General features: G+C 42.5%; 1 protein-coding gene across 1 annotated transcript; it reads left to right on the top strand.

Annotated features, from left to right (window-relative positions):
• Nucleotides 1-25,955: 25,955 nt before the first annotated feature.
• Nucleotides 25,956-69,354, top strand: APOB (apolipoprotein B). Its single transcript, XM_038006617.2, has 29 exons — nt 25,956-26,153; nt 26,466-26,504; nt 27,550-27,665; nt 28,941-29,086; nt 31,863-32,016; nt 32,726-32,881; nt 34,274-34,398; nt 35,077-35,162; nt 36,462-36,681; nt 37,408-37,635; nt 40,654-40,771; nt 40,884-41,030; nt 42,078-42,289; nt 42,552-42,789; nt 43,648-43,824; nt 45,505-45,696; nt 46,887-47,054; nt 47,535-47,746; nt 50,693-50,875; nt 51,486-51,607; nt 53,478-53,688; nt 54,588-54,763; nt 54,873-55,060; nt 55,546-55,691; nt 56,953-57,326; nt 57,843-65,414; nt 65,813-65,927; nt 66,029-66,200; nt 67,442-69,354. The coding sequence occupies exons 1-29, from the start codon at nt 26,084-26,086 to the stop codon at nt 69,044-69,046; spliced, it is 13,668 nt and encodes a 4,555-aa protein (XP_037862545.2). The 5' UTR covers nt 25,956-26,083; the 3' UTR covers nt 69,047-69,354.
• Nucleotides 69,355-72,089: the final 2,735 nt, after the last annotated feature.

The raw sequence follows: 72,089 nt of genomic DNA, 5'->3' as shown, positions 1-72,089 counted from the left end.
CTGGTAGAAACCAGGCTTACAAATTACAGCCTTAGGGAAGCCAGCTGTTTGGGAAAACTAGCAAAAACAAAAACTCCCCTGTTGGGGGCTTTTATTGGCCTTTCTGAAATTCCCTCTTTGAGCTCTCGGAAAAACTCAATCACAGTCAGGAACCAAAGAGTGTTTAGCTCTCAGTATAGCTCCTCTATGTTCATTGATGAATTCCCTATAAGCTTGGGAAATGTTTCCAGTGCCAACCCCTTAATGAGTAGCACATAGAGTATGAAGAAAGTATTATTATTAAGAATTACATAAGGTTTTCATCATTCTAAGCAAACTATCACAAGGACAGAAAACCAAGCACTGCATGTTCTCATTCATAGGTGAGAGTTGAACAATGAGAACACACGGATACAGGGCAGGGAACATAACACACTAGGGCCTGTTGGTGGGTTGGGGGCTGGGAGAGGGATAGCACTGGGAGAAATACCTAATGTAAATGACGAGTTCATGGGTGCAGAAAACCAACATGGCACATGTATACCTATGTAATAAACCGGCACATTTTGCACATGTACCCTAGAACTTAAAGTATAATTAAAAAGAAAAGAAAAAAACAGAATTATATAAGGTTTTGGAACAAAGATGTCCCAAAACATGCCAAACCAAGACTTGACTTTTGACCAAGAGTGTTATTCCATTCCATTTATCAGATATTCATTAAGTGCCTCCTGGGTACCTAGCATGGCTAAGATACATTCCTAGCTTTTGTGGTACTTCCAACCAAGGTGGGGAGCCTAGACAGAGAAAAATCAGATGATAGATTGCAGCATGATAAGATGGAAATAGCCCTCGATTTGGAACGCTAAGACTGGTTATGGCGCTGAGTTTTGCCACTTGTTATCTGTGAAACCTAATATAAAACCCAGTTCAGAACTGTCATAAGGATTCTCTTTGAATATTATGTAAATTAATAAATAGAAAAAAACATTTTTATGGATTTTAGAGAAGAATGCAAGGCAGGGTAGAATTCCTTGTAAATCCAATCCCATGGGATAAGTCAGTGTCTTGCCAACAAGTCGCCACCTATTCATGGTTCATGAAATCCATGTAATGGACAGTGAACAGCGTTTCTTATTGTTTTTTTTTAATATAAAATGGAACAGAATAGAAAATAGAGTGCAGCACATGTAATATGGGTAAGTTTTGTTTCAGGTAAGTTTTGTCTTTATTAAACATATTTTGTATACTCTATTGTAATGGGGAAAAGATTTATTACAATGCATCACTTTCAAAAAGTTAGAAAAATGCAGAGGAGACTGCATGCCCTTCTATTCCAATGTTCCTAAAACTATTTTGATTCAGCCGTGCTACTTGCCTAATGCTTTAATAGTTTAATCCAGTATCGAAACGTATCTCAATTGATCCATTTTCTCAGCCCCAAGGGGTAGTACCCATTGACATCTTGCTCTCAAAGACCTAGCTACAGAAGAAGGATGGTCAGAAACAATGAGAGAATACTAAGAATATTTAAATGTCAGAACAGGTAGCAATTAATTACCCATCAGTAACAAAGACATCACAAAGAGCTAGGATCCTAGAGATTTCCAGGAGGTTCATTCAGAGCAATTCCTAAAGAATTTGGCTCATGGAGAAACAAAAGAGAAGGAGTCAGAGTACGGGACAGAGTCTGAGCCAAGTGGGGAGTGTGGTCTGTCTGTCTGGCCTGTCACTATGCACAATAACTATAGTGAGAGGCAGAAAGTAGAACAATGTAGAAAATCTGTCACCCCAGACTTGCTGTATTTGTATTCTTGATGTACTGTGTTTCGTGTGAACTTTTGCCACCAGGACATTCTTACAGAAACTTGATATCTGCACTGAGGAGCTATCAGTGACACATCCTGCCTGAGTAACTTGGTGTGGCTCCACTATTAACACACTGTAAGGCAAGGTGGGTCTCTGGGGCAATATTGAAGGCTCTGGGTCACGGGTAAAAGTCATGTCACAGACAGAGATGAGTAAGGTATGAACCTGATCCTCCAGTTGTCACAGTAAACATCTTAATTAAGGAGTTTGGGGCGGGGGGGTGGTCCATGGATAGATTTCAGGAGCTGAGTAACCTCTTGAAGTTCTGTGCAAAATTTTCCGGGCATTTGTAGATTTCTATAAGAGGTTGTTAGCTCTTACCAGATGATCAAAGAGCTCTGTGGTCAAAAAAAAAAAAAAAAAAAAAAATTAACGATTAGTTTCTTCCACTATAATTTTGCCATTCTTGTAGTAAGAAGAATAGTCATATAACTCTGGATGAAAAGGAGGAGAAAATCTTTAGAGTGACAGAATCTAACTTCCATATGGTTTACTGCCCCAGTATCTACCAAACAAGTGGTCAGAGCAGATTCTCAGGATCACAGTATCACCACTTTGATGGGATCTATACCCTCTGGAAAATCAACTAGAAGTACTTTGACCAAATCTGAGGTCCAACTCTGATTTTCTGAAAAATGCAGTGTCATATGTTACTCCTTATAAGGTATGTACAATAATTCCAATTTCCCTCCGACTGCAGCAGCATGTCCAAAAACAAGTAAGTTGAAAACAATTTGTTGTGCAATGCAGTGAATCTCACTTCTGTCATCAGGGTGGAGAGCATAGATCACCCTGTGGCAGATTATGTCACTATAATTGCTGCTATTAAAAATATGGAGAGAAAATACTGGGCTGATTCTTTTGTCTCCGTCTGGGTCATCATGTTTTTTTTTTTTTTGAGTTGGCTTATTGTAATTCAGAGGCTTATCTCTGCTAATTGTATATTTGATCATATTGTATCTATATAATCTGATTTTTTAAAATTTGCATCTAAGCAAATCTAACTTTATTCTTTAAAATTATAGGGCCTTTGTGCTTCTCTTTTGTTGTGGGTAAGACAATTTTGGGGGGGTTGGTGGGTTTTATTTGTTTCAACCTCAGAATCACCCTATTGCTGGGAACTTAGGGGAAATAATTTACCTGCAGGAATTGTCCTCTAAGTTACCAAATAACTTCTAAACAATTGTGTACTCTAAATCCAGATGTATTTATCAGAAGATTAACTGTAGCCTAGTTTCCCAGCTTGTGGCTTACCCAAGTCCAACCCAGGTTAATTCCATACATAATTTAGAATTGCTTCTTTTTCTTTGTGTAATAATACCTCATCTTAAAAATAAAAAAAAAAAAAGCCACATCATGGGCTTATTTTAATCCTGATTATTTAAGGTAATACATTTCTTACAGATAATTAATATTAGCAAAATTAATTCATTTACTAAATTCAGCGGTCTGACAACAAGTGAAAAAGTTGGGCTTTAGAAAAAGTATGTTGTCCTCTATTTATTCTTAATATTTGAAATTGATAACTATCTCTATCATAATTGATTTGTTACTCATTGAGTAATAAAGGATAGGAAAAGTTAACGGTTAACCATACCAGGTACATTTAGTTACATAACATTGATTTTGGTGCGTTGTATATGACTTGTATTTAAAAAGCCCTGATTGGTTGCTAAGATAATAGAAAACAATATAAGCCAGCTTTATGACCAGTGAAAATCTAATGTGACAGCTTAAAAACATCCATTTAATTTATGATGCTGTATTTCAAATATACATTTAGATGATAATGGGAAAGATGATGAAAGTTGGCGTGGTGGCATTTTTCAGATAGCTGAGAAACGATAACTATATTCTACCCTTCATAGCTCCATGTTTCATTGTTATTAACTGATTGGTTCTTTGGCTTAAGAAGTGAGCCGGTGGTCCATGTACCAGAGAGTTCAGATTTCCAATTTGAAACTACTTCATTTTTCTAAATCCCAAAGAATTTCATTAAAATAAAAATTGTATCTCATTACTGAGTCATAAAAAAGAATTAAAAAGTGGACTCTGCCTTTTCTCAGAGTATAACAAAGTTATATAAAGTGTAGAGCTAGAATGAATTTCACAAGACACAAGAGCATTCTTTATGTTAAGTGTGACCCAACAGATCGTAGAAATTGCTAAGAACCGTCTACTGCACTAAGATGTGAAATTTTTTCCTTTGATATTTAGTAAGTATTTTATTTTACTTTATTGTAGCAAGAACACTTAACATGAAATCTATTTTCTTACAAATTGTAAATGTGTAAAGCGTTATTGCTGATGATAGGTATAAGGTTGTACAGCATATATCTAGAGACTATTCATCTTGCCTTACTGAGACTTTGTGCCTGTTGATTAGTAACTCCCCATTTTTCCTTTCCCCAAGCCCCTGGAAACCACCGTCCCACTCTGAATCTATGAATTTGACTATTTTATATCCCTCATTAAAAGTGGAATCATGTTGTATTTATCTTTCCGTGTCTGGTTTAAGGTCCTCAAAGTTCATCCATGTTGTCACCTATTGCAAAATGTTCTTCTTTTTTAAAACTGGATAGTATTCCATTGTTTGCGTACATCACATTTTCTTTACCCGCATTCATCTGTCAAGACAATGAATATTTAGGCTGTTTCTATATCTTGGGGAAAATGCTGCAATGAACATAGAAGTGCAGATATCTCTTTGAGATTCTGATTTTAGTTCTTCTGGATGTATACCCAGAAGTAGGATTGATGGATCGTATGGTAGCTCAGTAAATGTTTTTAGATTTGCAAATGAAATATTTGTGTGTGTATTTGTGTTTGTACACAGAACTTTAAAAAAGTGACCTGCAAATAATTCTCCAATTTGTTTTGATTAATCATTCAAAATACATGCCAAGTAAAAAGAAAACTATACTCTGAAATACCAACGTCCTGTTCAAATCCAACTGTGCACCCAGGAAGCACTCCTATCAATGCTGTGCTTTAATTCAAAGGACGCTCTTTCTATGGAACAATGGAACTACCTTGGATAAAGTTTCATTTATCACTTCTTATAGGAGCTGGGGCTTGAGAAAAAGACAAGTTATAAATGGCTGATGAGAACTGACATGTTTTAGTGTTAGTTAACATCTCTGTCAACCAAGAGGTGATGAAATATTTGTCACCAAAAGTGAGGAAGACAGTTGTGTCCCACACTCAAGACACAGGAGATAGAAAAGATTTGTTCAACAAATTCATTCATTCAGTCATTCAGCAAGCATGTCATATTGGAGATGTTTGTGGGACATCCAGACAGAAAGTTTTTGGTGTGCCTGGCACTAAGATGACAAAAATGAAAAGGCATTGCCTTCACTTTCAAGATTCTCATAGTAATGGACAGATGGACAGCCAAATGCATAGTTATAGTAAAATTAGATACTACCACACTGGAAATACATTCAAGGCCCATGGGTAGCATTTAGAGCAGCTACTAAACGTGCTGGGGCCATCAGGGAAGGCTAGAGGAGATTTTAATACTGTTTTTCAAACTAATGGGAAGGAGCCATTCCAGACAGACATAGGTGTCGTCCTGGACTCAGAGCCTTGAGTGAGCATGAAATATTCAGGGGACCACACAATGACTTGTGTAGCTGTAGCCGGAGTGCAAGGAGACTATTATAATAACACAGGAGAGCCATGTTCAGATCAGAGGCAGCAGAGAAGGGTTGGAGGAGACATTTTAAAAGCTTACTTCTTAGGCTTAATGATTAATGGGTGCAATAGTGAAAAAACAAAAGGGAAAAGACTATGATGACTCTTAGGTTTCCAGCTTGGACATATGAAGGACAGCAGTACCATTTACTAATACAAGGAAGGAACACAGGGAAGAGACATATTAAGAGTCAAGGGTAGGTGAGATGATGTATTCAGTTTTAAACACTTTGTGTTTAAGATGCCTCCAGGGCATCCAATTGGATGGGTTTGTCTATTATATTTGTTAGGTGAGGGGCTCAGAGAAGGAAACTGAGCTGAAGCTATAAATGTGGTGCTCTCAGCATAGAGGTAGAAGTTGAAGCCATAGAATAGGTGAAATGAAGAGTAGCAAGGACAGAGGCCAGGAGAAGACCGATGTTTAAAGAAGAGGGAGAGCAACAGCTGTAAAGCAGGCCGCAAAGATCCTGTATGCAAGATGGCAGGAGGACTAGCAGAAAGTGATGACATGAAACCCAGGGGAGATAAGGGCTTCAAGAATTATGCAATGCCCATCAGGGTCAAAAGCTGTGGCCAGATCAAGCAGGATAAAGATTCAGATGCTGCCCCTGGATTTATCCAATGAGCTCTGGCAACATTAAAAGGACAGTTTCCATGTTTTTGAGTGATGGAGAGGACCTATCCTATACTGGATTGCATTAAGCTGAGAAGTGAATGGAAGTGAGAAAATGGAGACAATGTGTGTGATCTACATTTTGGAGAAGTACATTGTGGGGAAATTCAGGAGGAATAAACAGAGGAGTGGCTAGGGATTCAGGATAAAAAAATACTTTTAAGGTTGTAGGGATTTGACAAGATTCATGTGGAAACAACGTAGCATGCTTTATATGCAGCGTTCTAATCACTTATTTTTTCCTAGTTAATCCTCGGAATGACCCTGAGAGATAATAATGATATTTAACATTTATTGAGTAATTAATTTATGCCAGATATTGTTATAAGCACTTTACATTTATTTATTCACTTAATCCTCGCAACCCTTATGAAGTTAGTGGTATGATCACCCCCACTTTGCAGGTGAGAAAACTGAGGAGCAGAGAAGTAAAGTTGATATCAAGGGCTTATAGCTGGGAAACAGCAAAGCCAGAATGGAACCAAATGTCTGGTTTCAAAATCTGTGCAGTAATAAGAAGGTTCTTATTGATCTTTTAAAGATGAGAAAATGGATTCTAAGAAATTAAACAATTTGCCTATTGCCATCCCGATCGCTGAGACCTGAAGCAGAAGGCACACCCAAGCCTAATTCCGATGCTTGGAATGACCATGTTGCCAACAAGCAGAACCTGGAGATAGGAGAGAGCGGGCACAACACATGAAATAAGATCCTTCAAAAGCAAGAGGGAGAACAACAAAGGCAGAGCAACTAGTCTGTTGTCTGAAACATGTGAGCAAATTCAGGAATATACAAATCACAGGATGGAAAGAAACCCTTAGGGGCCACCTTGCTCCCTTCTTAACACACCACAAGCAGAGCCAGACAGGAAAAAGGTATCTGTCTCTGCCCAGGAAAGAAGTTCCTAGCCCAAGGGGAGGTGGGAAGAGTAATGGAAATCATAAACTGTAATCCATAACTTTTTTTTTGCTATTACTCATCACTTGTGACTGCAAAAATTCTCAATCCAAATAGAATAGATTCCTGCCTCCTCATGCAAACACATCTCTCTGCAGGCTCTCAAAGTACCAGGGAGATATTTACTCCATCAATCTCACCACAAAAAAAAGGGGAGAAGGGAGATGCAAGGTGTGATACATTCAGTGGAACTGCCACTGACAGATAGCATTCCAACTTGACTTTACTCCCAGGAAAGCTGGTGTGTTATGGCAAGGTGATGTCTCTTCACTCCCTCTAGAATATGAGATTCAACTATTTGGCTGTTTATCCAAAAACTGGGGGAAAATAAGCTCCTGAACCCTGAATCAGGAGCAAAGAAGATGCATCAGAATCCTAACAATTTCTTCTACTTACTGTTTGCCTTTCTGACTTTTTTGGAGGGCAAGGATAGTGTCATGTATGTCTTTCCTGGGTGGCTAGTACAGCAAAGAGGACTTAACAGGACTCAGGACAGGACCAGTGAGGTGAGGTGAGGTGAGGTGAGGTGAGGTGAGATATGAGATGAATGAGAGTCATGAAAAGAGAGCATATGGCACATAAACACAAGATGATCTTGCATTCTGTAACTGACCTCTTAAAGAAGCTTTATCTTCAAACCTGAAACTGTGTCTGGAGAAACAGTAGGAGTCGGGTCTAGAGAAGTGAGTCAATAGGAATATCAGTCCCCTCCTCCCTCACATCTCACTGGAGGGATGTATCACTCTCCAACTCCTAGGAAGTTGATCATGTGTAACTCAGTGTAATTATGGCTAGATTTATTTGTTTGTTTGTTTTTGAGGCAGGGTCTTGTTCTATCACCCAGGCTGGAGTACAGTGGCATGATTATGGCTCATTGCATCCTCAACATCCCCAGCTCAGGCCCCTCAGACTCCCCAGTAGCTGGGACTCACAGGTGCATGCCACCACGCCCAGTTAGTTTTTTATTTTTTAAAAAAACTTTTTGTTGCCCAGATTGGTCTTGAAATCCTGGGCTCCAGCAATCCTCCTGCCTCGGCCTCCCAAAGCGTTGGAATTATAAGCATGAGCCACTGCACCTGGTCGTTTTTTCTTATTATAAGATAGAATAGGCACCTTTTTATAGGTTTAAGAATTATGTCCTTTGCCAGGAAATGTCTGTTTATATGCTTCGCCCACATTTCTGTTGGTGTGGAAGAAACAGCTTTTTGTGACAGTATCTGCTGTGTGACTAGGAAGTAGCCCCATGATATGTAAATATTTTAATGTTAAACTGGAAGTTGACCACTATCACTTACTAATTAACATTAGTCTTTTAAAGTTAGGGATCCTTATGAAGCAGATGGGGTGAAAGGCTACCACTATGTGGCCATCTATGTCTTATGTTATAACTACTCTAATCTGAAGGTACATATGCCAGTCACACTATTCTAAGTTGGAGTGATTTCTGTTCCCCTTACAACTATCATATATACCCTTTAGCTATAGAGGATCCTCTATTATTATCATCATTATTATCATTCCTCAGCCCTAGGGTTAACAGAGGAGGTAGCAAGCCCAAAATGGGCAAGTCTAGGACTCAAAGAGCTGACACTAGAGCTAGTTCTCAAAACTGAGGTCGAGATCATAATTCAGAGTGTGAATGCAGGTTGGTTTGCAGGTTTATGCCAAGAGCATTATTTTAGATTAAACCATAGAAAATCTTCAGTGTTCAATAATTTGTGACCTATAAAAAATGGCAATGTCGTACATGGTTCAAACTAATAGACAGGTGCTGGCATTTCACTTCCAGAGAAAGTCCATCCTGCTGGAAGCAGAGGGCAACAGAAGAGGAGCTAGCAAGGGCTAGGCGGTGCATCAGCCATGCAAGCTCCAGTAAGTGGAGATGTCCTGCAAACCATGATTTGTGCACACATAACAATGTAACAATAACAACAATGTATACAGCTAATGTTTGTATAAGTCCTTACCTACTTTTGCCACATGCTGTTAAGCCATGTTAATTCATTTAATTCTTATCACAAGAGCAACTTTATAAGGTAGGGCTGTGATTATTTCCATCTTTAGAGTGAGGAAACTAATGCATAAGAAAGTCAAGTGACTTGCTCAAAATCACATGACTAATAAATGCCTAAGTAGGGCTCAAGCCCAGGCCAGCTAGTTTTAGATGCCATGGTTCTCAACCATTGTGCTGCACCACTGCTTTCACAGAGACTGTATCTGCTGAAGTCAAATGATATACAGAGACAAATCTCCAAATTTAAAACCTTTTATTTGGGAAGCAAGAATTGCAATTCAAGGTAAACACACAGACTGCCTGGTCTTCCCTATGCCTGAAGAACAAAGAGAAGATTGGGAGTTTTATCAGAAAGAGAAATGTCACATACTGTTTTGAAAGAAAACTCTTTGGCACTAGAGAAACTTTTGGGAGCTGGCAAGCTCTGACTGGTGAGTGACAGTGGTAGGTAAAATTAATCTTAGAGGCAGGTTGTTTTGGCAGCTACTAGGCAAAATTGGTCTTAGGGTTACACCAGGCTGTTTCAGCAGTCGGGCTTGCAGAAAATTTAATTCTTGGAGCAGGTGCTTTGTGCCCCAACTGCTTTTTCCCTTTGGCCCCTGGACTCTTATTTGGTTCACTATGACAAGAATGACCCAATTGGTCTAATCAACCTTCACATGTTTTAGGACATGGGACTCAGGGGCTCTCTGTGCACAGTGGAAGCAGGTTTAGGACAGGAAGACCCACTACTGGCTTGACTGATTAGTGAGGAAGAGGTGTCTCATGGACAGATCCTGTGAGCCTTGGTCTCATGGGCTCAGAGCCCAGGTGGGCAGAGCCTAGACTTGAGCCTTCAATGGCCATCTCCACCTAGGGAGGGTTGGGGCAAGCAAGATCAGCACCACCACTCTCTTCTGTATATTTTCTTATTTCTTGGGCCTCTCTTTTCTGTGTTCCTGTTTTCCCTGTCCTCCATTTAAGTGTATTTGTTTCTGCAGGATTCATCTCTCCATATACAGGATCCCTCACTGAATCTTCCTTTTTAAGGGGAATCTAGAATCCTTAACCTGGCATACAAAAGCCTTGACGGCCCGTAAATATATATTGAGAACATATGTATAAGTTGAAACCAGACCCTGTAATGGACATCTTTTGAATAATATGATAATGTGGTTTTAAAAGAGTTATGATGGTCAGAAAATAATTAATGTAGAATTCAGAGGGTGAGAGGAGGGGGAATAAAAATTAAAGAATCTTGGCTTCCTTAGTTAAACCACTATACTCGGGGAATGAAGTAAAGAAGATTACTGGACACTAAGAAACTTCCCCAAGAGCTGAAAGTCCTTTCTCCCTTGTGAGGGAGATCTGGGAGAGTCACAGCCTTGAGAAGGTTTGGAACAACTGATAGGGTTAGTGGATGGGAGGGGCATTTTGTCGTGTAGTATTCATCTTTAATGAAACTAAAATGTTGAAACTATTTCCCTACCATAACAAATCACAAAACGATGAATTCCAGCTCTAAATTCCTTAACATTAGAATACTCTCTAACAGACTTCACTGTAAGGGTTTACTTTCTATCCCTGATTGGGGGCTGGGGTCCTGGATACTGGTGACCAGGGCAGCCCTGCACATCCCCCACACCACTGGGGATGTTCTAAGGCAACTCAACCTTCAGCCCAACCATGGATTTTTTTAATTGAATTGCAAATGCTATCCCATAGCTATGCTTTGGATGATTTTTTATAAATTATGTGAGATTATTACTTGTTTTTCATAGATGTTAAAGAGAGATGAAAGGATAGCCTACCTGAAAAAATAATTTGAAAGTTTCATAGTTTCTGCAGAAACTACAATGAAGATATAAAGATACCAAATAAGAAGCAAGAGCAAATTTTTTATAAAATAAGAAGTTAGCATTTCCACTAAAAACGTGAAATCCACCTAGTAAGAAAAGATATAACATGGACATATTTAGTAAAACACAAGTAACACAAAAATGTCCATTGACCATTCTGCTAGCCTCCAAAGGAATGATGTGCAAAATCTCTCAGAGGTTTGGGGTCTTTTGTAAAAACAGTTCATCTTACTTGGCCACCACCCATGACTCCAGAAGCCACTTTACCTCTCTTAAGGTGATATTTGGTCTTATAGTTTGACTATCTATATAGGTGTTGCTAAAAGTAAACTAAAGGAAAACACTTTGTACTCATCTTGGTATCCTTGGGGAAGAGTCTGAAGTGGATGTTATGTCTGCACACCGGAAAGTCCCAGACCCATAGAAGAAAGGGAGCTGAACGTGAAAGGATATATTGATAGACCAATGATAATAACTAATATTTATGGACTATTAACTACGTACCAGCACTGTGCCAAATATCTTATCTGTATTAACTTATTTAATAAATATAAAACCCTATCAGGTAGGTACCATTTATTGTGATCTCTTTTTTACAGATAGGGAAACAGAAGCCCAAGGAATTAAATAACATGCCCCAAATGACACAGCTAGTGAGTGGCCGAACTGAACAGGTCCCTGGCTTCAGAGCTTGCATTCCTAGCCACGCTGGTAGTCCACATCCTTAAAAAGAAGAGATGCATGAACAAAGGAAGCATCAGTGCCTAGCCTTGCATAAATGGTGGGTATCTTCTGAGTCTGTGTAGGATCCACTTGTTCTGTAACAAGGGTAAGCTGCTCCATAGATCACCCAGCATGTGGAAGGCCTGCCTTTCTTCTTATTGCTCTACATGGTTACCTAGAACCAAGTCTGTTTAACAGGATGAATTGACTGAACACATATAAAATTATTTAGGGGCCAGGCGCAGTGGCTCACGCCTGTAATCCCAACACTTTGGGAGGCCAAGGCAGGTGGATTGCCAGAGCTAAGGAGTTCGAGACCAGTCTGACTAACATGAAGAAACCCAATCCCTACTAAAAATACAAAAACTAGCCAGATGTGGTGGCACATACCTGTAATCCTAGCTACTCGGAAGGCTGAGGCAGGAGAATAACTTGAACCTGGGAGGCAAAGGTTGCGGTGAGCCGAGATTGCACCATTGCACTCCAGCCTGGGCGACAAGAGCAAAAAACAAAAATCTTTAGAAAGGGAACTTACAAATGTTTCTGCACATCAGCATGAACCTATACATAACTATTTCATACGTGATGTAAATACCAAGTTTTCTTAACTAAGCCCATATCTCCTCTTTCCTTCACCATCCAGGATATGGCCAAGGATGCTGAAATTAACCAATAAATGCTTTGTCACTGATTTATTGATTGATTGAGAGCTGGAGACCACAGTGTGTTTGGTTTTGGCTTTTGAGCCCCAGCTTCATTTATAAGTGCTGACGTCAATACCCCATTCTCAGCAATTAATGGAACCAGCAGACAAAATCAGCAAGGACATAAAGGAAGTCAACAACACCCTCAGCCAACAAGATTTAATTGCCACTTGTAGAAAACTACACCAAACTCAGCAGAATACGTACTTTTTTCCAAGTGCTCATGGAATATTCACCAATATAGACCATCTTCTGTGCCATAAACAAGCCTCAACACATTTACAAGACCGAAATCAGAGAGTCAATTTCTGACTATAATGGAGCCAAACTGCTGTTGTGTTCATCACACTACTTAGACAAGCAATATAATTTTTTCTCTTAGTTTAATATCATTTTTACCAGATATACTATTATTGTGCCTTTCTTCTTATGATGTCACTTTAAAAATATCATAAATGAATAGCCAAAAATATTTCTTCCAGTACTTTCCTGAAGAAGTCTAATATCTCATGTAACTAAATCTTTTTCTAATTTATAGTTATTTTAGTGTGTTTCTTTTGTGCAAGGGACACCCTTATATCTCTTGTTTCCCAACCAAATCACTCACAGCATCAAAGCCCTGACCTGCCCTTCCTGAGAAGGCCAAGGTTAGCGGCCGTGTTATCTCTGGAGCTAACAGGATTGCTGGCTTGAAGGTGCGTGGGAGTCCATAGCTCTCTGGAGCCTGCCTTTAATCCCCTAGGGATGCGTTTACTCTGCTAGGAGAAAAATAGCCTCCAAAGGGCAAAAGTCAACAAGTTTTATCGTTCTTCTTCCTGGGTTATTCTGCTGCTGCTCAAAGGCTTTCTGAGTGTCCTAGGGCAGTAGTTTTCTGGATTTGTCCTACTCCTGGAATGAATGCCACAGGATTTCATGGCTGTGTGGTCACCAGAGTACAGTAGCAATTCTGCCAGTGTTGTGCCCTAGAGGCAACCTCCAACAACATTTCTCCACTGCCGCACACACCACGACCAAAGCCCATCTCAGGAAGCACTCAAACACTGGGCAGGCCACATTCGAGGCACTCTCAAGACCACTGGGGCCATTGTGCCTGGTCAGCTAGTCAGCTGACAGAGTCTTATCAAAGATTTTGGAAACCTTTCTCAGGAAATGCCAGAAGTGTAGACCTGTACCATTCCAACTGTAAGGAGCTCACATATTTTGGTTTGCGGTTCCCATTCAGGCTATTAGGGGCTCAGTTCTGCCCCCCAAAATCCATATGTTGAAGCCCTAACCCCCTGTGTGATGGTATATAGAGATGGGGCCCGTGGGAGGTGATTAGGTTTAGGTGAGGTTATGAGGGTGGGACCCTCATGATTGAATTAGTGCCCTTATAAAAGACGCCAGAGAGCTCTCTCCCCACTCATCCTCCTTCCATGTGAAGATGCAGTGAAAAGGCAGCTGTCTGAAAGCAAGGGAGACAGCCCTCCTTCTGATCTCAACCTTCCAGCCTTCAGAACTGTGAGAAAATACATTTCTGTCATTGAAGCTGTTTTGTTAAGGCAGCCCGAGCAAAGTAAAGCATGTGTTGAAACCCTAACCCCAAATGTGACCATATTTGCAGATAGGATCTTCAGAGAGGTAACGAGATTAGAGGAGGTTGTTACAATGAGCCCTAATCTAATACGACTGTTGTCCTTATAAGGAGAGCTCAGGGCACAGACATGCACAGAGAAGACCACGTGTAGATGCAGGGAGAAGATGGCCATCTATAAGCTAAGCAGAGAGGCCTCAAAAGAAACCAGCTCTAATCTCATGGAAGTTAAAAGTAGAACAGAGGATACTAGAGGCTGGGAATGATGGGGGACAGGAAGGATAGGGAGAGATTTGTTAAGGATACAAAATTACAGCAGGATAGATTCTAGTTCTAGTGTTCTACTGCACCTGAGGATGACTATAGGTAACAATAATACGTTACGTTACATAGTTTCAAATAGCTAGGAGAACATTGACTGTTCCCAACACAAAGAAATGATCAATGTTTGAGATGATGAATATGCTAATTACCCTAATTTGATTACATTATGTGTATCCCATGTACATGTACCCCATGAATATGCATAATTATTATTCGTCAATTTAAAAAGTAAAATTTTTAAAAAGTATTTATCTATATGCTGCTTATCAGAGTTATAAACACATAGATAAAGTAAAATCAAAAGGATAGGAAAAAATATAGTCCCATTTAACTTATGAATATATGTACACCAAAAAACCTTAAATATTAAAAACCAAATCCAGGCCAGGCATGGTGGCTCACGCCTGTAATCCTAGCACTTTGGGAGACCGAGGTGGGTGGATCACCTGAGTTCAGGAGTTCGAGATCAGCCTGGCCAACATGGTGAAACCCCATCTCTACTAAAAATACAAAAATTAGCTGGGTGTGATGGCAGTTGCCTGTAATCCCAGCTACTCAGGAGGCTGACGCAGGAGAACTCCTTGAAGCCAGGAGGCGAAGGTTGCAGTGAGCTGAGATTGCGCCACTGCACTCCAGCCTGGGTGACAGAGTGAGACACCACCTCGAAACAAAACAGAAAGCAAAACAAAACAACAACAACAACAAACAAAATCCCGAATCCAGCAATGAGGGGGAAAAAAGAAACCAACTCTGCTAGTACCTTGATGTTAAACTTCCAGAATCCAGAGCTGTGAGGAAATCAGTGTCTATTGTTTATGCCACCCAGTCTGTGGTACTTTGTTAAGGCAGCCAAGTAGCAAATTCCACATGTGCCAGCATCCCTGTTCACAAAATAACTCAGAAAACCAACCAATTCAAAGACATTGGGACACTAGATGGCAAGGGTGAGAAAGAGGAGGAAGAACAGGACAGACCACCTTCCCAATGAGGGTGGAGATTGCTACTGAGATTTGGTGTTGGGGCGAGAGAGTGAGTGCCGTGGAGAGAGAAAGAGAGGAGAAAGGGAGTGAGAGATGGGGGTGAGAAGGAAGCGGTGTTGGGAGGGGAATCAGGCTCAAGACCAGAGCTCACCTGCCCTGAGGATGGGGCTCGTCCTCAGTGAGGCAGATTCAGAAGCTGCCTGTGCCGCCTGACTCTCCCACCTCTCAGCCTCCCTCCTTTCAGGAAGGCTCTTACTTCTCTGACCAGTAAGGGAGCAAATAGCTCATCTGCCTGCTCACAAGGAGCCACGGCTGTTATTAATGAAGGGAGAAAGAAGTAATTATCTGGATAATTCAGGCATCCATCACCACTTTCAACTAAATTGTCCAGGCAGAAAAGGTGCAAGAGTCAAGAAGAACAGAATGATTTTAATTAATTGCCTCAATTTACCATTTTCTATTGGATTTGTTCAAATTAAGTGACTGAGCTGGCCTCCAGCTTTGCCTGGGGGTCAGCCAGTGGTGGAGAAGGCCATTGGCCAGTGTTCCCCAAGGGACTCCAGTGCCAGGACCTGGTCCAAAATGAGCGACAGATACATCATTTCATACCAACTCATTTTCAGAGGTATTTTCTGGGTGTGATGCAGTATCTCACATTCCAGATCGTTAATCCGGTAGGATCGGCCATGTAAAGCCACAGTTTGGACACGTGCACGATAAGTATTAAAAAACAACTGAGATGGCTGAGCCCGGCTTCTTGTTTACCTACTTGGGGAAAATGCATGAAGACATACAGAAGGGAAAAAAATTGTAATAAACAGCATTTACATTAAGAACACATCCAAACAGCAGCAAGCACAGGTATTTCCACATGTTTATGCTTTTCCCTAAGCACATTTCATCAGAAATCTGGATATTATCAAAGGCAGCCCCTAGGAAATGCCTCTAATCCCCATCTCCTTCTCTGGCAGCGAATTGCTGTGATATTTTCATGTTGCATCTCCTCCCTGGGAGCCCACTGAGGCTCAGAATCCCCCTGCCTTATTTTTCTAACAAATGCCATAAAGAATCTCGGGTTTCCTAATCCTCTCATTGAGATTCAGGATGGTGGAGTATGAGCTGCATGGGATATAAAGTCACAACACCTGAGTTTGAGTTCTAGCACAGCTATTTATATGCCAGGTGATCCTGGAAAGTCTTTTAACCCCAAGGAGCTTCAGGTGCCTCACCTGTGATGTGTAATGTAAAACTCACAGACTTACCATGATTAAAAGAAATAATGGAAATCAAAGCCCTTTACAAATCATAAAGCATTGTGTGACTACAGATCTTGCTAATAAGATAGTAGCTTATTTCTGCAGATAGAGGGCAACTCATGTGCTTACACCAAAGTCACTGAGACTCAATCTTATGTTGGTCATTTGATCTTACATATTCATAACTGCCCCTTCTAGGTACTTGTACTTATATAATGAAGACAATAGAATTTAGTTAGTTATGTACAACTTAACCCTGGCTCCCTCATTTGTAAGATGGCTGGTTAAAATATCTATTTTGCAGATTTTTTGGAATGTCAAATGAGATCATTTATGAAAGTTAACTATCACAACGATGGGTCCGTTTTTTGGTGCTTGAGAAATACTAGGGTTTAAAAATATATATAGTTATAATGATAGGCCAATTTCCTGTTGCCACTGAGGAGCAGAGATTAAGTATTCACCCTCTTCAACATCTGCACACTGCAACTGTTGGTCTGTGAAAGTTACTATCACATTTTGTTGGCTTGTTTCTCGTTCCCCATCCTTACTCCACATCCCCACTCCCAACTCTTCCCATTCACACCAAAAGCAACCATTCCAAGGTGTTTGATGTCACTTTTTAAAAAATGTATTGGTTGCTAATTTTGTATGTTTCCTTGTAAAACATGTTAAGCTGTTTTGGATACAGAGTAAGCCTTATGTCTCTAACCACTGAACACTTTCTTTCCTAATGAAAAGGGAAGAAGCGTTATCAGGACATTACAGACTCTAAAAGAAGCTTGGGATTTCAGCTTCAGAGACCAAGAATATCTCTATTTTTTTAATCTAAAAAGGCAAAAGTTCAGGGCCTGTCCTCTCAGTGACTGGGGCTCTGGTCACTTCTTTGAAAAGCCCCAAGGAGGAACAGTCCCTGATAAAGACTGATTCTGCTCATTGAGCAATAGGGCTGATGTCACCCGCATTGGGAACAGGTCACACCCTATTAGCAGGGAGGCAGAAGAGGTAACTCAGGGCCACTTACAGGCTCACAGAACCTGGAAATTTCTAACAGCAAGGCTCAAAAGGATTCCTTTACACATGAAAAATTAACTCTAAATGGATCATAGCCTTAGACATAAGACCTAAAACTATAAACCTCCTAGAAGAAAACACAGGAGTAAAATTCCTTGACCATGTTTTAGGCAACAGTTTCTTACATATGACACCAAAAGGAAAAGCAACAAAGGAAAAACGTTAATTGAACTTCATCAAAATTAAAAACTTTTGTATTTCAAAGAAAAGCAGAAAGAAAACCCACAGAATAAGAGAAAATATTTGCAAATGCTATGTCTGATAAGAAACCTGAATCCAGAAGGCAAAAATAACTCTTACAACTTAATAATAAAAGGTCCAAATACTCCAATTTAAAAATTCAAAATCCAAAGAATTTGAGTAGACATTTCTCCAAAAAGGATATATAAATTGCCAGGAAGAACACAAAAAGATGCTCAACATCAATAGTCATCATAGAAATGCAAATAAAAACCACAATGAGGTACCACTTCATATCCACTAGGATGGGTATAATAAAAAAAAAAACAAACAGATAATAACAAGTGTTGACAAGGATGTGGAGAGATTGGGACCTTCATATATTGCTGGTGTGAATGTAAAATGGTGTAGCCACTTTGGAAAACAATCTGTCAGTTCCTCATATGATTAAACATAAAATTACCATATTCCTCAGCAATTTCAGTCATAGGTATACATCTAAGAGAAATGAAAGCATATGTCTACATAAAAACTTGAATGCAGATATTCATAGCAGCATTATTCCTGATAGCTGTTAAGTAGAACAGCGCAAATGTATATCAATTGATGAATAAATAAAATGTGGCATATCTAAACAATGGAATATTAGTCAGTAATAAAAAAGAATAAAAAGCTACAACATGTATGAACCTTGACAATATGGGAAGTGAAAAAAAGGAGTCACAAAAACACACATATTTTTTGGCCCCCTGTATATGAAATGTCCAAAACAGGCAAATCTGTAGAGAGAGAAAGTAGCTTAGTGGTTGCCTATGGCTGGACAGGTAGGGAACTTAAGGGGTGATGGCTGATTGGTACCAGAGTTCTTTTGGGGGTGATTAAATATTCTAAAATTGATTGTTGTGAATCCATTAGTATATTCAAAGATAAGTGAATATACTAAAACCCATCAAACTGCATACTTTAAATTGATGTACTTTATGCTATGTGAATTTTATCTCAATAAAGCTGTTTTTTAAAAGTTCCTCTACAGAATGGGCCTTACAACACCCAAAGGTGGCCATTATTTTTTTTTAAATAACTCTATTAGAAGTTAAGTGCAGCACTAAAAAGAGAAACCCAAGAAACTCCTGGTGTTAAATGACCCACTTCCATCCACTGTCTTATTTGGAGACCAAGTAACCTAAGCAGTCTGGGCTCTGGTGATGGCATGAGCCCTCTCCATGCTATCAGAGAGGGAAAAACATACAGATGAAAATAGTATCAGGCCATTCTGGTAGTTATTTGGTTTTAACTTCAGAATCTAGGTAAAGATGGTGTCAGAAAAACTTCCACCTCAGTACTGACCATTCCCAGCTTTCCCTGTGATGGACGGTCTGTGCTCCAGACTGGGGACGGAAATAGCAGAGACCTGACATATGACCACAAGGCACTGACACACATATGCAGGCTCCATATGGCCATCTGTAGATAGACAGGCTGGAGAGGCTTCCCTTCTGGAAGCTCTTCATTGCATGCTGCCTAGAACATGATCTAATTTCATAAAATTCCACCAGTTAGGCAGCCTATTAATGAGTGCCCAGGGATTCCCAGATTGACGGAGAAGAGGTGGATTCAAAAATCTTATGGCCCTTCTAGGCCCTGAACTTCTACGATTCTATGTAATGAGTTACATAATCATATTTATTCTAAATACAAACCCACAAAAAAAAATCAATGAAATTTTTTACTTTCAATAAGAAATAGATTATAAGATTATATGGTTTGGCTGTGTCCCCACCCAGATCTCATCTTGAATTGTAATCCCCATAATCCCTACACGTTTAGGGAAGGGCCTGGTTGGAGGTGATTGGATCATGGGGGAGGTTTCCCCCAGGCTGTTCTTGTGACAGTGAGTGAGTTCTCACGAGATCCGATGGTTTTATAAGGCGCTCTTTCCCCTTCGCTCCTCACTCGTCTCTCTCCTGCTGCCATGTAAAGAAGGTCCTTGCTTCTCCTTAACCTTATGCCATGATTGTAAGTTTCCTGAGGTCTCCACCAGCCATGCGGAACTGTAAATCAATTAAACTTCTTTCCTTTATAGATTACCCAGTCTCAGATATTTCTTCACAGCAGCATGAAAACAGACTAATACACAAGAGAATACAGTGATATCGAAGACTTTTTTTTTTTTTTAGGTGGAGTCTCACTCTGTCATCTAGGCTAGAGTACAATGGCATAATCTCAGCTCACTGCAACCTCCACCTCCTGGGTTCAAGCGATTCTCCTGCCTCAGCCTCCCGAGTAGCTGGGATTACAGGTGCCAGCCACCATGCCCCGCTAATTTTTGTATTTTTAGCAGAGATGGGTTTTCACCATCTTGGCCAGGCTGGTCTTGAACTCCTGACCTCAGGTGATCCACCCGCCCCAGTGGAGTCTCACTCTGTCATTTAGCTGGAGTACAATGGCATAATCTCGGCTCACTGCAACCTCCGCCTCCTGGGTTCAAGTGATTCTTCTGCCTCAGCCTCCCGAGTTGCTAGGATTACAGGTGCCAACCACTATGCCTGGCTAATTTTTATATTTCTAGCAGAGATGGGTTTTCACCATATTGGCCAGGCTGGTCTTGAACTCCTGACCTCAGGTGATCCACCCGCCTCGGCCTCCCAAAGTGCTGGAATTACAGGCATGAGGCACCGTGCCTGACCCAAAGAGCAATCTCCAAGCAATTTTGTGTAGCCAATGTAGACTTAGTTCAATTACAGTAGAATGAATAACCTAGATTATAAACTGAAGATCCAAGTTCTCGCCCTACCTCTGTCCTTGTCAAGAAAACAAAACAAAACAAAATGAAACAAAATATCTTAGGCTGTCGAGGCCCCATTTTCTCTATCTAAAAGATGAGACTATTAGTCATGATTTGGTCTCTATGATCCTGTCTATGTTTGAGACTACAGATACCTGTTGCTACATCTCCCTTCATAGCTCTGGACAAGAAGAATTCAGCCCAATTCCCATGGCCTTCTACACAACCCAGAGTTTCAACGCCATATGTACTACATTTAGTGTCAAATTCAGTCAAAGCCTTCATCAGCCTGAAACTCTGTCCCTGGCCTGGGCATAGCAAACTGTGGTCCCCCTCTGACTATCCCCCTGTCTCCCGTCTCCCCAGAGACTCCAGTGACCTGGCGTCGTCACAGGCAACCAGACACATCCAGTACGTTCCCAGCTTCCTGCCACTGCACTTTCAGTGTGCCTCCCTCTTCATTTACCCAAATCCTGCCGACCATCCCAGAGCCAGTTCAATCTCACCCTTCCAGGACCCCTGAGACGCACATCGTACCACTATAGTCTAACTGTGTAGACCCCACACTGGGCACATTAAGTGCGCTCATTATTAGCTGTAAGGTCTGATCTGCCCTTCTCCTGGTCTGGAAGCTCTTGGAGGAGCGTGCTCAGGGGCTCCATAATACGTGAAGAGAAGCAGTGCTGGTGTGGGAATGGTGAGGTGTGTTTATCCACCCAGCTGTCCGGCACCAGCACTGGTTTCGGCCTTCTGAGGTAATGCATTCCGAGCCTTAGTCTTGAGAGAACATAAAGAAAACTTTTTTTAAAAGTGTAAGAAGTGGCTGACAAAAGCTGACCAAAAGCCTTTCAAAGGAAATGCTAAGTTATATCTAAGAAAGCTTATCCAAGGTCAGGCAAAGATGAAGCCTAAAGCTAGATGTGGGGATGAACTTCCGGAGAGTTGTGGTTCCCTGTGCCCCAGTATCCCCAGGAGGGCATGCCCTCACCTGATTTGGAAATCTGTATGAAATGAATGAAGGGTTCTATTTCTTGGGCACTGTGGGCACAGGTCTTTGGAGAGGTCGGCGGCCTCCCAGAAAAATCCTTCCTGCTTGATGGTTCTAGATCCTCAGTCACAGCTTCTAAGAGCCATGGGGTTTGAGCCCAGAATAATTTATGTGTTTGTTTTTTCAGTCCCAGAGTTTCCAGAGAATCAAAGCAGGCAGAGCTGAATGGGATTAAGAGATAGATCGTCCAGTCCTGTCTTCTTATCACACAGATGAAGGACTGCCACCCGGAGCTGTAGAAACTGTCCCATGGCCCCAGTTCCCAGACCCTTCCTCTCTCCTACAGCTCCAGGTTCACCATGCATTCTAAATTAAGATGTAAACATAAGCAGCAACACCCAAGAGTAAAAATGAAGTGTGCATTTGAAAGAAACCTATTCACATGGACCATATTACATGATAATCACAGCGTTTACTGCTTGGCTACCATCTGCCTGGCCTAGCAAGGGTGTCAGTGAGGAAGAGAGGACAAGGGGTACAAATCTGTGAACTACACAGGGTTCTCACTCTTTCAGCTTCTCTCTGTCGTTGGCAAGGTAACAGGTAAACACACGAAAAATCAAATAATGTTATAAGAGAAAAATGTAAGTTCAAGACAACAACAGCAGGTTTGTATGAAGGCCTTTCATCATCGTTGTCCTGCCTAGAAACTGAATGACAGGGAATCAGAGTCACAAGCCACAAAGTCTAACCGGGCTGGTCCCAGAGAAAGACTCAGTGCAGCAGGTGGGGCTGCAGCCAGCCCTGGGCGGGTGGAAGGATGACATCCACCTAGCAAGAGGGTGATAATTCACTTACGCAGCTCCTCACTGCACATTGAACCCTGCTGACTTCTGGCTTCTCTCCCAGGAGGAACTGCGACTCAACATTCTGACCTTATCTCTTGGGTAGCAGAATGATGGAGAAGGAAAGTTTCTTTTTGCTTCTCACAGGGGTTAATCATCCATCTGGAATGCCTACACTTGGTTGACACCGGCTCACCTTACCATCTTCCACCTGAACCATTCACCTAAATGTGCCATTTTTTTCGATATTTCTCATTTGTGTATGGGGGGCGGGTGTGTGCACGTGCTCACACATGCCTGCTGTCACTGGGTGAACAGGCCACCCTGGGCACGGTTCCATCTACAATGTTTGAAGTTTACTTTCCAGCTTCTGGGCATCATTTGCAATTATAATGCTGTCATAGGCAGAAAAGAGATAGGCTAATTAATCATTGTCAACACTGATCCCTATTTGCCAGATGAGATTTTGGAACAGCATGGCTGGGAATAATTGGTATAGATTGTATTTCCTTGCTTTATGTCACTGGAAATATTTATTTAGCATCATGGTCTCTATGCATAAATAGAAAATGGGATATAGATGAATGCTGCAGATTCATTCGTTCATATTCAGCAAATTATGTTCTAAGCACCTACTTCAGTATGTGAACAGCACTAAACTCAGAATATTGGTCTGCTGGGGCCCTTTATTAGCTTCCATGATTCCCTGAGCTTGGCCAAGACCCTTCTGGTCAGCTGCAGATAGGCACAGTGGATAGTTTTGCTTCTAGAGGACGTAACTGGGACATTCAGCATTATCTAACGCCTTGAAATTCCTCTAGTCAGGTGGCTTTCCAATGGGTACCCAGAGCCCTATGACCACCCAGATTGATGGTGCACCCAACAGGACTTTGCATTGATGAGATGATAAGTCACAGTCACTAGCTGAGATTAATCTGTGTGACACCAGATGTGTCTCTACCTAAAGGAAACAGGATGAAGGGTGATATCTTTGGTCAGAAATAATATATTTCCATGTAGTCTTTGACAAAGGATGTAAGCGGATTTTGTAATTGAAGAAAAATCTACGTGTTAATCTTTACAGTATTTCTGTGAGTGTACTCAAGTCAGCTCAACAATTCAACATTTGCTCTATGGGGTTGTGTGCTAGACCCTGTCAGGGGATAAGTACTGCTGGCTGGGGCCCAGCCCAGGGAAGACTTGCCAAAGACCATCAGGAAAAGAAGGAAGCCGAGTCTTAGGTTTCTTCCTTTAAAGATAGTGACAGTCCTCTCAGCACAACCAAGCATCTCACAACATTTCCCTGACTCCAAGTCATCAAATTCATTTTTGATTCCTACTTCATAAAAACGATATTCTCCCAGCACTTTGAGAGGCCAAGGCGGGTGGATCATGAGGTCAGGAGTTCGAGACCAGCCTGACCAACATGGTGAAACACCGTCTCTACTAAAAGTACAAAAATTAGCTGGGCGTAGTGGCACATGCCTGTTATCTCAGCTACTTGGGAGGCTAAGGCAGGAGAATTGTTTACACCTGGCGGGGCAGAGGTTGCAGTGAGCTGAGATTGTGCCACTACACTCCAGCCTGGGTGACAGAGGGAGACTCTATCTCTAAATATATATATATATGGTCTCTACTGATGCTGACCATTGGACCCTGGTTTCATCTGCACCCAACAGAGTAAGCTTTGACTTGTGCTTGTAAATCAAAGCTCGACACCTCCTTTTGGCTTCTCTATACCTGAATATTCTTACCCTTTCTCCTTAATGTGAATGTGCATGGAAGCAGGACCATTTCCTCACACACGAGCAGCAGCGAACCCTGTGGAAAGTCAGTCCACACAGAATAATTCAAATAAAGTGTTCAGAGAAATGGGGTTTCAGAGCAATTACTTTTTCCAGACCCTTCACAATTCAGTGGTGTAGGTATGACAAGCCTTGAGTTGAGACCTCTGTAATATCCATCTTTAGTAACATTAATACGCCATGGATGCAGAGCACTAATCGCTGGAGGGAGTTCAGCTGCCCATAGGAGTTCATGGCTAATGACAATATCTGAATAAGGACAGGGGTGGAGCCCAGGGGCAGGGAGCAGGCAAAGGAATTTCCATGAGTCTCCTCTGAGGGAACTGCATCTTTATACATAGTTACTGTTTCAGAATTGATCCTTCTGGGATCATCAGTCTTCACCAGTAGCTTGTTACATTTGGAGGTATCTCATAATTCAAACAAAGCTGACAAGTTGTAACAATGAGCACACACTGACTTCTGCAACAGGCGCTGTCCACTTCCCATCCTCACTCATCCAGCTTGCTCCTGGCCGCCTCCCGCTCGCCTTCCTGGGTGGCCCCCCAGCAGGTCTATCTACCTGGTTTGCACCCCTCTGTCCTACCACAGTTGCTCACCAGCGGTTTCCTGCCAACACAGCTTGTCTCCCTAACCAGATTGGCGGTGCCTTGGGGACACGGCCAGGCTCAGACATTCATTCAGCCCATCATAGTGCCATCCCATCAATAACCCCTTCTGAGTGACCCTGGGTTAGTAAACTGAGTGACGCTGAAATTCTACTGCGGCTGATTCCCTACAGCTGGGCAGAGGCAGCGAGCGCCGGCTGAAGTTTTCTTTGGAAACAGGCAGTGCCTAGAAGAGACGGTAACGATGCATGAGAAGATTCCAGATGTCTATGAGGAATATGACATGTCCTGTCCACTACGTTGCGTTTCCTCATCGGCCTCCCCACCACTGGAGGAAACCCAGAAGCTGGTGCAGGTAGAGAAAGCCTGCTCTCAACACCCCAAGAACACTTTGCGCAAAACAGGTGGGCCCTGGGAGGTTGCTCTTCCCCAGAGGCCTCTCCTCACTGGGGTTTCTTAAAGACAGGCACTTGGACTCCTGCTGGGACCAGGCAGGCCGGCCGCCCATCCTCAGGGGCAGTGCCTGGTCACTCACTAGACCCCCTGCATCCCCCTTCTCTCTCCACCCCCAGCACAGGCTGAACCCCACAGCCACAGATACTCATCAGGATTAGGGTGTCAGTGCAAATCCAAGGTCCACCAAAATGGAAAAGAAGGAACCGGTGGGAACATGTCTCCACCAAGACAGTGCTCAGGACTGGTTCTCCACGTGGCTCCCATTTCAGTCCAGGAGAAGCAGGGATTTTGTCCCCATGGTGGGTCATCTGAAGAAGGCACCCCTGGTCAGGGCAGGCTTCTCAGACCCTGAGGCACCAGCCATGGCCCCACTGAGATACAGGAAGGGCCGTGCCAGAGCCTTGAAGACGCTCGGGGGAGGGAACCCACCTGGGACCCAGCCCCCCGGGTGGCTGCAGCTGTATCCCAGGTGGGCCCCCTCCCTTGAAGCTCTTCAAGGCTCAAAGAGAAGCCAGTGTAGAAAAGCAAACAGGCCAGGCCCGGGAAGCGCCCTTTGTACCTTTTGCAATCCAGACGCTCTTGCAGCCTGGGCTTCCTATAAATGGGGTGCGGGCGCCGGCCGCGCATTCCCACCGGGACCTGCGGGGCTGAGTGCCCTTCTCGGTTGCTGTCGCTGAGGAGCCCGCCCAGCCAGCCAGGGCCGCGAGGCCGAGGCCAGGCCGCAGCCCAGGAGCCGCCCCACCGCAGCCGGCCATGGGCCCGCCGAGGCCCGCGCTGCTGGCGCTGCCGGCGCTGCTGCTGCTGCTGGCGGGCGCCAGGGCCGGTGAGTGCGCGGCCGCGCTGCGGGCTCAGAGGGAGCGGGAGGGAGCCGGCGGCACGAGGTTGGCTGGGGCAGCCAGGGCCTAGGCCAGAGGGAGGGCAGCCACAGGGTCCAGGGCGAGGCGGGGGACTGGACCAGCTGGCGGCCCCTGCAGACTCAGGATGGGGGGCATGGGATGGAGGGGCTGAGGGGGGGGTCTCCGGAGCCTGCCTCCCTCCTGAAGGGTGAAACCTGTGCCTGTGGTCCCCCCGTCGGGCCCTAGCACCCGCTGGGAAGACGTGGGAAGCTCACAGATTTCTTTCTCCTGTCTTACAGAAAAGGAAATGCTGGAAAATGTCAGCCCGGTCTGTCCAAGTAAGGCATCTGCGCATGGGGCGTGGAAGGGCGCCCAGCACCGTGCACCCTCCTACACCCGGGTCCCTGAGGTCCCCCCACTCTAAGGGACTGAGATGGCCTCGTGGTGTGCCCTGCTCTGACCCCAGGAAGCAAGTTCGTTGAGCCTCTGCCCACACGCAAGGGATGCCAACTCTCCTCTACCTGCCCTTCTGTTCTGTCCCAAGAGTTCAGCCTGGGGGCGGGGGGAGGGAAGGCACTGACGGAGTACTCCGCTGGCCTGTGCACCCTTTGAAGAAACATCACTGTCCTGTTTATCAGTGACTAGTCATTGATTCGAAGCATGTGAGGGTGAGGAAATACTGACTTTAACCTTTGTGCAGAAATCAGACCTCCACCCCCTTCCTATTTACCTGACCCCTGGGGGTCAAAGGAGCTGGCCTCCAAGGGGACCCTGTGTGCTGGAGCCGCGGGGCGGACGTCTGATGGGGCAGCGCTGCCATCTGGTGGACATCTGCCATCACTGCAGCTGGGCTCAGGACCCAGATGTTCTTTTTCTTCAATTGTTCAGAAAATTCCCCTCAACTACAGTGGAAACCTCCAGAAACTCCTTTCTAGGAGTTTCTTAAGTTAGTTTAAGCTTAATGCTTAATGAACTTTGCCTCAAGTATTTGGTAGTCTCAGAGTCACGGAATTAAGGCGCTTTCAAGCTAAGAAAGCATTAGAGAGAGTACTATTTGCGTCATGTTGTCATCTCTTAATTTACCAGAGGGTCTCTCAGGCAGATTTTCTGAGCCCCATTACTTGACACTTGTCACTCCCTTCCCTGTGCCTCAGACGACATATTCAAGACATGCCAGCTAATTTAAACATTAGCCTCAGCAGAAACATAATGGAGAAGTCTAATCTATAAAGGAAAATTAAGTATAATGTAAAGTCAATTAAAAACTAGTTTGAGTTTAATTACATTTTAATTATCTATGCCACTGCCCCTCTCTGCCCAGAACTGGCTGTCCTTGGGAGAGCTATTTCTCCCATGTGGCTGACGTATTTCTCCCCACGTTAGGAGATACGACCCGATTCAAGCACCTCCGGAAGTACACATACAACTATGAGGCTGAGAGTTCCAGTGGAGTCCCTGGGACTGCTGATTCAAGAAGCGCCACCAGGATCAACTGCAAGGTATGGAGGATGCAGGCGGGAGGGACCCAGAGCCCACAGCTTTCCCCCAGCCCTGTTCCAGCGGGTGCCCAACACGCGACCTTCCCGGAGGTTGTGTACTGAGCAAACGCAGAACATCCCAGAACTGTTGTAATCTGATCAAAGCATTGGGACTTTGCCTCTGTTTGTAAGTCAGCCACATTGCTGAGATGATGTCTGCCCCCGCCAAATTTCGCAAGCCACATGTATTTTCCCGTTAACTTCCCAGATGCAACAGGAGTACGTGATCTAGATTAGCAGCAGTATGGGTCTGTAGATTTCAGCGTGAGAGAAGCCCAGCAGGTGAGCTAAGGGAGGCAGGCATCTCAGAATCGCACTGTGAAATGCAGTTTTTATAGTCTAAGTCCAACAGAATCTGTTGCTGAAAAACGAATAGAAAGAAAAAAATATAAACATACAGTTTGTTCTAAAATAAAACTTTGCTTATTATTGAGACTGGTTGTACTCATGTCACGTACATCTGGAGCAGATCTATAGGCTGCTGTTGGGGTTTGGGTGGGGAAGAGAAGTCAAGCTGAGCAGTCAACTTTTTTAGAGAGTGCTGTAGCTCTTGTCTGTGCTGTCCAATATGGTAGACATGAGCCACATTGGACTATTTAAATGGAATAAAATTAAAAATTCATATTCGTTGTCACATTAGCTGCATTTCAACTGCTCAACAGGCACCCTGGCTACTGGCTCCCCTATTGAACAGCACACATGTACAACATTTCTTTAAAGTTATTTGAATAGTGCTGGATAATAAGTAGGGATCCGCTGAAACGCCAGCTATACGAGAAGCTCTAAATAGGCCCTAATAGATATAAACCAGTTTTTTGGGTGACATTAAGGGGACATTTGCTGTGGAAACTGAGGATGACCCTCTTCCTGCTTTCTGTTTTTCTCCTTCACTCTCACTCCTCGTCTACGGCGCTTCTATTTAACCACAGCTCTTTATAATTGAAGTGAGTAACTTTAGAACCAATGAAAGGACATCCTCTTTCCTGTGCACAGAAGCAAACTTAAGAAACGTGTTACCCCGGGAGGGGGAAAGGGCCAGCAATACGACTAAGTCTAGGTTGGTGCACCGAGCACCCAGGAGGCATGTTGATAAGGCACGTGGTGTTGCGGAGCAGGCAGTGGTGTTCCCAGCAGAATTCCCTTTGGTGCTCTGATTAGAGACTAAACCCTGGGCTTCAGGGGCCGCCTCTCATTCTTGATAGACAACCTCAATGCTATGCTACCCTGTATTCTCAGGTTGAGCTGGAGGTTCCCCAGCTCTGCAGCTTCATCCTGAAGACCAGCCAGTGCACCCTGAAAGAGGTGTATGGCTTCAACCCTGAGGGCAGAGCCTTGCTGAAGAAAACCAAGAACTCCGAGGAGTTTGCTGCAGCCATGTCCAGGTAAGGTGTGTCGTATATGAGCACACACATATGTGTGTGTCCGCTGAGGTATGAACTTGTGTGTTTACACCAGGCGCAGATGTGAATCTAAGTATTTGTATTCCATATTCATTGTGGGTCAGGGAATTGCTGTGTTTTCACAATCATCAAAAAGAGACAAGCATTATTTACCCTTCCCTAGATAGGTTCCTTTAATTATCATTTTAATATGTTTCTAAAAATCTGATGCTTTAAACTTCTTGAGATTATAAAACTGAGATGCTGTGTTTAAACAAGTGAATTCTTATTTAAAGAACTAAATAAGACCAGTGCTTGGTGGTCTTCGGTGCGGGGTCCCAGAGGCACTGGCTGCTGTGGCGGGCATATGGCGGGGCAGGGTCTGTTCAGCGCAGGGCAGAGGAGCACCAAGGCTTCAGTGGCTCCCCCTCCTAGGCTGGCATTTAGCCACTGCACACGGATCAGCCACTACAGCTGTATCTCTGCTGACTAATCAGGGCCCGTGTTGCACCCATTGTAAATATTTTCAACATCACCCCTGCCTCATCCTCAGTCACAGTTTGTAGGGTCTTAGGTGTGTGTGAATACAGGCAGGATAGAGTTGTTAACTTGGTAGCATCAGAAAACTCCGTCTGTATTAGTCTGTTTCCATGCTGCTGATAAAGACAAACCTGAGACTGGGCAATTTACAAAAGAAAGGTTTGTTGGACTCACCGTTCCATGTGGCTGGGGAGGTCTCACAATCACGGTGGAAGGTGAGGGAGAGCAAGTCACATCTTACGTAGATGACGGCTGGCAAAGAGAGTTTGTGCGGAGAAACTCCTGTTTTTAAAACCATCACATCTCCTGAGACCCATTGGCAATCACGAGAGCAGCACGGGAAAGACCTGCCCCGTGATTCAATCACCTCCCGCACACGTGGGAGTTATGAGTGCTACAAGATGAAATTTTGGTGGGGACCCAGAGCCAAACCATATCACCATCCTTGCCCATTTTTCAGTTTTACGAAACGTTACATTCAGATGCCAGTCCTTTCTCGCCAAAATAGGCTGTGAGCTTCTTTCCTTCCTCTGCTTTATTTTCTCCAAGACTTAACTGTCTATGAGGGAGAGAGGTATGGTGGCAGGAGGAAGGAGTGGTTTTTTTTTGGTCCTTGGTCTTCTCCAAATACAGAAGAGACTCCTGTTCTTGACAAGGAGGGCTTTCCAGGTTTGCATTTTCATGACTTTAACTGTCTTTTTAAAAAAATTTGACATATAATAATTGTACATATTTATTGAGAATATATTGATGTTTTGATACATGTAATGTATGGTGATCAGGTCTGAGCAATTAGCATACCCATCATCTCAAACATTTATTGTTTCTTCGTGTTGGGAACTTTCTGACAGGGTGTAGACTGTGGGAGGTGAGTCTGTCACCTTTTCCTCCTGATGTAACCAGAGTGGCTGCAGTCAGGTCCTTGGAAACTCAGAGAGTACCCAATGGGAAATCTCTGAGACGAAAGTGAGCATGGGCTTCAGCCATGGTCTGACACCATACAAAAGAGTGACTGTCCAACAAGTGTATGGAAAGAAGCTGGTAGTCAAGAAATACAAATTAATGTAACAACAAGATATTTATCCACTTATACCCATCAGACTGCAAAACTGGAAAACAGCAATAGCACCTGTTGCTGGCAGGCCAGTGAGGAAAAGTGTGCTGTCCTGAGCTGCTGGTGGAAATTAGAGCCATCGGGCAATATCTACTCTAATTTAGAATACTTAATACCCTTTGACACAGATATTTTAGTCTCTGGGACTCTAGCCCATGAAAATAAAAGCAGTAATGTGTGGAGATAGGCATAAGGATGTTTGTTTTGATATTGTTTGCGTGGTTTAAAAAAAATCCAGAAAGAGAGACGGCAAATGCCATCAAATGGGGCAATGTGTGAATAAATTCTATATAGCCATGGAATGGAATGTTCTGCATGCAGCTTTTAAAAAATCTGTTAGAGCTATACCAAGTGACTCAGAAGGGTTTTTGTGAAGTATAATTAAGTGAGAAAAACAAGATAAAAGTATGCACAATACAATGTCACTTGTATAAAACAAACAATGACAAAATCTTTGTATGACTCTGTTTGCACTCACCCATGTTTACAGAGGATTGTGTGAGAGCACAGAAACAAATGGAACAACCACTCAGGTGTCCGTATGGGGAGGATGGGCAAAGAGACTGATACGGGTGGAGAACAGAGCAAGGCTGGATGAGCCGAGCAAAAAACGTTAAAACATGGCTGGACCTGGTGGCTCATGCCTGTAGTCCCAGGACTTTGGGAGGCCGAGGCAGGCAGATCACCTGAGGTCAGGAGTTCAAGACCAGCCTGGCCAACAGGGTGAAACCTGTGTCTACTAAAAATACAAAAATTAGCTGGGTGTGATGGCAAATGCCTGTAGTCCTAGCTACTCCAGAGGCTGAGTCAGGAGAATCACTTGATCCCAGGACGTGGAGGTTGCAGTGAGCTGAGGTTATGCCATTGCACTCTAGCCCAAGTAACAGAGTGAGACTCCATTTCCAAAAAACAAAAAGAAAGAATCACCAAAATATATGTATACGTGCATGCTTTTTTGAAAATGTATGTCTATGTGTAGCTGTATTCTATATTTACAAAGAAATGATGTCAGAAGAACAATTGGTTAAAAAACTATGAGAAAAGCAACTTCAGTGCCACCCAGCTTACTTCCAGCAAGTTGTAATGGAGAAGGACATTCCCATGACCATCCTTTCTCTGGGACAGGTATGAGCTCAAGTTGGTCATTCCAGAAGGGAAGCAAGTTTTCCTTTACCCGGAGAAAGATGAACCTACACACATCCTGAACATCAAGAGGGGCATCATTTCTGCCCTCCTGGTTCCCCCAGAGACAGAAGAAACCAAGCAAGTGTTGTTTCTGGTGAGGATTTAGAAAGCTGATAGCAGTGGCCCTTGAAACTCATCTTCATGTGTTAAAGGCCAGTCCTACCATATACAAAGCAGATTGTTAAGTCAGCTCCGTGGCTAGTTACACAGGAAGCCATGGACTGGCGTGACATACTGGTGCCTGAGATTCCTCCTGTCCCTTGGGCTCGCTCACAGATCATTCCAAGCAGGCTGATCAGTTTGGGTCTAATTTTAAAACAGTTATTGAGGCGTCCTGGCCACTCCACCTCCACTTTTGTTTAATGCTGTTCACCTGTGTTTGATGGGTTATGGTATAACACGGTCAATCCTGTGTTTTAAACACCAAAACTAAAGGGATCTGTTGCCAGTCTCTTTTACGAATTTCAGGTTTCAATGTGAGACAGAATTCATTTCACTTCAGTCCCATAAGCACTTTTGTGCCCTTATCTTGCTCTAATTTCTCTATGACACCATACTGGGAGAAGACAGCAATGCATCCTGCAGAGCCTTTCTGCAGACCCACCCTTAACTGGTTTTCTGTCTCCCAACTTGGGCTGGCCAGGCACTAGCAAGACTACACTCTGCATAGGAGGAAAAAGAAAGTCCCTCCCAAAGCTAGATTCCTTCTGCCTTTTCTTTCACAATCCCCACCCCGTCCCTCCCAAGTACCCAAGGATGTTTCCCATGTTGAATATATGTGGTTGCATCTTCTGCCCCCATAGGATACCGTGTATGGAAACTGCTCCACTCACTTTACCGTCAAGACAAGGAAGGGCAATGTGGCAACAGAAATATCCACTGAAAGAGACCTGGGGCAGTGTGATCACTTCAAGCCCATCCGTACAGGCGTCAGCCCACTTGCTCTCATCAAAGGCATGGTAAGTCCCATGTCAGCACTGTCATGCACACCAAGGAGCATCCTCTTATTAATAACATTCCAAAATTTTCAAGCTAGTGGGCACCTTTGAGGACAGCCTGCCCAGCCTGATTTTTATACAGACTACAGATAGGACCCTGAGCAGGCATGGGAAGGTCTGCCCAGGCTTCATGGCCTGGGATCAGTTGAGCCAAGACTTGAGTCAGGCTCCTCCCTCCCAGCCCAGAGCTCTGTCTTTCCTCCTGTCCTTCTGTCACTGGCACTAAACCGCCTCTACTCTCATCACTTGAGAGTAATGACTGCTCATCTCTGAGAAGGCTCTAGGGATGGATGTAGGGCAGCAAAACCACCTACTGTTCCTTCCTGCACAAGGACTCCTTGTGCCAGCTCCAAGCCTCTGGACTTTGAAGAAGTCCCAAGACCTGTGTTCTCCCCCTCTCCTTCATCCCATGAAGTGCAGTGACTTAAGAATGCTCCAGCTTCTTGTCCTCCCACCCCCAGTACCACCCTGACCAAACACGACCCCTCTGCCTCCGGCCTGGAGCACACTCTCCTCTCTGTTAAGTGAGGCCATGGAGCACCATATTACCTGAGCCTGCCTGACCCCTGCAACATCTTCCCTGATATGAGCCCCAGGCTGTCTCAGTGAACATGAAGAACTTGAGCAATCACTGTCATGCCGGGCCCTGTTCCTGGTCATTGTCCTTGGGATTGAAAACAGGGAGTCTGATGACCATGAGTGCCACAGTCAGAAGAGGATAATGCACTGGCTTAGGGGTCTTTTCTGAGGATCTGCTGTGTGCTCAACCCCACTCTGGGCAGCACCAAGGAAGGGACAGTGGCAGATGAACCATGGACCTTCCCCTCAGGATGCTTCCAGTCTAATGCAGGTGCCAGGTCAATACAGCATACATTGTATACTGAATAAGGTGATACGCTGAACAGTGCAGACAAGAAATCCTGGGCCTGACCAGGAAGGAGAAAGTATTATTCATGTAGCTCAGTGGGCAACGTTTCATGGAAGATATAGAGCAAGAATCCGAAAAATGCAAAGAATGTGTAAATGAAACAGACATGTAAGAATGGGCTTTTGGGCAAAGAAAACTGACTGAGCAGGTGTGTGAGGGGCCATGTGGTAGGATGGGCATGTGGAGGATACAAAGTTTAGACTTTGTCCAGTGGGGGTGGAAAAAGAGGAGTCTATAGCTTGACTCAGCTTTGGGGATGCCGACATGTTGCACCCCCTGGTCTAAATGTCAAGTACCCAGCTATCTTCTTTCTCTGAGTTTATCTAGTGGTACAGGACCCCTCCTCCCTTCTACCTTGAAGGTAAATGCTTTTGACAGAAGACACAGGGACCGATCAAAATGCTTGTCTCCAATCTCATTCACAGACCCACCCCTTGTCAACTCTGATCAGCAGTAGCCAGTCCTGTCAGTACACCCTGGACGCCAAGAGGAAGCATGTGGCAGAAGCCATCTGCAAGGAGCAGCACCTGTTCCTGCCTTTCTCCTACAAGTAGGTCACCTGATGCACTACTGATTGGTCATTTAATGGGTCAGTGTGAACTGAACACTTCTCAAGTGCTCTGTTCCAGGCAAACCTGTGCCTGGGAGGGAGGTATGGAGAAGGATAAAATGCAACCCCTCCCTGTCCCCCTTTTTAAGCTAACAGGCCATTTGGCAGAAAAGTCCTAGGCATGCAAAACAACCCAAGACCAACAAAAGATATCTAAGACCCAGTCTTTAAGGGGTGTAGATCCAGAAAACCTGGGGATCACGGCAGGGTACCCTGGTTAGAAAAGGTTTCATGGAAGATTTGGGATATTGACTGGAAACTTGTATATCCAAATCCACTTTGAAAACTGACAGTGAATATTTATTGAGTAACTGCCATATTCTTGGTTCTGTGCTGTGGAAGATACGAAAGAATTTCGAGACATTGCACTAGTTCCTATGTCTGGCCACTCCGGACTAGTGGAGAGTATAAGGCACGCATGTCCTTTTGATGGGAGGATGACTAGCGTGACCAAGAAGAGGTGGATGTTATTCATTCAGGGTCAACAATGGCTGGATTTACCCATGCTTTGAAAGATGGGCAGGACTTGGGTAGATGCAGAGACAGGGGAAACCTTCAACATGGAAAGAATAGTATGTTCTGACCATCCATGACATGATGTGCTTCCTTGGTTACCAGGAATATGTATGGGATGGGAGTACAAGTGACACAGACTTTGAAACTTGAAGACACACCAAAGATCAACAGCCGCTTCTTTGGTGAAGGTAAGACTTTCTGTCCACACAGTTGCTGGAAAATCTACCTAAGATGTGCCAATCATGGCTTAGCCACTTGCTGGGCCCTGTTAAATGTCTGCTGACTAACAAGTGATATGGACACTGATGTTCTGGCTACCTCTATGAGAAAGCAAACTCATCTCAGGATGTCAAGTTGCAATGGCATAAAGAAAAAGAAGTTCCCAAAGCTACCTAGGCATTTGTAAATAGAAAACTGGAATCCTAAGTTTAACATGACATATTTGGTAGCACTGATACCACCTATCCTGTGATAAGACCCAGAGCTGTCCCAGATGAGGTGGACCAAGTGGGAGAGAACCTTCAGAGTCCGGCCCAGATAGTAACCTCAGGAGTCAGTCTTTAGAGGTAGAAGGAACTCTAGCAATCTTGAGTCCAACCCTTACCCAGCATTGTATTGTATTTATATCTGTCCAAATTTCTTCTTGTACATTACCTCATTGTCCTTTTTGTTCACAGCAACCGGTGATGTCAGGTGGTGGAGAGGTGATTTTATACCTATTCTACAGAGGGGAAAGTGACACAGAGAGGCTTAGAGTTTGATGTAGACAAGGCCGTAGAATATTAGAGGGGGCAAATAAGTGCCCAGGTTGTAATCTAAGCCAGGACTCTTCTCATTACACCACACTTCCATGAGGACTTTTACCTCTCTTCCTGGCATAGGTCATAGTAGGTGGTGGAGAGGATACAAAAGTGTCTCCCCTCCCCACAAGCTGCTGCTAGACCCAATTAGAAGAAATGGTGATGAGCATCAATGTGCCTGGTCCCAGCTGTAACCATGTCAATAGCAGCACCTCCTCACCAATATTTCAAGTTAAGGGTAACCTGATGATAGACTCAGACAAGTCTGAATTCCACTTCAGCTCTACCTCTTAGACCCTAAGAGCTCTTCAAAAGTAAGTTGCTCATTTCTGGGTCGCAGTTCCTCATCTCTGGGTCTCATCTCTGTCTCATCTCTAGGACTCAGAGCTGAGATCCAGGGATGAGCAGTTTACATTGCCCAAAAACTCTGTGGGTCTCTGAAGCAGGCCTGAATTTATCTTTAAATTGAACAATAATGCCAACCCACAGGGATAGGATGATGAGTCAGTGAAAAAAATTAAGTCAATCACCTATGGCAGAGCCAGATCTAGCAGTCATTGAATACATGATCGTTTTCTTCCCTTTTCCCCTGTGCTGATACTCCACAATTTCCAGCTTCCAGTAGACAAAGATATGGTTGAGATGAAGAAGTAAGCTAGAGTTCCTTTGACACTTTCCATCTTCCAGGTACTAAGAAGGTGGGTCTCGCATTTGAGAGCACCAAATCCACATCACCTCCAAAGCAGGCCGAAGCTGTTTTGAAGACTCTGCAGGAATTGAAAAAACTAACCATCTCTGAGCAAAATATCCAGAGAGCTAATCTCTTCCATAAGCTGGTTACTGAGCTGAGAGGCCTCAGTGATGAGGCAGTCACGTCTCTCTTGCCACAGCTGATCGAGGTGTCCAGGTATTTAATGGTTACAGCTCAACTTTTTATAAAACTGATGGTAACTGACTGAAATTTCAAACCTTGGCCAAATGGAGAATCTCAGGGACCATTTGGATATCAATCCAGTTAATCAATTAGTCAATCAGTTCATGATTGCTGGATAGAGAACTATCAGCTGATGTGCTAAGAGTTCCATGAAACACACACACACGCACACAGTGTTCAAGGCAGCTATGTATTTGTGTGTTAAAATAGGAGGAGAATAGTTCCCACATTTTGATGGGTATCTTTTAATTCCTAGTTCTATCGCAGGTGCTCTCCAGAAGCTTATAGGCTGGCAGAGAGAGAACTCAGACAAAAAATATTATATGATTTCTCTACCCTTCAAGGCACTGGCTTTAAGCGCTATGAAGGTGAGAGAAGGGACTGAGGCCAGGAATGAGACCCAGCTAATGTTGACCAGGCATATTCTGTGTGCTGGCCAAAGGGCTGTGATAACAGTCTTCTTGTCGCTACAGATCCACAGTCCCCTCTTGGGACTTTCCTCGATGGGGCTTCTCCTGTGGGTAATATTCCTAAGGAAAGCATCATGGCTCTGAGCTCCAAGTTGGGTTTTGAAAGATGGTTAGATTTGAATAGTGAATGAGGTGATTAAGGGCTCTCCTGGCAGAGGACACACCATAAGCAATATTTTATGGGCCCTGAAGGTGGTCTGTATAACTTTATCCACATCTTTCTTCTCAGCCCCATCACTTTGCAAGCCTTGGTTCAGTGTGGACAGCCCCAGTGCTCCACTCACATCCTCCAGTGGCTGAAACGTGTGCATGCCAACCCCCTTCTGATAGATGTGGTCACCTACCTGGTGGCCCTGATCCCCGAGCCCTCAGCACAGCAGCTGCGAGAGATCTTCAACATGGCAAGAGAGCAGCGCAGCCGAGCCACCTTGTATGCGCTGAGCCACGCGGTCAACAAGTGAGTGTCCACATTGTATTTATCCTCCTAGGAGCAGAGGAACATCTTGCACTTCTGTGCGTCTCCTTCCACCTTCAAACTCTGCTCCTTACTCTTGTGTTTATTCTTGATCATTTTTGGAGTAATGACTTGAAATAAGAAATCAGCAAACACAAATTGAATTTTTAAAAATATTTTCTCTACATTATATTATAAAAGTTTTTGAACATAGCAAAATTGACAGAATTTCAGAGGGAAAACCCCTGGAAAACCAGCTATCTCCTACCATTTAAGTGTTATTATATTTGCTTTATCACATATACATCCATCCATTAATTCATCTCATTTTCTGAAGCATTTCAAAGTAAATTACAAACATTAACACACTTTCCCCTAAGTACTTCAGCACGCATATTATTAACTTCAGTTCAATATTAGTTAGCAGTTTTTTCCTCTTATATTTTTTTTGAGATGGTTTCACTGTATCACCCAGGCTGGAGTGCAGTGGTGCAGTCATGGCTTACCTCAAATTCCTGGGCTCAAGTGATCCTCCTACCTCAGCCTCCTGAGTAGCTAGGACCACAGGTGCATGCTACCATGCCCTGGCTAATTTTTGTATTTTTTGTAGATACAGGATTTCACCATGTTGCTCAGTCTGGCAGTTTTTTCTTTTGATGAAATTTTTTTGCTTTTTCTTTTTTACATTTTTATATAAATTTATGTGGAACAAGTGTAATTTCGTTACATGAATAGATTATGCAGTAGTTAAGTCAGGGCTTTCAGGATATCCATCACCCAGATAACATATAGTGTACCCACTAGGTAATTTCTCACCATCCATCTCCCTCCACTTCCACACCTGAGTCTCAATTGTCTTATCATTCCACACTCTATGTCCTTGTTGCACATTATTTAGCTCCCACTTATAAAGTGACAACATGCAATATTTGTCTGTGACTGTCCTGTTTTACTTAAGACAATGACCAAAACCACAATGAGATACCATCTCACACCAGTTAGAATGGCAATCATTAAAAAGTCAGGAAACAACAGATGCTGGAGAGGATGTGGAGAAATAGGAACACTTTTACACTGTTGGTGGGATTGTAAACTAGTTCAACCATTATGGAAAACAGTATGGCGATTCCTCAAGGATCTAGAACTAGAAGTACCATATGACCCAGCCATCCCATTACTGGGTATATACCCAAAGGATTATAAATCATGCTGCTATAAAGACACATGCACATGTATGTTTATTGCAGCACTATTCACAATAGCAAAGACTTGGAATCAACCCAAATGTCCATCAGTGACAGACTGGATTAAGAAAATGTGGCACATATACACCATGGAATACTATGCAGCCATAAAAAAGGATGAGTTGTGTCCTTTGTAGGGACATGGATGCCCCTGGAAACCATCATTCTCAGCAAACTATCGCAAGAACAGAAAACCAAACACTGCATGTTCTCACTCATAGGTGGGAACTGAACAATGAGATCACTTGGACTCAGGAAGGGGAACATCACACACCGGGGCCTATCACGGGGAGGGGGGAGGGGGGAGGGATTGCTTTGGGAGTTATACCTGATGTAAATGACGAGTTGATGGGTGCTGACGAGTTGATGGGTGCAGCACACCAACATGGCACAGGTATACATATGTAACAAACCTGCATGTTATCCACATGTATCCTAGAACTTAAAGTATAATAATAAAAAAAAAAAAGACAATGACCTTCTGTTCCATCCATGTTACTGCAAATGACATGATTTTATTCTTTTTATGGCTGAATAGTACTTTACTGCCTATACATTCCACATTTTTAATCCAATCGTCCATTGACGGACACTTAGGTTGATTCCATGCCTTTGCTATTGTGAATAGTGCTGCAATAAACATATGGGTGCAGGTATCCTTTGGATAGAATGATTTCTTTTCCTTTGGGTATGCTCCCAGTAGTGGGATTGTTGGATTCATTGGTAGTTCTACTTTTAGTTCTTTGAGAAATCTCTGTATTGTTTTCCATAGAGGTTGTACTTATTTACAATCCCATCAACAGTGGTTAGCTGTTTCCTTTTCTCTGTATCCTCACCAACATCTGTTATTTTTTGTCTTTTGAATAATGGCCCTCCTGACTGTTGTAAGATGTTATCTCATTGTGTTTTTAATTTACTTTTCTCTAATGATTAGTAATGTTATGCATTTTTTCATATGCCTATTGCCATTTGTGTGTCTTCTTTTGAAAAAATGTCTATTCATGTCCTTTGTCTACTTTTTAATGGGATTATTTGGGGGATTTTTTGTTGAGTTGTTTGAATTCCTTGTACATTCTGGATATTAGTACCCCACTGGATGAATAGTTTGCAAATATTTTCTCCCATTCTGCAGGCTGCTCACCCTGTTATTTGTTTTACTGTGCAGAAGCTTTTTACTTTAATTAAGTTCTATTTGTCTATTTTTGTTTTTGTTGTCTTTGCCTTTGAGGTCTTAGTCATCAAATTCTTTGTCTAGGTCAATGTCCAGAGAAGTTTTCCCTAGGTTTTCTTCTTGTATTTTTATAGTTTCAGGTCTTACATTTAAGTCTTTGATCTATCTTGAGTTGATTTTTGTATATGGTGACAGATAGTAGTCCAGTTTTATTCGTCTGCATACAGCAATCCAACTTTCCCAGCACCACTTATTGAAAAGGGTGTCCTTTCTCTAGTGTATGTTTTTGTCAATTTTGTCAAAGATCCATTGACTGTAAGTATGTGGCTTTATTTCTGGGTTCACTATTCTGTTCCATTGATCTATGTGTCTATTTTTATGCCAGTATCATGCTGTTTAGATTACTATAGCCTTGTAGCATAATTTGAAGTCAGGTAATGTGATGCCTCCAGCTTTGTTCTTTTTGCTTAAGATTGCTTCAGCTACTCAGGCTCTTTTTAGATTCCACATGAATTTTATAATTATTTTTTCTCATTCACAAGTTTGGATTTTAAGACAAACCTAACTGGGGTTACTGAGTCTTGACTCTCTTCTCTTATTCTGTAGCTATCATAAGACAAACCCTACAGGGACCCAGGAGCTGCTAGACATTGCTAATTACCTGATGGAACAGATTCAAGATGACTGCACTGGGGATGAAGATTACACCTATTTGATTCTGCGGGTAATCTCAGTCTTTTACACGACATAGATCTTTTCAGAAGCGCTTTTCCTGGATACCTTTTACTTCCCTCTCCTGCACCCTGATGGGTTCTTGTTTCTTTTCTTCAATGCAGGTCATTGGAAATATGGGCCACACCATGGAGCAGTTAACTCCAGAACTCAAGTCTTCAATCCTGAAATGTGTCCAAAGTACAAAGCCATCACTGATGATTCAGAAAGCTGCCATCCAGGCCCTGCGGAAAATGGAGCCTAAAGACGAGGTAAAGTCTACAAGAAGAGGTCTGAAAGTGAAAGTTCATTAACAAGGATTTGGAAGGTACTGGGGAAATGAGACTCTAAATTTCATCTACTGACTTTATTCTGCTGTTCCCTCCCTCCCTTCCTTCCTTCCTTCCATCTTTTGAGATGGAGTCTCACTCTATTTACAAGGGTGGAGTGCAGTGGCACGATCTCGGCTCATTGCAACTTCCGCTTCCTGGGTTCAAGCAATTCTCCCTGCCTCAGCCTCCTGAGTAACTGGGATTACAGGCACACGCCACCACACCCAGCTAATTTTTGTATTTTTTTAGTAGAGACGGGGTTTTGCCATGTTGACCAGGCTGGCCTTGAACTCCTGACCTCAGGTGATCCACCCGCCTCAGCCTCCCAAAGTGCTGGGATTACAGGCGTGAGCCACTGCACCTGGCCTCTACTGTTTTCTAATTGCAAATTTCAGCAAGCCTATTGACTTGACTGCCTAGCAGTATGTGACATGAGAGAAACACCTGACCTTGCTGCTATGTCAACATGCAGAATGTGAGATGTTTTTGCTACCTACTATCCACCTACCAGATTGACCATCCCTCTCATCATGGAAAAACATGCTTAATTTTCCCTCAATAACCTTAGGCTAGGATAGTCAACTTGGCCCCCTCTTAGGTGGCAATGGCTCCAGAGCTTTGGAAACTACCTTATTTATTAGCCCCAAACTCTTACTACCCCTTCTCATCTTTACCCTCACATTAAAATAACTTAGGTTAAAACAACTTTATTTTCACTTAGTGAAACAAATCATAACTTGGCCATGATTTATGTGTTTTAATGGAATTGAATTCAACAGGCATTCCACAGGCATCTTCTGGGAACCCTTACTTGATAGTGCTCTAGGAAACACTGGCAAGAAGATTCAATACCAGCATTTGAAGAGTGATTACAGAGAAATTAGACCTGTGCTTAAGAAAGAGCTAGCAGACAATGCCAGTGTTTGCCAGGCACGTTCTGTGTTCTGACCACAGGACAGTGATAACCATCTCCTCTTTTGACTGCAGGACCAGGAGGTGCTTCTTCAGACTTTCCTTGATGATGCTTCTCCAGGAGATAAGCGACTGGCTGCCTATCTCATGCTGATGAGGAGTCCTTCACAGGCAGATATTAACAAAATTGTCCAACTTCTACCATGGGAACAGAATGAACAAGTGAAGAACTTTGTGGCTTCCCATATTGCCAACATCTTGAACTCCGAAGAATTGGATATCCAAGAGTAAGTAAGAGCAATTTTTCCCCATGTACCACTGAGGGCCCTAAGCTGGAATTCCAATGCTAGGTTTTGGCATAGCCACTGTCTGCCCTTGCTTCTGACACAAACACTTGTGCAAATGTGTAGCAGACCTAGACCCAAAGCCTTAGGGTAAATGAAATCCAGACATTTTGGTAGTGATTGGAAATCCATATTTACTTGGGCTGCAAGAGTCAAAGGATAATAACATGGTGTGTCAGCTCAAACTATACTTCTTCTTATCTAGTCTGAAAAAGTTAGTGAAAGAAGCTCTGAAAGAATCTCAACTTCCAACTGTCATGGACTTCAGAAAATTCTCTCGGAACTATCAACTCTCCAAATCTGTTTCTCTTCCATCACTTGACCCAACCTCAGCCAAAATTGAAGGGAATCTTATATTTGATCCAAATAACTACCTTCCTAAAGAAACCATGCTGAAAACGACCCTTACTGCCTTTGGATTTGCTTCAGCTGACCTCTTCGAGGTAAGTGTGAAGAGTTCGAGGTTCTCTAGTTCATTTTGTATAGCATCATAAACAGAGGGTCCCTGGGAGCCAGAAGCTAGCCAGATGAAAACAAGAACCACCAGGCACTTCCTACCATGACTCTGAGGCTTTCTTCTTTCTCTCCTTCCCTGCCTTCCTCTCTCCCCGCTGGGGGTCACCTGAAGCATGACTTCTTAACATTAATAGAAATGCAGGCTGGGTGAGGTGGCTCATTCCTGTAATCCCAGCACTTTGGGAGGCCAAGGCGGGTAGATCACGAGGTCAGGAGATCGAGACCATCCTGGCTAACACAGTGAAACCTGTCTCTACTAAAAACATACAAAAAAAATTAGCCGGGCGTGGTGGTGGGCACCTGTAGTCCCAGCTACTCGGGAGGCTGAGGCAGGAGAACGGCGTGAACCCGGAAGGCAGAGCTTGCAGTGAGCAGAGATGGCACCACTGCACTCCAGCCTGGGCGACAGAGCGAGACTCCGTATAAAAATTAAAAAAAAAAATTGAAATGCAGAAGTCTCATCTTTAAGTCCCAAAGCCAAGGAAGCATACGTGCTGCCTAGTCAGATCTGCTTCAAATCTCAAATTCACTCCCAACTCTGAACCCTTGGTTGAATTGCTTGTCCTCTCTGAACCTTAGCTGCCTCTTCTAGAAAAAAGCAAGTAATAAGGTCAAGATTCTAGTGAGATTTTAATAAAGCAGCTCCTGTGAAGTGCTAAGGTCAGCTCCTGGCCTGTGGTATTCAAATACTTGTTTAGACAAATGGACATCAAGAGGGGGAACAACTAGGCTGGCATACAACAAAGAAAGCTGATGCTATTTTCTTGTCTGATTTTCTTTCTCAGATTGGCTTGGAAGGAAAAGGCTTTGAGCCAACATTGGAAGCTCTTTTTGGGAAGCAAGGATTTTTCCCAGACAGTGTCAACAAAGCTTTGTACTGGGTTAATGGTCAAGTTCCTGACGGTGTCTCTAAGGTCTTAGTGGACCACTTTGGCTATACCAAAGAGGATAAACGTGAGCAGGTGTGTATTTGTCAAGTATCTTCTTAAGGAAAGCTTTGGGTCTCAATGCAAAAACAATTCTTTTCTAAGCAAGGAAGTCATCAAAATATTATCTAACTGAAGTGATAACTATGGTTTTTATCAACCAGACCTGCTGGGATAAGGGCCAGTATCTTCAGCAGTTAAAGGTCTCCTGAAATTCAGTGTGCCCAGAAAAAAGACTTCTATCCTGTGAAGTACTCTAGGGTAACAATTAAGAGTATGAACTCTGGGCTGGGCGTGGTGGCTCACACCTGTAATCCCAGCACTTTGGGAGGCTGAGGTGGGTGGATCATGGGATCAGGAATTTGAGACCAGCCTGGCCAACATAGTAAAACCCCATCTCTACTAAAAATACAAAAAACTAGCCGGGCGTGGTAGTGGGCGCCTGTAATCCCAGTTACTCGGGAGGCTGAGGCAGGAGAATTGCTTGAACCCAGGAGGTAGAGGTTGCAGTGAGCCGAGATTACACTGTTACACTCCAGCCCAGGCGACAGTGTGAGACTCTGTCTTAAAAAAAAAAAAAAAAAAAAAAAAAAAAAGTATGAACTCTGGGCATGGATTTAATTCTAACTTCCCTGTCTTGAAATTGTGTGCACTTGGGGAAGTTGGTTGATATTATGTGTATCTGTTTACTGTCTGCATCTCAGACTACTAATAGTCCAAACCTCACAAGGTTATTTAAAGACAATGAAATAAGGCATCTAAAATTCCAAGTGCAGTGCCTGATGCTGGCATTGATTGTTCAATAAGCAGACACTATTGCGAGTTTTAAATTAATATTTTCATTATTATTAACTGCTTTCTTTGGCGCTCACTGCCATCAGTGCACTAGCAAATGAGACCAAAATTCCACTTTGAAGCTAGTAATGAGCCCCTATTTAAGGAGCAAAATAGGCTGTATGATCTGGAGCTTATTCTTGAACTTTTTGCTACCCAATGTGTGGTCTGGTTAGAAATGTAGGTTCTCAGGCTTCACCCACAATCTACTGAATCAGAAGCTGTATTTTAGCAAGACCTCATGTGACTTGTATGCACATTCAAGTTTGCAGAGCAAGGCTGTAATTTACCCCTCCAAGCTCACTGTTGAGTACCAGTTCCATCTTCTAATTTCCTGACCCCCACTTGAGGCCAAGGGTCTTTGACCTGCTTTGAGTCTGTCAATTTCACATTTTTTTTTTCCCCAATGCCTGGGCATCCATCTCTGAGATTCTTCTTCTCTCTAAGAAGAACTTGTCTAGGATCAAGTGTTTTTCAAACTTTTGGTAAATGTACATAGCAGCTACATTTTCTTAAGAAACACTTTGTAGTCTTCACTGGTCAAAGAAGAGAAGGCTAAGCAGGGAATGGGTGGGAGACAGAGGATCTTCTAATCTTGAGGATCCTGGCATACTGGAGAGCAGGGACCCCACCCCTCACCCGACCACATCTTACTATGTCTACAGATTTTTAAATTAAGAATAGCTTTAAGAGTGCCACTATCCCTGACAAGACTTTCATCTCTGTTTAGAGAAATTAGCCTGGACTTCAGTGTCTCCCTGTTCCTCACCTGAAGCATTTTTTAGGCCCATCCTGGCTGCAGCAGACAGGTCCCACATTGGGAACTAAAAGGTGTTTGACATTGCTGACATCTCACTGGCCATTTTATTACTAAACTCTCAGGACATGGTAAATGGAATGATGTTCACTGTTAAGAAGCTGATTGAAGATTTGAAATCCAAAGAAGTCCCAGAAGCCAGAGCCTACCTCCGCATCTTGGGAGAAGAGCTTGGCTTTGCCAGGCTCCATGACCTCCAGCTCCTTGGAAAACTGCTCCTGACGGGTGCCCGCACTCTGCAGGGGATCCCTCAGATGGTAAGTCAGCCATGAGACCAGACATTGTTTTTTTTAGATCGCCCAGGCGCCCTTATGATCACAACTGCACAAGACAGAAAAGATGCTTGTACTTTCTTCAAAGATGCAGGTTTGCCTTGAATTTCACTGAAGATGACTCTTGGATCACAAGGAGCTGTTAACATTTAGAAATTAAGCTATTCATAATGTTAGCTATATTTTTAAGAGCATTAATTTATTCATCTGGAAAACAACGTTTGGTATACCTTCCTCTACCTTTACTGAAGGTCCTTTTATTTATTTATTTATTTTTAATTTTTTGAGATGGAGTCTTGCTCCCAGGCTGGAGTGCAGTGGTGCAGTCTCGGCTCACTGCAACTCTGCCTCCCAGGTTCAAGCAATTCTCCTGCCTCACCCTCCCAAGTAGCTGGGACTACAGACACGCGCCAGCATGCCTGGCTAATCTGTGTACTTTTAGCAGAGACAAGGTTTCACCATGTAGGCCAGGCTGGTTTCGCACTCCTGACCTTAAGTGATTCGCCAGCCTGGGTCTCCCAAAGTGCTAACAGGCATGAGCCACTGCACCCGGCCTGAAGGTCCTTTTAATATTGAAATGATACAATGATTATTTAAAAAAGTATTTGGCAAACTATAATTTGCCATCTAAATATGCTATAATTTTTATTATTAATTTATTAATAAAAGGAAATATATAAATGTATTCGTATGGCTTGATAAAAAAATTGTTGACTTTAAGAAAACAGGTCTCAAGCCATTTTATGGAAATATTATTTAAAAAATAAAACCCAATGCAAACTGATATTTTAAAAAATGATTTTATCATAATATAATATATTTCAAGTACACCTTCACTTACAGTCAGACTCAAAAACACCAGAATTAAGCCATGGCATATATGATTCTTAAAGTCCATAAAGCTCTGAGACCCAGCAATATTCTTAAGAGCCTTCTGAATCCAGTTGAAAATGACATGATATCTATCTAGTGAATTTTCTTCTATCCTGATTCGCTGAAAATGGTAAAAACATCAGTTTGATCTTTATTTATCAAACTATTCAGCTCATCAAAATATGCTAGTCCTTCCTTTCTAGATAAAGAGGAATTACTCTCCAATGTATGGAAGGTTGCATTTAACAAAACTGACTTTAAAAAGACTTACTTTGATTTGCTCTCCCCTGTTGGGTCTATAGATTGGAGAGGTCATCAGGAAGGGCTCAAAGAACGACTTTTTTCTTCACTACATCTTCATAGAGAATGCCTTTGAACTCCCCACTGGAGCTGGATTACAGTTGCAAATATCTTCATCTGGAGTCACCGCTCCTGGAATCAAGGCTGGAGTGAAACTGGAAGTAGCCAATGTAAGATTCTGTTTGCCTTTTGATTTCTCAGGTTATTATTTTCTTCCAGGGTGGGTTTCTTGTTAAAACACATTTTAAAATGTGTTTTCAGTTCAAGACAAAATGCATCATCATTGTAATCATCTTATTATTTTTTATGAAAAACTTTAAGCTTCCACCAGAATGCACCACCTCACCAGCTCCAGTAGTGGTATGGCCACAAGACAAGAACTCAGTTCTCTCAATAAATGAGTATTCCTATCATCTTTTTAAACTGATTTTGCCTAATGTTAACTCAGGTACTTTCTAGTTCTGGGTAGTGTAGTCCAACTCTAGAGAAATGAGAACTTGCTTTCCTTCTTCCAAACAAGTCCCAGTAATGTTTCCAAAGGTGTGAGTTATCCAGGAAGTGTTTGCCCGGAGGTGAGAAAGGTGGTTGATCTGACTGACAGGGGACTGAAGTATTTAATGAATCTGAATAGGTTGTTTTCTGACTTACAGATGCAGGCCGAACTGTTGGCAAAACCCTCCGTGTCTGTGGAGTTTGTGACAAATATGGGCATCATCATTCCAGACTTCGCTAGGAGTGGGGTCCAGATGAACACCAACTTCTTCCACGAGTCAGGCCTGGAGGCTCGTGTTGCCCTAAAAGCTGGGCAGCTGAAGTTTATCATTCCTTCCCCAAAGAGACCAGTCAAGCTGTTAAGTGGCAGGTAATTCTTTTAGCCAAGTCTGCCTAGCCAGTTTGAAAGAGAGAACAGAGAATGTATCTGCAGGATTTCACCAGGCTACACAGTTGATTGAGATTATTCAGGTCCTGAGGAAGTGGGAGAGAAATACAGAGGAAAGATTCCAGGTTACCTATTTTAATTCTAGCCTAGACTTACTACATAACTACATAATTACCTTTCTTCTACTTTCCACATTTTACTAAATTGTCCTTTATCTTTCTGCTTTGAGACTTATTAAGACCTACTGCTTAATTAGTTTGTATTAAGTTGTGATTTTTTGTTATCTATTTGTTTTGAGAATGAAGAAACAATAGCTCCGGAGAGATCATCTTTGGGAAATGAATTGTTTTTCACCCCAAAAAATACCTAAGAACATATTGATTTGAGGTAGCTAGCTCAGTAGGTAAAGCATGAAACTCCTAACCTCGTGATAATGGGATATAGACTCTTATGGAGAGTTCCATTTTAAGTGGCACCCTCAGCTATTGATTTACCTTAGTTTTCATATTTTAGACATATTCATATGTTCATTCAAAAATAATATTTAATTGGCCAGCCACGGTGGTTCACGCCTGTAATCCCAGCACTTTGGGAGCCCCAGGTGGATGGATCACTTGAGCCCAGGTGTTGAGAGAGCAGCCTGGGCAACATGGCAAAACCCCACCTCTACAAAAAAAAAAAAAATAACAAAATTAGCTAGACATGATGGCACATGCCTGTAGTGCCAGCTACTCAGAAGACTGAGATGGGAGGATCAATTGAGCCCAGGAGTTCAAGCCTTCAGTGAACCATGCTTGCACCACTGCACTCCAGCTTGGGTGACAGAGCAAGACCCTATCTCACAGAAGTCAAATATAGTATATTTAATTGCTTAATATGTGCCACATATGTTGAGTGAGACATGCAAGGTCCCTGACCTTTGAATGCTTACATTTTATAAGGGAGACACACAATAAAGCAAGCAGTAATCATAGAGTAAGGGCTAAGTTATAGAAAGTATTAGAATACCATGAAATTTTATATCATGTAGCCTGTGCTAGTCAGGGAATGCATTCTGAAGCAAATGTACTTGACCTGATAACTGAGGACTGTGTCAGAGTCATTTAGGCAAAGGAGAAAGGAGTGAGTGTTCCAGGCAAAAGGAAAAGCAGGTAATGGCCTGAAGGTAAAGGAATATGGTTCAAGGAACTGGAAGAAGTGCAGAATCGTAAGGTGCTCAGGGAACATAAGTGAGAGATGACGGGGAGAGGTAGGCAGGTGAGAGAGCATCCCCAACCATGGAAGCCATCCTAAGGAGTTTGGACTCTTGAAGGCACAGGAGTTGAAGAGGGGAGCAGAAATAAGATAGGGGTGATGTTTTAGAAGAAATACTCTGACTCTAGTGTGGAAAATGGGTGGGAAGGAGGCACAGCTGGACATGAAGAGACCACTGGGCATCTCTTACAATCCTGTGTGGCTAAGAGCTGATAATGGCCTGCAATGGAGGAAAGCCAGGTATAGAAAGGAGTAAGCAGATTCTAGAACTTTCTAAGAGGCAGAATCATAAGTACTGGGTGATTAATTGGGTATGGGGACAGGGAAAAAGAAAAAAGAAAAGAGGAAGGAGGCACCCTTCACTTAAATAAGAACTACAGTGGGAGAGCTTCTGGTTTCAAGGAAGGTGACAAATTCAGTTTTGGATGTGCTGCATTTGATGTCCTATGAAACAACCAGTTTAGAAATTAGTGGCAAATAGACCTGTGGATCCGAGCCCAGTAAAGAGGCTTGGGCTCCACATATGGATTTGGGAATCATTAGTATACAGAGGTTGTTGTGGTTAAACAGCAACTGGTGTAGAGTGAGACATGAGAGATGAGGACAGAAATATGGAGAAGACGAACATGTAAAGGAAGAAGAGGAATAACCAGGAATGAGTTAGAAGAAGTGACCAGAGAAGAAGAAGGAGAACCAAAGCCACAAAAGGTCACAGAAGCCATAGAGCAGCCATGGGGGAGATCACCCCATGGGTAGGCAAAAGCTGGCATTACGACTCCAGAACATCAGCAAAGCTTGGTCTTATGGCACCCCCAACTTGGAGAATCAATACTTGTAGGAAAATGTGCTATTTCAAAGAAAGCATCCTTAGAAAAAACCAGGCCAAGGTTGAACTTTCTTACATGTACTAAGTTTTTAAGTACACACTTGGAAGGAAGGTGCCATCATCTCTTCAGATGTGAGAGGCTCCAGGGTCTTAGTCTGGTCATGAGTATGCAACTCTACTGAAGGCTTCTGGGAGGTCAAGGAAGATAAAACCTAAATATGCCCATTGGATGTAGGAGCAAGGAGGGCATTAGAGACATTGATGAAAGTATTTTCAGAAGATGGAATGAGCAATCAGAGCACAGTTAGTGCAGCACGTTGGGAGGAAGTGGAGACTGCAAAGGCAGACAACTCTTGATGGTGAGGAAGACAAGAGAAAGCAAGAAAAGAAAGAAAGGAGCATAGGCGAGGGGCACAGGGGAGGAGACTTGAGTGTGTTTAATGCAGGTGGAAGTAAGCAGGTAGAGAGTAGGGGATTTCATATGAAAGAGACAGCTTCTCTTGCCCTGCATCGTAGGAAGGAAGGGGCACACTGAAGTTCAGCCCCAGTGATCAGCTATTTAACATCTCTGAGCCTCTGCTTCTGTAAAATGAGAACCATAAGCCTACTATTGTGAGGATTACAGGAAACAGATGGAAAGAACTCAGCCGGAAGCTCCACAGTCACTCTCATGGCTTGTCATGTTGATGTTCTTTCTAATATTATTGGTTTCTCAGTAAATCAAATAGTTAGAGATAGGTGTGGACTGACAGAAGACGAGGATAAGGGGGTATTTACACCCTGAGAATTTGTGATGTTCATTTTGATTCATGACTTAGCAATAACTCAGGTATTTTGTTCTTCACCAGCAACACGTTACATTTGGTCTCTACCACCAAAACGGAGGTGATCCCACCTCTCATCGAGAACAGGCAGTCCTTGTCAGTTTGCAAGCAACTCTTTACTGGCCTGAATTACTGCACCTCAAGCGCTTACTCCAACGCCAGTTCCACAGACTCCGCCCCCTACTATCCGCTGACCGGGGACACCAGGTTAGAGATGCTCAGTGCCTGGCCCAGCATTTTCTCACCTTCTACATCATGGCCACCTAGCATGGCACAGGAAAAAAATGCTCTGTGTTGTAAGCCCCTGTCACTAGCCTTCTGGGTTTGCACCATCTTTGGGTATTCAAAGCAGGGTCCTCTGGCCAACATGTTGGGTGTCCCCTTTTGCTTCCTTGTACACAGGACAGGATCACAGCGCAGATCCCAATTTGCTCCTAATTCAGTGTCCATGTTTCTGAGCCTCCAGACCCATTGCTATGAACTTCCTGGAGCCCATCAATGTGCTTGAAGCCTTCACCATACTTAGGTGGCTCCCTGTCTTCAGCCCCCAAGTTCCAGTGCTTGTTCTCAGCTTTGCTGAAACAACCAGCCAACTCCTGCTCTGCTTGTCCAAAGTCTTGGGAATCCTGGTGTCTGCCCTTGCCTTGGGTTCTTGTAGGACTGAGGGATCAAAAAGATCATCTTAGTTAAGGGCAAGAGACAATGTTAAAATAAGGACCATATTTTTGTTACATTTGAGGCTGAATTTTTTTGGGGACATTATCTCCATCCTTGAAAGCTCTAACATTATGCACTGTCTTCATTGTAACATCTTCAGATTAGAGCTGGAACTGAGGCCTACAGGAGAAGTTGAGCAGTATTCTGTCAGTGCAACCTATGAGCTCCAGAGAGAGGACAGAGCCTTGGTGGACACCCTGAAGTTTGTAACTCAAGCAGAAGGTGAGTATTCAAAACACAGCTGCTTCATCTCTGCTCACAGTCTCAGGTTCAGAATTCATGAGGAGAACACATGTAATTTAACCTATTTAACAAATATTAACTGAGTACCCAATAAGTGGCAGGCCTATTTTAAGACCTGGGGCTAGAACAGTAAACAATGGAGTCTCTGCCTTCGTGGAAGTTACAGTGAACAACCAAACAAGTTAATATTTGGAGTGTCAGATCAGTACTGGGGAGGAAAACAGAGCATAGACTGGTCTAGGGAAGGCTAGGAGTAAGAGGGAGGAAGAAGGGCAGGGAAAGCAGTGCATTTGGAATAATAAGGGAAAGTCTCCCTGGTAAAGTGAGTATAAGGAGACCTAACAGAGATAAGGGGAGAAGCAGTGTGCTAAGACTGTTACAGGCAGAGGGACCAGCAGGTGCAAAGGCCCTGAGGCTGACATATTGCTGCCATGTTTCAAGGAAAGGAAGGAAGCCAGTATGGCTGGAGCAGAAAGACCAGGGAGAAAAGAGGTAGAAGATGAGGACAGAGAGATATGGAGAGGTGAAGGAAGGATGATCTCATAGGCCATGGTAAGAACTTCGGCTTCTTCCTATGAATTAAATGAAAGCCACTGGGGAGTCCTCATGATTTGATTTATGTTTATGTTGAGAAAAGACTATGGGGAGATAAGGGCAGAGAAACTACTATGTAGGTTATCACAATAATCCAGGCAGGAATCAGTGCTATTTTGGATTAGGGCAATGGCAGAGGAGATATGAGAAGGGGTTGGATTCTGGCCATATTTTGAAGATTAGGCTGACAAGATTTGCTGATACAGTGGATGTTGAGTGTAAGAGGAAAAGGGGAATGAGGACAAACCTAAGGTTTTTGGCCTGGGCAACTGGAAAACAGAGCTTCCATTTATTGAGATGGAAAGGGCTACTGGAGGAGCAGATTTTAGGGAATGGGGCAAATTTAGGTGTTCACTTTGGAAAAATTTTTATATAGGGATAGCGTATCACAAAATTAAACTAGGAAGAAAATCCCATGAGAGAAAGCACTGGGGGAGCAGGGCATGCTGGGGAAATAGTGTTTGGTAAACATTGTTTTACAAAGGATATAAAATGGACGAGCCTATGGATCGAAGGATGCCTGGGAATCTTGTTACAAAGAAAGGGGGAGTCGGGCAGATGGAGCCCAGGGCAAGGGCAGCAAGGAACCAGGAAAGGCATCTTGGATGGAAAGTAATATAGAGATGTCGTGTCTTCCTGGCCCAGAAGGTTGGATGGAAAGTAATATAGAGATGTCATGTCTTCCTAGCCCAGAAGGACTGTGAGCCTTTGCTGTTCCACAAACAAGCTAAGTGCTCCCCATTTCAGGGCCTTTGTATTCCTGGCCCTCTGCCTGGAATGTGCTCCTCCCAGAACTCAGCATAGCTCCAACCTCTCTTCATTCTGATCTCTGCCCACATGTGCCCTTATCAGAGAGAACTTCTCTGACCACCAAGTATGAAATAACACTTCTTCTATCCCTTTCTTTTATCCTTGTATCCAGTTTTACTCTTCTTCATAACATTCATTACCATCTGACATGAGCAAGTTACTTGTTTATTGCCTGTACACCTCCCCCACTAGAAGGTAAGCCCCATGAAAGCAAGGACTCCCCAGTGCCAAGAGTAGTGTCCAGCACATAATAGGCTCATAATAGGCGATCCATAAAGACTTGCATACATGAATACCACTGAGTTTAAAATTTTCAGTAAAATCCTGAATTGTGTTTTTGTTTAAGTACATTAATTCCTTGGAGTTTCTCTGCCTTTTCCTCTCTTTCCTTCTAAAACATAGCTTCCTACCATACATCTCTTGATTCTCTTATACACTTGTCCAGGTGTGAAGCAGACTGAGGCTACCATGACATTCAAATATAATCGGCAGAGTATGACCTTGTCCAGTGAAGTCCAAATTCCGGATTTTGATGTTGACCTTGGAACAATCCTCAGAGTTAATGATGAATCTACTGAGGGCAGAAAGTCTTACAGACTCACCCTGGACATTCAGAACAAGAAAATTACTGAGGTCACCCTCATGGGCCACCTAAGGTAAGGAAGGCTGAGGGTCATCTGACCTGCACTGCAGGCCTGGGTGGTTATTTTCATTATTCCTCTTCTACTTTATACCTGACCAAGCCATGTTCACCCCAGTCTACAATCAGAGTGGCAGATAGAGCCCTTAACATTTTCTTTTTTTTTTTTTTTCTGAGACGGAGTCTCACTCTGTCACCAGGCTGGAGTGCAGTGGCACAATCTCAGCTCACTGCAACCTCTTCCTCCTGAGTTCAAGTGATTCTCCTGCCTCAGCCTCCCAAGGAGCTGGAACTACAGGTGTGTGCCACCACACTCAGCTAATTTTTGTATTTTTAGTGTAGACTCGGTTTCACCATATTGGCCAGGATGGTCTCGATCTCCTGACCTTGTGATCCACAGGCCTTGGCCTCCCAAAGTGCTGGGATTACAGGCGTGAACCACTGCGCCCGGCCGAGCCCTCAACATTTTAAGCCTCTGCGCATGTCCAGTTGGATTTTCCTACCATTTATCAGGCACTTACTATTCATGTATCAAGCACAGTGCTGGGTGCTTTAAAGAAAGTATCTCGGTCCTCACAATAAACTGCGAGGTCAGTGTGAGTTTACCTGTTTCATGGATAAAGAAATGGTAGCTCAGAGGGTTTAAATCATTTGGCCAAAGTCATAGAGCTAGTAAATAGCAGAACAGGATTCAAACAGTTTTCAAAAAGCTTCTCTTTCTCCTAAACCTGCTTGCAAAGTCCTTAATTTGTGCTGAATGTTGGCTTCAGAAGTTAATGAGTTTGATCTGTGACTGTTTCTCTGAACCATCCTTGTATCTGGTTTTGATCACCGCAAATGGAACTTCTGTTTAATCCTGCATATCTCCTTTGAAAGGACAAAATCACTGGTGCCAACTGATTTTCTTTACCATAGTTGTGACACAAAGGAAGAAGGAAAAATCAAAGGTGTTATTTCCATACCCCGTTTGCAAGCAGAAGCCAGAAGTGAGATCCTGGCCCACTGGTCGCCTGCCAAACTGGTCCTCCAAATGGACTCATCTGCTACAGCTTATGGCTCTACAGTTTCCAAGAGGGTGGCGTGGCATTACGGTACGTGTCTCTTCCCCTGTGTGAGCACTTCCAAAGTCATGCAGCTGTTGAGACCTGTGGTTACAGGCTGACCTAGTACCACTCACAACTATTTCCTGTGTATTTTCAGATGAAGAGAAGATTGAATTTGAATGGAACACAGGCACCAATGTAGACACCAAAAAAATGACTTCCAATTTCCCTGTGGATCTCTCTGAGTATCCTAGGAGCTTACATATGTATGCTGATAGACTCCTGGATCACAGAGTCCCTCAAACAGACATGACTTTCCGGCACGTGGGTTCCAAATTAATAGTTGTAAGTACGAGTCTGCCAGTCAATAAGTACATGGGTATAAGTGCTAATTACATCCTCAACTCTGAGCTAGGTGCAGGGTGCAGGAAGGTATCCAAAGATGTATAAGGCATGCTTCCTGCCCCCCAGGGAATTCTTGGGAAGAAAAAAAACTTTCACACATGTGTAGTTATCCAGTTACACAAAGCTGAATATGATACATATCAAAGAGATGCTACTAAGCAGAACAGTTCTTTGCCTCGTGGTATCAAAGGAAGATTCAGGACACTAGCTAGGAGGCTGACTATGTTAGACATTCCTTTTATAAATATGGGCAGTGATCAGTGACTGTCAATGAAGATTCATAATTTTCTGTTATTTATTTTTAACATTCAGTGCATTGTCCTGCTAAATAATTAACTTGTCAAATCTGGATTTGTGCCTAATGTTCATTGCTCTTTGAGGCTCATCCATGCCCATTACCTTAAAAATCTCCTGTCATTTTGTAGGCAATGAACTCATGGCTTCAGAAGGCATCTGAGATTCTTCCTTATACCCAGACTTTGCAAGACCACCTCAATAGCCTGAAGGAGTTGAACCTCCAGAACATGGGATTGCCAGACTTCCACATCCCAGAAAACCTCTTCTTAAAAAGGTAAAAGAAGAAACTGCCAAAGCTTCTTGAACCGTGCAAAGTAAATGAAAGATTTTACATAGCATGATTTAGACACTTTTTTATCTTTTTTTTTTTTTTTTTTTTTTGAGACGGAGTCTCGCTCTGTCGCCCAGGCTGGAGTGCAGTGGCCAGATCTCAGCTCACTGCAAGCTCCGCCTCCTGGGTTCACGCCATTCTCCTGCCTCAGCCTCCCGAGTAGCTGGGATTACAGGCGCCCGCCAACTCACCCAGCTAGTTTTTTGTATTTTTAGTAGAGACGGGGTTTTGCCGTATTAGCCAGGATGGTCTCGATCTCCTGACCTCGTGATCCACCCGTCTCGGCCTCCCAAAGTGCTGGGATTACAGGCTTGAGTCACCGCGCCCGGCCTAGACACTTTTTTAATATAAATTTTTAAGGGAAATAATTTAAGCATTTTAAGGAGATAAATAACTGTAGTGCAAACACTGTGGCATTTTTGCAGTAGTAAACATGAGAATGCCAACCCTGTCAGGAAGAATCTAAGAAAGTAATTGGAGGATTCTGGTACTTTCATCCTAAGGCATTTTATCAGTATAACCTGAATTGGAAGGTCATTCAGCTTTCTTCCATTATAAGCAAATTCTCCCTCTGTGAAGAATTCAGAATGGCTAGAGGCATTATTGACTACAAGCTTACTGTTAAGTTACAGAGAGTCAGAACAGCCGTTGAGCACTAAATGAAGGCAGCATTCTGAGAAAATATTTTAACCCAGGCTTACTGACTTCCACACCTATGTTCTTTCCACAAATCAAGTTACCTCAATTCAGTTTAGCAAATTTGTATCAAGTATCCCCTATGGGCAAAATGCTAGACTAGGTACAGTGAGAAGATAGAAATGGGATAAGATATAGTCCTTTCTCTCAGAAAGATACCATGTAGACACCAACAAATGACAAATAATTAATTATATAAGCAAAATTATGACATGCTTTTTGAGAAAGGTGCAAGGGACTATGTAACTGTAAGAATGAGGCAAATTGGCTATGACTTAGGTGGGGTGGTAATGATAATAAGTGGCTCTTAGAAGAGCTTTGTAAGGATTTGAGTGTTTGATAGGTGGAGGTAAAAGCAAAGGGGTCCAGGCATAGGAGTAGCACAAGGAAAAGTGCAGAGTGGCTTCGGGAATGAGGCAGGTACAATATTGCTGGGAAGGTCAGAGGCAGAGAACTTTGAATGACTGATGTCTGACTGTGGGGATGTTGTCTTTGTTGTTCATTTCAGCGATGGCCGGGTCAAATATACCTTGAACAAGAACAGTTTGAAAGTTGAGATTCCTTTGCCTTTTGGTGGCAAATCCTCCAGAGATCTAAAGATGTTAGAGACTGTTAGGACACCAGCCCTCCACTTCAAGTCTGTGGATTTCCATCTGCCATCTCAAGAGTTCCAAGTCCCTACTTTTACCATTCCCAAGTTGTATCAACTGCAGGTGCCTCTCCTGGGTGTTCTAGACCTGTCTGCAAATGTCTACAGCAACTTGTACAACTGGTCCGCCTCCTACACTGGTGGCAACACCAGCACAGACCATTTCAGCCTTCAGGCTCGTTACCACATGAAGGCTGACTCTGTGGTTGACCTGCTTTCCTACAATGTGCAAGGTGAGCTATGCTCAGGTAAAGGATGCACAGGGCTAGTTCATAGCAGGCTCTAAGAGGAGAGCCTCCTCCAGGGAGGAAAGGACTTTGGCTTTCTAGCAGATAATCTTCCTTGCTACTTGGAAGTCTTTTAAATCTTTTATTTTATTCAATGAATAGAAATATTTATTAAACATATCACATGTATTAAATATTCTAGTAGGCAGTAACAGAAAGTAGACAGATAAGCCAGCAATTACAATTCAGTGTGAGAGGTGCTATGATAGAGTGTAGTATATAAGTATAAGGTAGAGTAGAAGCACTCAGCAAGGGAACCTAAACAAAGCCTATGGTGGTCAAGCAAGGCTTCCTGGAGGAATGCCTTTTGCTATCAGATTTTATGTTTGCATTACAGGTGGAGGAGTCTATTGCACAACTGGCCCAGAAAAATGGGACTTTATTATTGAAAGACTTTCACACAGAGACTGCTCTGGAAATGTATTGCTTAATTTAACTAATGTCTTTTCATTTTTATGTTAGGATCTGGAGAAGCAACATATGACCACAAGAATACGTTCACACTATCATGTGGTGGATCTCTACGCCACAAATTTCTAGATTCGAATATCAAATTCAGTCATGTAGAAAAACTTGGAAACAACCCAGTCTCAAAAGGTTTACTAATATTCGATGCATCTAGTTCCTGGGGACCACAGATGTCTGCTTCAGTTCATTTGGACTCAAAAAAGGAACAGCATTTGTTTGTCAAAGAAGTCAAGATTGATGGGCAGTTCAGAGTCTCTTCATTCTATGCTAAAGGCACATATGGCCTGTCTTGTCAGAGGGATCCTAATACTGGCCGGCTCAACGGAGAGTCCAACCTGAGATTTAACTCCTCCTACCTCCAAGGCACCAACCAGATAACAGGAAGATATGAAGATGGAACTCTCTCCCTGATCTCCACCTCTGATCTGCAAAGTGGCATCATTAAAAATACTGCTTCCCTGAAGTACGAGAACTACGAGCTGACTTTAAAATCTGACACCAATGGGAAGTATGAGAACTTTGCGACTTCTAACAAGATGGATATGACCTTCTCTAAGCAAAATGCACTGCTGCGTTCTGAATATCAGGCCGATTACGAGTCATTGAGGTTCTTCAGCCTGCTTTCTGGATCACTAAATTCCCATGGTCTTGAGTTAAATGCTGACATCTTGGGCACTGACAAAATTAACAGTGGCGCTCACAAGGCAACACTAAGGATTGGCCAAGACGGAGTATCTACCAGTGCAACGACCAACTTGAAGTATAGTCCCCTGGTGCTGGAGAATGAGCTGAATGCAGAGATTGGCCTCTCTGGGGCGTCTATGAAATTAACAACAAATGGCCGCTTCAGGGAACACAATGCAAAATTCAGTCTAGATGGGAAAGCCGCCCTCACAGAGCTATCACTGGGAAGTGCTTATCAGGCCATGATTCTGGGTGTTGACAGCAAAAACATTTTCAACTTCAAGATCAGTCAAGAAGGACTTAAGCTCTCGAGTGACATGATGGGCTCATATGCCGAAATGAAATTTGACCACACAAACAGTCTGAACATTGCAGGCTTATCACTGGACTTCTCTTCAAAACTTGACAACATTTACAGCTCTGACAAGTTTTATAAACAAACTTTTAATTTACAGCTACAGCCCTATTCTCTGGTAACGACTTTAAACAATGACCTGAAATACAGTGCTCTGGATCTGACCAACAATGGGAAACTACGGCTAGAACCCCTGAAGCTGCATGTGGCTGGTAATCTAAAAGGAGCCTACCAAAATAATGAAATAAAACACATCTATACCATCTCTTCTGCTGCTTTATCAGCAAGCTACAAAGCAGACACTGTTGCTAAGGTTCAGGGTGTGGAGTTTAGCCATCGGCTCAACACAGACATAGCTGGGCTGGCTTCAGCCATTGACATTAGCACAAACTATAATTCAGACTCATTGCATTTCAGCAATGTCTTCCATTCTGTAATGGCTCCATTTACCATGACCATTGATACACATACAAATGGCAACGGGAAACTTGCTCTCTGGGGAGAACATACTGGGCAGCTGTATAGCAAATTCCTGTTGAAAGCAGAACCTCTGGCATTTACTTTCTCTCATGATTACAAAGGCTCCACGAGTCATCATCTCATGTCTAGGAAAAGCATCAGTACATCTCTTGAACACAAAGTCAGTGCCCTACTTACTCCAGCTGAGCAGACAGGCACCTGGAAACTCAAGACCCAATTTAACAACAATGAATACAGCCAGGACTTGGATGCTTACAACACTAAAGACAAAATTGGTGTGGAGCTTAGTGGACGAGCTCTGGCTGACCTCACTCTACTAGACTACCCAATTGAAGTGCCACTTTTACTCATTGAGCCCGTCAATGTCATTGATGCTTTAGAGATGAGAGATGCTGTTGAGAAGCCCCAAGAATTTACAATTGTTGCTTTTGTAAAGTATGATAAAAACCAGGATGTTCACACCATTAACCTCCCATTTTTTGAGACCTTGCAAGAATATTTTGAGAGGAATCAACGAACTATTATAGTTGTACTGGAAAGCATGCAGAGACACCTGAAGCACATCAATATTGATCAATTTGTACGAAAATACAGAGCAGCCCTGGGAAAACTCCCACAGCAAGCTAATGATTATCTGAATTCATTCAATTGGGAGAGACAAGTTTCACGTGCCAAGGAGAAACTGACTGCTCTTACAAAAAAGTATAGAATTACAGAAAATGATATACAAACTGCATTAGATGATGCGAAAATCAACTTTAATGAAAAACTATCTCAACTTCAGACATATATGATACAATTTGATCAGTATATTAAAGATAATTATGATTTACATGATTTGAAAATAGCTATTGCTAATATTATTGATCAAATCATTGAAAAATTAAAAAGTCTTGATGAGCACTATCATATCCGTGTAAATTTAGTAAAAACAATCCATGATCTACATTTGTTTATTGAAAATATAGATTTTAACAAAATTGGAAGTAGTACTGCATCCTGGATTCAAAATGTGGATACTAAGTACCAAATCAGAATCCGGATACAAGAAAAACTGCAGCAGCTTAAGAGACACATACAGAATATAGACATCCAGCACCTAGCTGGAAAGTTAAAACAACACATTGAGGCTATTGATGTTAGAGTGCTTTTAGATCAACTGGGAACTACAATTTCATTTGAAAGAATAAATGATGTTCTTGAGCATGTCAAACACTTTGTTATAAATCTTATTGGGGATTTTGAAGTAACTGAGAAAATCAATGCCTTCAGAGCCAAAGTCCATGAGTTAATTGAGAGGTATGAAGTAGACCAACAAATCCAGGTTTTAATGGATAAATTAGTAGAGTTGGCCCACCAGTACAAGTTGAAGGAGACTATTCAGAAGCTAAGCAATGTCCTACAACAAGTTAAGATAAAAGATTACTTTGAGAAATTGGTTGGATTTATTGATGATGCTGTCAAGCAACTTGATGAACTATCTTTTAAAACATTCATTGAAGATGTAAACAAATTCCTTGACATGTTGATAAAGCAATTAAAGTCATTTGATTACCACCAGTTTGTAGATGAAACCAATAACCAAATCCGTGAGCTGACTCAGAGACTCAATGGTGAAATTCAGGCTCTGGAACTACCACAAAAAGCTGAAGCATTAAAACTGTTTTTAGAGGAAACCAAGGCCACAGTCGCAGTATATCTGGAAAGCCTACAGGATACCAAAATAACCTTAATCATCGATTGGTTACAGGATGCTTTAAGTTCAGCATCTTTGGCTCACATGAAGGCCAAATTTCGAGAGACCCTAGAAGATACACGAGACCGAATATATCAAATGGACATTGAGCAGGAACTTCAACGATACCTGTCTCTGGTAGGCCAGGTTTATAGCACACTTGTCACTTACATTTCTGATTGGTGGACTCTTGCTGCTAAGAACCTTACTGACTTTGCAGAGCAGTATTCTATCCAAGATTGGGCTAAACATGTGAAAGCATTGGTAGAGCAAGGGTTCACTGTTCCTGAAATCAAGACCATCCTTGGGACCATGCCTGCCTTCGAAGTCAGTCTTCAGGCTCTTCAGAGAGCTACCTTCCAGACACCTGATTTCATAGTCCCCCTAACAGATTTGAGGATTCCATCAGTTCAGATAAACTTCAAAGAGTTAAAAGATATAAAAATCCCATCCAGGTTTTCCACACCAGAATTTACCATCCTTAACACCTTCCACATTCCTTCCTTTACAATTGACTTTGTAGAAATAAAAGTAAAGATCATCAGAACCATTGACCAGATGCTGAACAGTGAGCTGCAGTGGCCTGTTCCAGAAGTATATCTCAGGGATCTGAAGGTGGAGGACATTCCTCTAGCGAGAATCACCCTGCCAGACTTCCATTTACCAGAAATCGCAATTCCAGAATTTGTAATCCCAAATCTCAACCTTAATGATTTTCAAGTTCCTGACCTTCACATACCAGAATTCCAGCTTCCCCACATCTCACACACAATTGAAGTACCTACTTTTGGCAAGCTGTATAGTATTTTGAAAATCCAATCTCCTCTTTTCACATTAGATGCAAATGCTGACATAGGGAATGGAACCACTTCAGCAAACGAAGCAGGTATTGCAGCTTCCATCACTGCCAAAGGAGAGTCCAAATTAGAAGTTCTCAATTTTGATTTTCAAGCAAATGCACAACTCTCAAACCCTAAGATTAATCCGCTGGCTCTGAAGGAGTTCGTGAAGTTCTCCAGCAAGTATCTGAGAACAGAGCATGGGAGTGAAATGCTGTTTTTTGGAAATGTTATTGAGGGAAAATCAAACACAGTGGCAAGTTTACACACGGAAAAAAACACACTGGAGCTTAGTAATGAAGTGATTGTCAAGATAAACAATCAGCTTACCCTGGATAGCAACACTAAGTACTTCCACAAATTGAACATCCCTAAACTGGACTTCTCTAGTCAGGCTGACCTGCGCAATGAGATCAAGACACTGTTGGAAGCCGGCCACATAGCATGGACTTCTTCTGGAAAAGGGTCATGGAAATGGGCCTGCCCCAGATTCTCAGATGAGGGAACACATGAATCACAAATTAGTTTCACCATAGAAGGACCCCTCACTTCCTTTGGACTGTCCAATAAGATCAATAGCAAGCACCTAAGAGTAAACCAAAACTTGGTTTATGAATCTGGCTCCCTCAACTTTTCTAAACTTGAAATTCAATCACAAGTTGATTCCCAGCATGTGGGCCACAGTGTTCTAACTGCTAAAGGCACGGCACTTTTTGGAGAAGGGAAGGCAGAGTTTACTGGGAGGCATGATGCTCATTTAAATGGAAAGGTTATTGGAACTTTGAAAAATTCTCTTTTCTTTTCAGCCCAGCCATTTGAGATCACGACATCCACAAACAATGAAGGGAATTTGAAAGTTAGTTTTCCATTAAGGTTAACAGGGAAGATAGACTTCCTGAATAACTATGCACTGTTTCTGAGTCCCAGTGCCCAGCAAGCAAGTTGGCAAGTAAGTACTAGGTTCAATCAGTATAAGTACAACCAAAATTTCTCTGCTGGAAACAACAAGAACATTATGGAGGCCCACGTAGGAATAAATGGAGAAGCAAATCTGGATTTCTTAAACATTCCTTTAACAATTCCTGAAATGCCTCTGCCTTACACAATAATCACAACTCCTCCACTGAAAGATTTCTCTCTATGGGAAAAAACAGGCTTGAAGGAATTCTTGAAAACAACAAAGCAATCATTTGATTTAAGTGTAAAAGCTCAGTATAAGAAAAACAAACACAGGCATTCCATCACAAATCCTTTGGCTGTGCTTTATGAGTTTACCAGTCAGAACATCAAATCCTTTGACAAGCATTTTGAAAAAGCCAGAAACAATGCATTAGATTTTGTCACCAAATCCTATAATGATGCAAAAATTAAGTTTGATAAGTACAAAGCTGAAAAATCTCATGACGAGCTCCCCAGGACCTTTCAAATTCCAGGATACACTGTTCCAGTTGTCAATGTTGAAGTGTCTCCATTCACTGTAGAGATGTTGGCATTTGGCTATGGGATTCCAAAAGCAGTCAGCATGCCTAGTTTCACCATCCTAGGTTCTGACATCCATGTGCCTTCATACACATTAATCCTGCCATCCTTAGAACTGCCAGTCCTTCAAGTCCCTAGAAATCTCAAGCTTTCTCTTCCAGATTTCAAGGAATTGTGTACCATAAGCCATATTTTTATTCCTGCCATGGGCAATATTACCTTTGATTTCTCCTTTAAATCAAGTGTCATCTCACTGAATACCAATGCTGAAGTTTTTAACCAATCAGATATTGTTGCTCATCTCCTTTCTTCGTCTTCATCTGTCATTGATGTACTGCAGTACAAATTAGAGGGCACCACAAGATTGACAAGAAAAAGGGGATTGAAGTTAGCCACAGCTCTGTCTCTGAGCAACAAATTTGTGGAGGGTAGTCATAACAGTACTGTGAGCTTAACCAAGAAAAATATGGAAGCGTCAGTGGCAACAACCGCAAAAGTCCAAATTCCAATTTTGAGAATTAATTTCAAGCAAGAACTTAATGGAAATACCAAGTCAAAACCTACTGTCTCTTCCTCCATGGAATTTAAGTATGATTTCCATTCTTCAATGCTGTACTCTACCGCTAAAGGGGCAGTTGACCATAAGCTCATCTTGGAAAGCCTCACCTCTTACTTTTCCATTGAGTCATCTACCAAAGGAGATGTCAAGGGTTCAGTTCTTTCACGGGATTATTCAGGAACTATTGCCAGTGAGGCCAACACTTACTTGAATTCCAAAAGCACACGGTCTTCAGTGAAGCTGCAGGGCACTTCCAAAATTGATGATATCTGGAACCTTGAAGTAAAAGAAAATTTTGCTGGAGAAGCCACTCTCCAACGCATATATTCCCTCTGGGAGCACAGTATGAAAAACCACTTAAAGCTAGAGGGCCTCTTTTTCACAAATGGAGAACATACAAGCAAAGCCACCCTGGAACTCTCTCCATGGGAAATGTCAGCTTTTGTTCAGGTCCATGCAAGTCAGCCCAATTCCTTCCTTGATATCCCCCACCTTGGCCAGGAAGTGACCCTGAATGCTAACACTAAGAACCAGAAGATCAGATGGAAAAATGAAGCCCGGGTTCATTCTGGGTCTTTCCAGAACCATGTTGAGCTTTCCAATGACCAAGAAAAGGCACACCTTGACATTGCAGGATCCTTAGAAGGAAACCTAAGGTTCCTCAAAAATATCATCCTACCAGTCTATGGCAAGAGCTTATGGGACTTCCTAAAGCTGGATGTAACCACCAGCATTGGTAGGAGGCAGCATCTTCGTGTTTCAACTGCCTTTGTGTACACCAAAAACCCCAATGGCTATTCATTCTCTATCCCTGTAAAAGTTTTGGCTGATGAATTCATTATTCCTGGACTGAAACTAAATGATCTAAATTCAGTTCTTGTCATGCCTACATTCCATGTCCCATTTACAGATCTTCAGGTTCCATCCTACAAACTTGACTTCAGAGAAATAAAAATCTATAAGAAGCTGAGAACTTCATCATTTGCCCTCAACCTACCAGCACTCCCTGAGGTAAAATTCCCTGAAGTTGATGTGTTAACAAAATATTCTCAACCAGAAGACTCCTTGATTCCCTTTTTTGAGATAACCGTGCCTGAATCTCAGTTAACTGTGTCCCAGTTCACGCTTCCAAAAAGTGTTTCAGTTGGCAGTGCTGTTTTGGATCTAAATGCGGTAGCCAATAAGATCGCAGACTTTGAGTTGCCCACCATCATCATGCCTGAGCAGACTATTGAGATTCCCTCCATTAAGTTCTCTGTGCCTGCTGGAATTTTCATTCCTTCCTTTCAAGCACTGACTGCACGCTTTGAGGTAGACTCTCCCCTGTATAATGCCACTTGGAGTGCCAGTTTGAAAAACAAAGCGGATCATGTCGAAACAGTCCTGGATTCCACGTGCAGCTCAACCATACAGTTTCTGGAATATAAACTAAATGGTAAGAAATATCCTGCCTCCTCTCCTAGATACTGTATATTTTCAGTGGGAGTTATGAGTAAATAATTATGTATTTAGTTGTGAGTAGATGTACAATTACTCAATATCACAAAATTTTAAGAAAGGAGATACATGTGTACCCTACATGTAAAAACCAAACTGTAGAAAATCTAGTGCCATTCAAGACAAACAGCTTTAAAGAAAATTAATTTTTATATAATTATTTTAGGACTAAATGTCTTTTAGCAATTTATTTTGAAACAACTATGAGCTGTACATTGCATATTTTAAACATAAGTGAAGTATCTGGTTAGGATAAAATTCTCCCGGTTTTCACAATGAAAACATCTATGTTTTACTGTTATGAATCTAATAAAATATGAAATCTCCCCTATATAGTTGTGGGAACACACAGAATCGAAGATGGTATGTTAGCCTCTAAGACTAAAGGAACATTTGCACACCATGACTTCAGTGCAGAATATGAAGAAGATGGCAAATATGAAGGACTTCGGTATGGAGCTTTTATTGAAACTTTCTCCCTTTTGAAAACTCATTGATTTTCATCATCTCCATACCCCTTTCATGATGGCTCATCTGTTTTTCTGCTTTCAGAGAATGGGAAAGAAAAGTGCACCTCGATATCAAAAGCCCAGCATTCACCGATCTCCATCTGCGCTACCAGAAAGACAAGAAAGGCGTCTCCACCTCAGCAGCCTCCCCAGCCATAGGTACCATGGGCATGGATGTGGATTTTTCCAAATGGAACATCTACTACATCCCTCAGGTAAATACCACCTAATGAGTGACACGCCTCCGAAAGAGTGGAGAATTGGGGCAGATACATTTAATTCAAGACCAAATATTCATTCAGTGATACCCCAAACTAGGTGAAAGACAGGTGGTAAGCAACTTCTTCTCTGAGGAAATATTCTTTAGAAAGTATTACAATGAGTCCTTGATTGATTTTAATTTTTAGATGCACACATTACATCCTATCAGCACTGTTATTTATTAATTCTGGACAAATCCAGAAAGATGAGGGTTATACCTCATCATCTAAATCACAGGAAAGCTCAGCCATATGCAGGGTCTGTTTTTCAGAGAGTGGTGGTCTCTTAAGTATTTAAAACTTTAAAATTCTTCCCCACAATAGAATTGCTAGATGAGATACATCGAACTCCTCTCATGTCATTTACAAGCTCTGCCAGGGCCAAATCAAGGGTGACATTACTAGAGGGGAAGACTAAACATGGTTCTATTACTGTTACTAAAAGTTTGTCATAGGCTTGGAGAATGCGTACTGATATTGGGATTCTGGGTCTCTGCAGGGTGGGCTCCAACTTGCCTTTTTTGCTACTTCTTCTTTCCCTATCTGTCATTTCCTGACTCTTCTTCTTTCTCCTTTCTCTTCCCCCTCCTCCTCCTCTTCCAGTTTTCAGTCCCAGGAAGGTTGTTTTTTTTTGAGACGGAGTCTTGCTCTGTAGCCCGGGCTGGACTGCAGTGGCCGGATCTCAGCTCACTGCAAGCTCTGCCTCCCGGGTTTACACCATTCTCCTGCCTCAGCCTCCGGAGTAGCTGGGACTACAGGCGCCCGCCACCTCGCCCGGCTAGTTTTTTGTATTTTTAGTAGAGACGGGGTTTCACCGTGTTAGCCAGGATGGCCTCGATCTCCTGACCTCATGATCCGCCCGTCTCGGCCTCCCAAAGTGCTGGGATTACAGGCTTGAGCCACCGCGCCCGGCCCCCAGGAAGGTTTTAATGTTAAGTGTCACAATGTAAATGCCAAACACTAAGCATTTTTTTTTATCCTTTCTGGGGCATGTGATAAAGAGAAATTAACAACAGTAGACTTATTTAACCATAAAACAAACACACGAACGGACATATGAAAGATAAATCCCTTTCAGTATATGAAAGATTCTCTGATCTTTATTTTTAACTGCTAATGAAGTTTTAGTGTACTATATTATGTAATCGGAGTAATTGAAAACATGTTTTTTTTTTTTTTTTTTTTCCTACATTTAGTCCTCTCCAGATAAAAAACTCACCATATTCAAAACTGAGTTGAGGTTCCGGGAATCTGATGAGGAAATTCAGATCAAAGTTAATTGGGAAGAGGAGGCAGCTTCTGACTTGCTAACCTCTCTGAAAGACAACGTGCCTAAGGCCACAGGGGCCCTTTATGATTATGTCAACAAGTACCACTGGGAACACACAGGACTCACCCTGAGAGAAGCGTCTTCAAAGCTGAGAAGAAATCTGCAGAACAATGCTGAATGGGTTTATCAAGGGGCCATTAGACAAATTGATGATATCGACCTGCAGTTCCGGAAAGCAGCCAGTGGCACCACTGGGACCTACCAAGAGTGGAAGGACAAGGCCCAGAATCTGTACCAAGAACTGTTGACTCAGGAAGGCCAAACCAGTTTCCAGGGACTCAAGGATAAGGTGTTTGATGGCTTGGTACGAGTTACTCAAGAATTCCATACGAAAGTCAAGCATCTGATTGACTCACTTATTGATTTTCTGAACTTCCCCAGATTCCAGTTCCCGGGGAAACCTGGGACATACACTGGAGAGGAACTTTGCACTACGTTCATAAGGGAGGTAGGTATGGTACTGTCCCAGGTATATTTGAAAGTCCATAATGGTTCAGAAATACTGTTTTCCTATTTCCAAGACCTAGTGATTACACTTCCCTTTGAGTTAAGGAGACATAAACTAATAGATGTAATCTCAATGTATAGGGAATGGTTGAAAGTTTTATCAAAAGAAGCCCAAGAGGTATTTAAAGACATTCAGTCTCTCAAGACCACAGAGGTGCTACGTAATCTTCAGGACCTTTTACAATTCATTTTCCAACTAATAGAAGATAACATTAAACAGCTGAAAGAGATGAAATTTACTGATCTTATTAATTATATCCAAGATGAGATCAACATAATTTTCAATGATTATATCCCATATGTTTTTAAATTGTTGAAAGAAAACCTATGCCTTAATCTTCATAAGTTCAATGAATTTATTCAAAACGAGCTTCAGGGAGCTTCTCAAGAGTTACAGCAGATCCATCAATACATTATGGCCCTTCGTGAAGAATATTTTGATCCAAGTGTAGTCGGCTGGACGGTGAAATATTATGAACTTGAAGAAAAGATAGTCAGGCTGATCAAGAACCTGTTAGTTGCTCTTAAGGACTTCCATTCTGAATATATTGTCAGTGCCTCTGACTTTACTTCCCAACTCTCAAGTCAAGTTGAGCAATTTCTGCACAGAAATATTCAGGAATATCTTAGCATCCTTACCGATCCAGATGGAAAAGGGAAAGAGAAGATTGCAGAGCTTTCTACCACTGCTCAGGAAATAATTAAAAGCCAGGCCATTGCGATGAAGGAAATAATTTCTGATTACCATCAGCAGTTCAGATATAAACTGCAAGATTTTTCAGACCAACTCTCTGATTACTATGAAAAATTTATTGCTGAATCCAAAAGATTGATTGACCTGTCCATTCAAAACTACCACACATTTTTGATATACATCATGGAGTTGCTGAAAAAGCTGCAATCAACCACAGTCATGAACCCGTACGTGAAGCTTGCTCCAGGAGAACTTACTATCATCCTCTAATTTTTTAAAAGCAATCTTCATTTATCCTTCTGTTCCAATTGAACTTTCACATAACACAGAAAAATTCAAACTGCCTATATTGATAAAACCATACAGTGAGCCAGCCCTGCAGTAGGCAGTAGGCTACAAGCAGAAATACATATGAATTGGACCTGCACCAAAGCTGGCACCAGGGCTCTGAAGGTCTCTGAACTCAGAAGGATGGCATTTTTTGCAAGTTAAAGAAAATCAGGATCTGAGTTATTTTGCTAAACTTGGGGGAGGAGGAACAAATAAATGGAGTCTTTATTGTGTATCATACCACTCAATGTGGCTCACTTGAATTGAAAGACAGTGAAATGAGGGCATTGACACAAATGTTCACGCACAGCAAAACCTCTAGAACATATAGTGTGATTTAAGTTACAGAATAAAAATGGAAATGGAGAAATTGTGGAGGGAAATATTTTGCAAAAATATTTTAAAAGATGAGGTAATTGTCTTTTTTATAATTAAATACTTTATAATTCAATATTTTATGAATAGTTTAAAAGATGAGAGAAAAATTTAAAAGATGTGGTAATTGATCTCAGGAATTGTATTTGCCAAGTGAGAAGGAAAAAATATTCACAAAGGCTTGTACATACTTTGATCCTGAGGAACACCTCTGGTGTCTTCATGTACCCCAGAGTCTTCCTCACTGACCGTCTGCCTTTGCAAGGCAAGGCTCTTGGGTAGGCCTTGAGATGAAACAACAGGTCCTTTATTTCACTCAGCCTGCCAGGAGTGGAGAAGGAATGGCTAGGAAGTCCTAGCCCCAAGGGCTTCATGGCAATAAGGACCCCAGATGTCTCCCTGGAGCTCTGCCAGGATCCATTCAAGGCAAAGAAAGTATGATTGGGAGAGGAGGGGTGGAGATGTAGATTCCTAACAATTCTGCCACCCGGCATACATGTATGCTCTTTAAGCTCCTAAGCACCCTTATTTTTCCAAATGTAATATCCAATAATCCCAAGTGTAATAAAAACCCAAGGGTTTCTCCTGCCATATCCACTCACTTCAAACTCTGATTTTAAACATTGGAAATGTACAGTCAGAGCCTCCAAGCTGAGCTCCAGAAAGAGAAAGCTGCAAAAAACCTGTGCAACAAAACTTGCACTCATATCACTGACAAGGGTAGATACAAAACAGCACATTCTTTTCCATGACATTGAAGAGCAAAGGGAGAGTGTAACTTGGGGGCAATAAGAAATCGGAGGTCACCACCTCCCAAATCCTACGTGAGGTGTGTTTGGAAAAGACCTCCTTTTTAAATTCAAAAATACTTCAGCCTCCACCATTCTTTCATAAAGCTTCACATTCTTTTGGTGAAGCCCACTGTTAAAATGCACAGGCATTACCTGGAAAAGGAAACACATAGCCTTAACAATATTCTTGTGTACTGAACTGAAGAGCGAGAAAGAGTCTAGGGAGCTATAATACATGGTAGCATATGAATCTGGTACTCAAGGAAAGTCTGTTGGATAATGGATGGATGGATGGATGGGCAAGAAAATGAATGAGCAGATAAGTGAGGGGTCAGTTTTGAGAGTGAGAGAAACATCAGAATTAGACCCAAATCCCAGGGCACCACATGGAATAGTTCCAGGAATAGTTCTGCAAGAGTTTCCCTGATAAGCTATAAGCAGCAAAAATCTAGTGAGTGTTCAAACTGAAAGGAGGCCTGGAATTGTGGCTTAATTTGGAGGGAAAGAGGGAGTCCAAGATTCCCAGTGCTCATTTGTTGATATCTATCTAGGGTTGAAAGGAAAAAAAAAAGCCACAAATCCAAAATGATTGTGCAGTCACATGGTATCCACTGCCCAGTTCCTTGACCAGTGTCTTTCATACAAAGGGCCCCTGATGAGCTCAGAATGTCTTTGTTGTACTGAGTGAGGTTGGAAGAAGAAGGGATCCTTGTAGGGGCTTGGACTTTGCCTACTCCCTTCTTTGGTCTTCTACTGTATATCTGGATACTTTTCTGGGTTCAATTAATAGCCACATTTTTTATTTGCTTGTACTTTGGGCAATTTATTTCACCTCTGCAAGCTTCAGTTCTCTTACATATGAAATGGAGATAATATTTATTCTGCCTGCCTTGCAGAATTTTTCATGAAAATCAGTTGAAATAACATATGTGAGTTTTGTAACCTTTAATGTCCTGTAGAAACAAAATGCCATTATCATTAGATGATTATTAAAATGAGGTTATGGCAAGAAGAAAGAATGCGGGCAGGGCTACGTGTCCAGTTTAATGAACATTGATAAAACACCTCTATGTGTAAGGCACTGTGCAGTAGCTCTGTAGAGAAGACGATGATCAATAAGATGCAGTTCCTGGAGGTCTGTCTGCCCATTTGTCTATCAAAAGTGAAATGTGTTGTCTCATGTTGGATATAAACAAAGCACTATGAGGAATTTAAAAGAGGAAAGTTTGTGAATCGGGGGATTTTTATTGAAAAGGTTGAAATGGATCTCGAATATAAGTTGACTTTAATAAACAGATAAGGGAGAGAGGGCAGTGTAGGAAGATGAGTAAAGAAAGATAGATGGGTGTGTTGTAAGGACACTGGATTGTCTAGTTTAGCCAAAGCACAGGAAAGGTAAGAAGGAGAGAGGATTGGAAAGGCAGATCTGTAGTACTGCAGAGGGCTTGAATGTCAGAGTGAAAAGATGACACTCTCTTTGCTGAAGGACAACCAGTGAGCTTTTGAGCAGAAGGGTGACATGCACTGTGATTTAGGAAAACCAACATATGATAGCATATGGATAATGAATTGTAATGGGGTGAATCTGGGTATGAGTGTATGAGTCCATTCTAACATTGCTATAAAGAAATACCGAGACTGGGTAATTTTAAAAGAAAAGAGGTTTAATCAGCTCATGGTTCCTCAGGCAGTACAGGAAGCATGACTGGGGAGGCCTCAGGAAACTTATAATCATGGCAGAAAGCAAAGGGGAAGCAGTTACATCCTACATGGCTGGAACAGGAGGAAGTACGGGGAGGTGCTACACGCTTTTAAAC

Source organism: Chlorocebus sabaeus, chromosome 14 (assembly GCF_047675955.1).
Source record: "Chlorocebus sabaeus isolate Y175 chromosome 14, mChlSab1.0.hap1, whole genome shotgun sequence".
In the NCBI taxonomy this organism is placed as follows: Eukaryota; Metazoa; Chordata; class Mammalia; order Primates; family Cercopithecidae; genus Chlorocebus; species Chlorocebus sabaeus.
This window is presented reverse-complemented; position numbering and strand designations above follow the sequence as displayed.

Excerpts from the sequence above, each read along its gene's own strand:
- APOB (XM_038006617.2), top strand. The coding sequence starts at position 26,084 with ATGGGCCCGCCGAGGCCCGCGCTGCTGGCGCTGCCGGCGCTGCTGCTG. Across the intron at positions 37,636-40,653 it reads CTGAGCCACGCGGTCAACAA|CTATCATAAGACAAACCCTA; the intron begins GTGAGTGTCCAC and ends CTTATTCTGTAG. Across the intron at positions 40,772-40,883 it reads ACACCTATTTGATTCTGCGG|GTCATTGGAAATATGGGCCA; the intron begins GTAATCTCAGTC and ends TCTTCAATGCAG.